The following is a 66,010-nucleotide window of genomic DNA, read 5'->3' on the forward strand; positions in this document are numbered from 1 at the left end:
ACCGACTAGCTCTGCACAGCCGACTAGGCGGTGCTATCGTAAGATGAAAAAAGAAGAAGAAGAAGAGAAGTATTGTTGCCCATCACCAAGAACTAACTATCCAAGGAGGGATCGTTACATTTACAGTGCTGAAATGATTTTAAAGGTTGGTGCACACTGTGGGCATAAATGGATTACTCGTGAAAAAGGTCAAGATCTATATGTAATACTATTACATGACAAGAAGAAGGAAAATGGTTTTAGTATCATAGTATCTGCAAGTATATCATTAGGATATAAGAGTCCAATTTGGATTTAGGTTAAAGAAACACCAGCTGAGCGACATGAACACACAGAAGAACTTCATGATGAAAATACAGTGAAGGTTCAGCGAGTGGAAGAGAGGCAACAAAGAGTAATCATACCTAGCACCGAGGAGTATGAATATCTCCAAGCTCTGAACTGAAATATCGACTTCTTCAATATGAACCGTGGTCCTATGGAACCTCATAGGCTACACTAGCAGCCCTACTGGGAGTTTGGAGAGAAAATACATAGTCAAAGTACAGGTGGTGGGATGGATTAGTTTCTCTACTGGAAGTATATCTTTCATGAGTGACTCTATCCCTTTATTAGAAGAATCCAGCAAGAGACAGATCGCAGATGCTGGCTTGTTGAAGATAATACTAATAACCATATAACAGCTGTCGAGATGGATAAGGAAGCTCAAGGACAGGGAGTTAGCCAGATCCCTTTCTAGTCTCCAAACTCTGCTGACCTCAACAAAATCGAACCATGCTGGAATTACTTAAAGGACTTGATGGCTCAGTATAATTTTGTTGGAAGTGGTGACGAGACTAATGACCAAGTATGGGAGGCATTGGCAATTGAGTGAAAGTGTATGACCCTGGAACTGATTGATCGTTTCTGGATGAATTTTCATACAAATTTGCTACAAGTTCAAGCATGTGAAGGGGATAATAGATTTAATACATAATTCTGTTTAAATTATTGCTGCTTTGATTTTTTATTTACACGTACAGTCAGTTGATTACTAGAATACTAGGTAGGAGGAGGTGGGTGGCAAATTGAAGGCTATACTGCATAGAGGTGGGTAGCAGCTATTCCAAAACGGGTACCAACTCTCGGCGAGGAGATATGAGTAGAGTGCAGGTAACCTCAGCAAGGTGACCCCCTCAGTAAGGCTCGGCACTTTAGGTGTAGCATTGTGTAGCTAGGGAGCAATGGTTGCCCATATATAGTGAGCTCTCAAATTGTTCTACCCTACCTCCTACAACTCCACCTCACTAAACTCTGACTCCTCCAATCCAATTTTTCCAGAGCAAAAGAAAACAAGGCTATACCTGAGCACTCAAAGGGGTAGGAGTTGAAGTGACATTTACTTCATTCCTGTCCCAATCATGATCCCCTTCTGGCATTGCAAGCACTTCTCTTTAGAATCATGCGACTTTAAAAAGACCATTTTTATCTCCATCCTCTCAATCGGTACTCCCCTAGACTTGGGTATGCAGATCATTGACATGCTGTTCAAGACTTCTGAGCTTTGTTTCAGCTTCTTGAATTTGTTCATGCAGATGAATCTGATTTTCCGACGTTTTGGTAACTTTCTCCTTTCTTCTAACTCCTCTACATCCTTACTCTTATACTGACAATTAGCTAATTGATTCTTTCTTCCAGAAATCAAGTTTTAGAGGTTCCGGGGTCTGTGTTCTGCTGTCCTTTGTTGACATTACACTTGCTCTGCAAAGCTGTCCCAAGCATCCTCACAATCAAGACAGACTTGGCTATAAGTTAGTAGGCGAGTTCTGTTTCTTGCTTTATGTGTCTTGGAAACTGCTAACTACTATTCTAGGTTTGCGATACAATGGTCTTTTACTTCCATCTCCGTTAATGCACATTGTACACCAATCACCACATGTGTAACGTGTTCGCAAGGTGCTAATCACGTTTACGGTAAAAGGTACCATAGCTGGCAAGTGGCCTGGCTTGTCAGGTGGCCTGCTCTTCCAGAGAGGAGCCGAGAGCTGATAACTAACGGAGGCTTCGAGGGCGTACTGAGGAACAAAGAAGTAACCGTTCAACCAAGTATATTAAAATACTGTCTGTCGAAGTCTGCCTTTTCTATCATAGAAACAGGCGGTCTTTAAATACACAAATCTGTTCATGTCTAGCATGAACGAAACTAATCAAAGGTATCAATCGATACACTTTGGTAAAACTCTTTAAGTATCAAAGCAATACTTAAAACAAAACATAAAACAAAACTAAGTATCAAACGATACTTAAAACAAACCAAGTATCAAAGCGATACTTAAGACAAAACATAAAACAAAACCAAGTATCAAGCGATACTTAAAACAAACCCAGTATCTAAGCGATACTTAAAACAAAACATAAAACAAAACCAAGTATCAAAGCGATACTTAAAACAAAACATAAAACAAAAGTAAGTAACCGAGTACCTGTACCGGTTACATTCCCCAAAACAAAACAACTGTTTAAACAAACAAAATCTAATAATCATCAAAAGCGGATTCCGAGAAACTCATGGCTTCAGTTTCTGCAAGAAATTCTTCATCATAAGTATCACACCAGAGGCAAGAAGAGACCCTAAGGAAACACTTAGACTCGAAGAACTCTAAATCACAGTAGTCACGAATACCAGATTCGTGCTGTACATCAACCCAAGCATGATCACAATCAGGACAGTAGTCAATCCATAGGATTTTGAAGTAGTCTTCAAGTTGGATAGCATCGCGGTTCAACAACAGTCCAACAACCTGTTGTCGCAGCCTCACATTGAGCTCCACATAGTTTGACATCGTTATGGTATTCGGATGGTGATTGGTGACTAGATAAGGTTGTCGAGGGCCTGCTCCATAGCTTGGTTTTCCTCATCGCTACTTTCGAATTCCGACTCAAAGTATGGTGCCCAAAACCCATCTCTAGCTTCGAGTTCTGCGTGCCATCGCTCAGTTTCTGGCATTGTAGGTGTCCAACACATGGTGATATAATTGATTGTTGGGGGGAGGGATTCATTTGGCATGTTGTCTTTCCACCATTCGTTCACCATATCCATAGCGTGCTCAAGTCCTTCCAGTGGTTCCCAACTGTTTTCGCTTGTCGGATATCCTTTCCATTTGACTAGGAACTGATCATTTCCATGCCAAAGGCGGTGGTCTCGGATTTCTTCAACTTCCCATTCATCCTGCTTATCGATGATGATAGGTACAGGCCGAGAGTGGGTCCTTCCAGGAAAATTGGAGTCGTCATTTGGATGGAATCGCTTCACGGCTGAGGTGTGGAAGACTGCAGTATTGCGGCGGTACATGTGTCCATCCATTTGGACAGTGTAGTTCTCCGTTTACTCGTCAAAGAATATGACTCTGAAGGGTCCGCGCCATCGGGGTTGTAGTTTCTTGCTGCGTCCGACATTGGTAATGAACATGTTACCATGTACCATGAGCATGTCTCCTGGTGAGATGGGGACATGTTTGCGTCGTCGTTTCTGGGCAGTAGTGGTGCTTCGGAATTGGGCAGCCTTAACAGCTTGGAAGGCATCGTTCCGAATCGCTTGGTGGCGGTTTAGATGGTCATCAGAGGCAGGGACTGAGGAGTTCTTGAATAGAGTTGTAGGTAAGAGAGGATATTGGCGGCCAAAAACTGCCTTGCATGGTGACATCCCCAAGGTATCTGAAAATCCGGCGTTGATATATGCAGTGAGCTCAACAAGGGCTGGTTCCCAATTAGTTTGTCGTTCATTAATCATATTCCTAATTCCGGTCTTAACTTCACGAACTCTTTCTCGTCTGCTATGGCCATCTACGTCTAGCATGATAGTCCAGGGGCAGCCATGATGTGGTTTATTCCGAGAGAGGTCAAGGTTTGCTTCCAGAATCTGGCGGTAAAGTGGGGATCAGCATCACTGACAATAGATAAGGGGTACCCATGGGGGGTAAACAAGTATCATTGTAGGTTATTCCAGGTGTCTTTGGAGGAGTCGGTAATCTTCATTGGTATTAACCAGGTGTATCCAGAGAATCGATCCACAGCTACCAAGATAGTGTCAAATCCAGAGGATTTGTTGAATGGTCCTGCGAAATCGATGGCATATGATTCGAATATTTCACATGGTAGTTGGAGGGTCTGTGCCTTTCCATCAGGTAGTTGTGTTCGCTCCTTGTTTGCCTGGCAGAGTTCACATTGCTTGACGAAATCACGGAAATCTTTGCGCATCTCAGGCCAGTAAACATATTCAGAAGCATATTGAAGGTTGCGGTCCGCGCTATGGTGTCCTTTGTTGTGGATTTCGGATATGACATATTCTCTAATTGTCATTCCGTTGAACATATGGCCTTTTGGTATGTATAGGCAATGTTCACTGTAACGGATGCTGGTAAAAACCATTCCATTGGATATGTTGTAGGGGGCGAGGTCTCCATGCCTGGAGCTATCCATGGCTTTGAAGTAAATCGGGTCATGGCGATATCCTGCTATCATTTGGCTTCAGAATGAGGAGGTTAATTCTTCCGTGGTTGATCTAACATCTCGTTCATCCTCGATTAGGGATCCTCTTGTTGGTTCGATAGGGGCTTCCCCTTCCTCAAAGGTTTCGTAGAGTTGATGCCGATGCTCGGGAATAGTAGGGGGTATGACCGAGACAATGGTTTCATTGTTGTATACTCGTAAGGGTCCACCATATAGTGGTCGTGAATCGATTATGGGAGGAGAGGATGGCAGGGCTGACTGTGGGGGTTGTAAATAGGACATTGCATCCAGGTAGGCTGCTGCTTGTTCGAGTTCTTCAAGACCTTGGTATCGTGTTGGAACATGATTAAAGGTATGAGGAGGTTGGGTCGATTCATCTTCATTGATCATCTCTTCTGCTCCTTCTATGGAGTCGAAGCTGGTGTCTTTGGAATCGTCAGCAGGCATATAGTATGGTCGCTGGTATCTGTTGCCGAACTTGATCTCAGTCTGGTGAAAAGGGCAGGTGTCATGGTAACAGTGAGACCAGTGGAGTCTGCTTTGTTTAAGTTCGTGAGGAGGTGTGCTGCGGAGCGTGCAATTGTCTTTCCATTCATCATTAATGTCCTTTCCTCGTTCTGTTCCGGCAGCACTGTACATGGTGTAAGAGAAAGGATTGGTGGGAGTGGCAGAGCTGGCGGTAGCCATCGATGGTTCTTGTTCATAGGAGGTGTCGTCAGGGCTGTCCTCGCCTTGTCTTGTGTGGTCGTGAACAAGGGGAGGGTTTGCGAGGTCTTGATTCTCGTATAGGCGGGAGAGAGCATCAGCTAAATAGTTCGTTCCTCCAGGGGTATAGATGATTTTTGCATCGTATTTGCTGATCTTGCCTATCCATCTTGTTCTTCTTCTTCCCGGTATCTTTTCTGTTTTAAGATTAGTGAGAGGTTGGTGGTCGGTAACAATAGTGAAGGTATTGCCCATCAGGATGTGATTGAAAGCGGCGAGAGCATCAATCACAGCAAGGGCTTCCTTGTCTGTTGTTCTATAGTTCATCTGTGAGTTAGTGAACTTTCTGCTGTGTAATGCCGCCGGCCTTGCCGTTTCATGGGAGGCCCCTTGCCTAACCCATGCTCCAACTCCAACATCCGATGCATCAGTAATCAACCATATCGGTTCTGGTTTACTATAGTCAATAGGTTGAATAACGTTGGCGTTTTTAATCAAATCCTTGATGTTGGTAAAGGCTTGGTCATGAGTGTGGGTCCAGGCAAATTCTGCATTGCCGGTAAGGTCTGTGAGCGGCGCTGTCACAGTGGCGTGGTGTGGGAGGAACTGGGAAATGTAGTTGACTAGTCCTAGGAATCGCATGAGTTCCTTTTGATTCTGGGGTGTTGACCATTCCGTTAAACAGGCTATTTTTCCTGGGGCTGCGTGTATTCCTTCATCATCTATAACATGACCTAGGATATCGTGTTTGTCTGCAAACAGGATTGATTTGTTTTTGCTAGCGTAGAATTTAGCTTCCCTTAGTTTGGTACAAACCAATCGTATGTGGTAAGCATGTTCTATTTCGGTGTTTGAGAAGATGAGAATATCATCAATGTAGACCCAAACAAAATGGTGGAGGTATTCGCTTAGGAGGTTCTCCATAATTCGCATAAAGGTGGCGGGCGCATTCATATCACCTTGTAACATAACTCGGCTAATCAAACTTCCGAAGGGTGTTTTGAGACTGTTGTAGCGTTCGCTTTCTGGGTCTAACCTTGTTTGGAAGTAGGCATCGCTTAGGTCAATCTTACTTCGGAATCTAGCCCGTCCAACTGCATTTAGGATCTGGGTTTGGTTTGGGATAGCGGAGCTGTCCATAACCGTGTTTTCATTCCGTAGTTTGAGATCAACCAAGGGGCGGATTCTTTTGCCATCTGCTTTGGGTTAAACAAATATAGGAGCAGCACCAGGGGCTTCTGCCCGGTAGATGACTCCTCTTCTTTGTTGTTGGTTGATCCAATCACAAAGTGGGCTTTTGTATGCGTCAGGAATAGAGTAGGTGGGTTGGTTCTTGAGATTGGAGGAGTCTCGAAGGCGGATGTGGTGATTTACCTCTCTCATAGGTGGTAGTTCTTCGGGTATTTGATCAGGGAAAACATCAGAATACTCACCCAATAGTCGTAGGGCAGTTGTTTCACAAACTGCGGCTCGGTATTCTCCGCTTGTTGGCTTGCATGAGACTCTGACCTTCTGATCTGGGAAATCGATAGTTGATTCCCCACACCTGATTATAGCTTTGTTACGATTCAGGAATAGCATGCCTATTAGGGCATCGTATTTGGCTAAATTTCCAACCAGCATTTCCTGGGGGGGTAGGACTGCAGAACCAAGTCCAATGGTCGCACTACAGGTTTTATGGCTTGTGGATCGTGATCCTTTTACTGCCATATTGACTGGTATGGGTTGGTTAAGGTCTCGGGTAGGGAGTCCATGGACAGAGACAAAGGCATTACTGATCATATCTCTTCCGATTGCACCAGTGTCGAATAGGACTTGAGCCTTTTTGCCATTGATCAGGATCGTGCCTTCTAGAGCAGTGTGTGTTTTGAATGTAGCCGGAGGTCGAACACTGTTGCATTCCACATCGATGTATCCAATGTGGATCTCTTCATATTCACTGGATGGAGCGTAATCGCTTTCAATATTGTTGGCCGACGCCTCTTTTTTTATAGCCTTTCCTTTTCCTTTCTTCGTAGGACAGTGCTTTGCCATGTGCCCTGTTTTTCCACATTCAAAGCATTCTCCCTTTTGCCGTCTCGATTCTTTGGAGGATTTTGTTTTCTTCTTGAAAACTTGCGGAATATTGTCTTCAGAGTTGCTGAAGGCTTTGTGTCGTGATCGGCTGTTCCTATTAGAAGATGTCTGTGTTTTGTAGGCCTTGGTCTCATGGAGAATGGCATCCTTTCGTTCTGCTCTAGCAATTATTACTGCAATATCATCGCCGTCTTCCTCGAGTGGTTCTACCTCTCGCCGGAGGGTAGGGTGCATAGTGTCATAGAATCGTCGCTTCAGGATGTATTTGGAGATACTTCCTCTCTCCATTCGGTCCTTATACATTATTAGGTCCGGAGCCACATCGGTGATTCGCTTGACATGTGTTCCGTTAACTTGCTGGAGCTGGTTGAATTTGTTGTATAGGGGGTCATTGGTTATAGAGGATTGGAATCGTCCTTTCAAGTAATCGAGAACTGTAGATCCTCTTAATCTTACATTCCCGCCGAAGTCCTTATAGCATTGGTGGTATGCGTCGGTCGCCTTTCCTTCACAGAATGATCCAATGATAAGTCCGGTTGTAGGGTCTTCCACATCTTTTCCTTGTAAGAGTAGGAAGTGTGAGAGTTCTGTTGCCCATCGGTCAAAGGCTTCAGGTTTGAGGTCTTTCCCTTCGCCTGTGAACTTCGCTGGGAGGTGAAGTTTAAACTTAGGGGGTTCAAATGCTGCGGGTACCTCTTCTTCTTCAGGCCTTGCCCGAGATTTCCCTCCTCCAGATGGCCCTCCTCCTGTGCTAGCCATATCTGAATCGCTACTAGATTCGGGGTCGATTGGAGGTTCAAAGGAAGGCTTCTTTGCTGGAGTAGAAGGGAATTCTCCTAGAGGTTGTGTATCTTCCGTGTTTTCTGGATTGCCGGGTTCTTTAGCGAAGCGCTGGGGTTGTTTCTTCCTTGTAAGGTCTTGCCGTGGGATTTGCTTCCCACTCCTGGTCGTCAAAGACTCTATCTTGGGTTTGAGATGAAGCCAAATATACTGAAATTCTGCCGCTTCTCTCCGCTAGCGTTCTGAGGTGGATATTGATAAGTTGATCAGGCCTAAATCCGGGGACAGGTTCTTAACCACTTGCTGAGGTGAAAAAAATGTAACGTGTTCGCAAGGTGCTGATCACGTTTACGGTAAAAGGTACGATAGCTGGCAGGTGGCCTGCTCTTCCAGAGAGGAGCCGAGAGCTGATAACTAACGGAGGCTTCGAGGGCGGACTGAGGAACAAAGAAGTAACCGTTCAACCAAGTATATTAAAATACTGTCTGTCGAAGTCCGCCTTTTCTATCATAGAAACAGGCGGTCTTTAAATACACAAATCTGTTCATGTCTAGCATGAACGAAACTAATCAAAGGTATCAATCGATACACTTTGGTAAAACTCTTTAAGTATCAAAGCGATACTTAAAACAAAACATAAAACAAAACTAAGTATCAAACGATACTTAAAACAAACCAAGTATCAAAGTGATACTTAAAACAAAACATAAAACAAAACTAAGTATCAAACGATACTTAAAACAAACCAAGTATCAAAGCGATACTTAAAACAAAACATAAAACAAAACCAATTATCAAAGCGATACTTAAAACAAAACATAAAACAAAACTAAGTAACCGAGTACCCGTACCGGTTACAACATGACTGATAATATTTTTAATCTCCCATTGTAACCGGTACAGGTACTAGGTCATTGGTTTTGTTTTATGTTTTGTTTTAAGTATTGCTTTGATACTTGGTTTTATTTTATGTTTTATTCCAAGTATCGCTTTTAATACTTAAAAGGTTTTACCAAAGTGTATTACTTGATATTTTTGATTAGTTCTGTTCATGCTAGACATGAACAGATTTGTGTATTTAAAGACCCCTTGATTTCCTGATAGAAAATGCAGACTTTGACATACAGTATTTCAATACACTTAGTTAAATAGTTACTTTTTTGATTTCTCAAGTACATCATCGAAGATTCCTTTAGTTCGCAGCTCTTACTTTTTCTCTGATAGAGCTCCGGATGCTTCTTGCCTAGGACAAGTAGTCAGTTTATAACTCAATTGAGGACCTAAGAGTGGAAGAAGAGAATAGAAATACCTGTATTGTCACGAATGTAGCTTGGCAAGGAAAAGGTTTTCATATTATGCATGGTTATAAGTCATAGGTATATTATTGCTTTGCACATATGACTCATTCAAGTCATATGACTTGTTATGTTAGAATTTGTTATGTTTCACACATAACTCGAGCGTGACTCATAGGACATGCGCCAGACGAGTATGCCTTGCAAGTGTGCCTTGCAGGTATGCCTTGCGCATATGGTTTATATTTAGCGCATGATCTCATTATGAGATCATGGGTTTCACACATATGACTACTTGGAGTCATATGACTTGTTTATTATGTTATGATTGATTTATGAGTTTTCGCACATAACCTTACTATGAGATCATGGATTTTGAGCATATGACCACTTTGGTTACATGATTTGAGGCGGAAAGAACACTATATAAAGAGGCTGGTACAGCCAAGGAAAATAGGTTCTTCAAACTTTGTTCTAAGTACTTTTCCTATTTATTACAATAACGAACATAAAATACCTTTATGCTCTTTATCATTATCACGACCCTTATCATTATTACACTAAAGGGAACTCTTCATGAAGGAGAGTTAGAGAAAGCTTACAATACGCATTCTCGATAGAAGACAAAGGTCTTGTACTATCGGTAATATAGGCATATACCTAGAGCTATTGTAAGACTAGAAAGAAGTAGAAGAGAAGTATCATTCTCCATCGCTAAGAACTAACCATCTGAAACGAGATTGTTACATGTATAGAGAAAGAAATCTTTTCATGTAGTTTGAAGTAGTACAATGTATATCCCAAATGAATCTTCAAGCCTATATGAGCCCAATGACAGCAAATATGATTCAAAATATGGTAAAAAAAGTCCATCATAAATTGAAAGCGAAATCAATTGCCCAATGAACCCTTCACGAGGTTGACATAAAGCCAATTGTCCAGCCTGAGATATCCTGGAGTCATCATCAGCAAATATGAGTTCTTGTTGTTCTTGCCCATTATCGAATACCTACTGTGGATATCTTATGTCCATACCAATCCTCAACCTAAAGAGAAGCTTCTAAGGTCATTTGGGAACCACTATCAATAATCAGTTGCTAGATCTCAAAACAGGAAAAGATAGAGTCTTTTGAGAATGGATGGAAGGTAAGATCAGAATTAAAACCAAAGGTGGTGGTGATACATTGGCCACAGCTTGAATCCAGGCAATATTACCTATTTCTTCAGTGGAGGGAGAGGGGCCAACCTATTCATCAGAGCTGGTTCCGAAATAACTCTTTGTTTTATTTCAGCAATTATATCTCACGAGAGACAGAGGGTGTGCACTTGTTCATGTTGAGGAAAGGGTAGAGTAAAGGAATACGAAAGGGATTGAAGTTTTCCACTTCAACAATAGGTAGTTTTCTGGATTCCTATCAAGCTATCGTATTAGTTTACAGATTATAACTAAAAAGGCCCAGGGTGTACCAAATGAATATTAAAACCTGATATTATCATGGTTAAGATTTAATCAAAGGAATTTGCAACCAGAAGGAAGTCTGCTCACCTATTGGCCAATTATAATGACCCCTAAACTTCCTGTTAGTCAGTTTAAACTTGGAAATATATGTAATTTGGACGAAACCCCGATCCCCTTTGAATACCTAGAAGGCCAAACATATGAACCCACAGGTTCCAAGACAGTATGGGCAGAATCTACTCGCTCAGGCTGGGATAAACCGGAAGCTAGCCTTGTTCTTTGTGATTTTGCCAATGGAGTTACTCAAATTCTACCTATAATAATCTTTCATGAGGCCAGGAGTAAGCTCGGTAATGAGTTCAATCAATATCATCCTGGGATTTTAGTGGAATTTAATCCCCAAGCCTAGATAAATAAAGAGCTTTTTTTACGTTACATTGCAGACCACTTCACTCCTGCCCTTCAATGCCACCCTAGCTTCTTTACTCTCAACTAAATAAGCTCCCACAAAACACCTGGTATGCTCACTACCCTTTGTGAGAACCTAATACTCCCATCCTTTATCCCTAGAGGTTGTACCAGTTTTGTTCAACCTCTTGATGTTTCTATTAACAAACAGCTAAAAGAAATTATGAGAGATCTTACAGATCAAGCTATTCTTGACTGTGAAGAGTTGGAAGAGATAGAAAAATAGAGTATAAGACAATGAAGGATTCTTACTACTTGGTGTGCGGGAGATGCTTTTTACAAATTTCATACAGAAAAGTCTAAAATTATTTCACAAGCTTTCCGCAAAGTGGGTTTGTCACTTCAACCAGATGGCTTATGTAATAGTGAGCTTGATATTAATAGTTTTACTGAGTTAGAAGTAGGGGATTGGCCGAAGGCTGACAACCAGGATCCTTTTGCCGATGTTGAAGAAGGTCATGATAATCACGAGGATATTGAATTTCTGGCAGATGGAGAGACATGTTCTTAGTTAGACATTTCTTTTGTTCTACCGTTCTAGTAAAGCTACCATAAGACGTTCTCAACCCATGAATGATCACCCGGAAAGGGCCAGCCAAGACCGCCACCGGAGATACTATCCCTGTACGGAGATACTCAATTTGACGAGTTAATACGGTATCTGCTTCTTCCGAGGAGCTCTTGGACTAAGCTCCCTAAACTCCACATCTATTCTGCCGAGCCTCGCTGAGGGCACCCCCACTCTACTTGCTGCTTGTACTGGTACATCTCACTCAGCTTTGCGCTGTTCTATTATCAGATTAGTGTCGTCCCGTGATCTGGTGAGGCGTCTGCACCCCAATAATACTATCCCACCGTATGGGGTGCCTTCTTTCCAAAGTGTTTTCTTGTCGCATGTGAAGTGCATCTGCGCCTTCGGACACTTCACTCTGTAAAAGCAGTCACAGGATGTCACTCGAATATAGCTTTGGAGAACTTGTTGTGAGAATGTTGGATAGAACGACGATACGAGATGTGAAGAAGTAATTGATTGCTTGAGAAACTTGAATGCTTGATGCTTTCAAAGTGAAGAGCTGAAGACCCTGACTATCTACTGTTTTGGAGCAAGACAAATAGCTTGAGTGAACAATAACAATAATAGAGAAAAGAGGTGTGTGAGAAAGGCAAGGAGATATCTTCAATAGTCCAGGAGGTCTGGATGTACCATCAGGTTTAATGTAAGGAGAAAATATCAGTAGTAGGAGTGACACTACAGTAGTGCGAGAAGTATGTTTCAACAGAACTCTCTGGTATACTAGCTCAAATAGGACGCGCACGCCTCATGGGAAAAGAGGAAAGGTTAGAAAGAAGATTAGAATTCTGGATTTATGTTTTGATGTATTTGTATGGGTTCATGATTCCTTTCTGCTAAAGCGTGAGCAATATGGTGTTGGGTGGGGATGGGGGAGGCAGGTCGTACCGGGTCGAAATGATTCTTCAAGCTCCTCATGACACCCAGCGCGGTCTCTCCTCTGGAATACTGTACATACTCCCTCTTAGCGACACCAAGCCCATGCTCAGCACTGATACTACCGCTCCTCTTCTCTATCCACTCGTAGATAAATGGCTCAAGTGCTTCCTCGACGCACCTGTCGTACGATCTCACAGGTACGTTCAAGTGGAGGTTGCCGTCTCCTATGTGGCCGAATCCGAGAACGTCGACCACAGGCTTGTCTTCCCCTAGCAGCCCGTGCTCAATGAGTCTTGCCTTGACATCCTCCACAAGCGAGTAGAGCTCTTTTAGCGGGATTGAGACGTCGTACTTGTATACTCCACCCCAGTGACCACAGACCTCCGGGATACCTTCTCTCCACGACCACAGGTTGCGTGCCTGTGTCTCATCTTGGGCTAGGACCCCATCGGCGATGGTTTCGTCCTCCATTGAGGCCATCAGATATTTTTCGAGCTTCTCATCGTCGTGTTCTTTGTTGCTCCCGCTGGTTTCTACAAGGACGTAGAACTTAGTTTCCTCGCCCTCTAGCGGTCTCTTTTTTCCTGTGACTTGTGCGACGCATCGTTGACTTGTGTCATCCATAAGTTCGAAAGCTGAGAGAATTTCTCCCAACTCTCTCTTGGCCCGGATAAAGGCTTCCTGCACTTTTTCGAAGGTATTTACAGCGAAGAAGGCCACATTCTGTGCGCTGGGTCTCGAGGGGCATATTATCGACACTGCGGTAATAATCCCGATGGTACCTTCTGAACCAATGAATAGCTGCTTGAGGTCGTATCCGGTGTTGTTCTTTCTGAGGGTAGATAGATCATCTAGAATTGTTCCATCCGGCAAGACCGCTTCAACGCCAAGGACTGTTCCGTGCAAACTTCCGTATCTCAACAATCTCAAACCACCAGCGTTGGTGGCAACATTCCCCCCGATATGACAAGACCCCTTAGCGCCAAGATCTAACGGGAAGATATGTCCCTGATCAGCAAGGTAATTATCCGCCGTTTCCAAAACAACACCAGCATCGCAAATTAAGATCCCCGAAACCGGGTCGAAAGAGCGGATACTGTTTATAGCGTTCATGGAGATAACGATCTCGTCGTAAACCGGTACCGATCCTCCCACCAATCCCGTGTTACCGCCTTGTGGAACTACAGCGAGCGAGCGGGAATTGCAGTACTTGAGGATTTCAGAAACATCGGCGGTAGACTTTGGTTTCAGGACTAATCTCGCTTGGCCCCGGTACTTGCGCATCCAGTCCGTATTGAAGGCCTCAATTTCGTCCGATTCGGCAGAGAGAACTGAGCAGATTGAACGGAAGTGGGCGACATCTTCGGGGGTGAGTTTCGCGAACCGGTTGTCACGCTTGATGTTTGGGTATCTGAAATCGTGTCAGCCGGAACATTGAGGTGGGGGGGTGAGAATTTACGCCTCCGTGGTTAATCGGACTTCTTTCTTGCGACTGTCGGTGGGTGTGGCGGTCGCGGTAGGCCGCTCACGGGAATCTGTAGTGTTGGACCTCTGCCCGCCCAAACGAAGTAGTACTGGTCGCCGGAGCGGGGGTATTATTGAGCGAGGGCGACGAATTGCGCGAGTGATTAATCGTGTGGGGGTCATTGTTGAATTTTCGGTGTTTCTCTGGAACCAGGGAGGGGGGAGTAGCTATCGGTATGATATTATGATAATATAACAGAAGGATCTGCAGAGGGGCAGAGTTTTTTTTTTTTACAGCGGTGTCCGGGAGGAGGGGAAGGGCAAGAAAGGGTGGTGGGTGGGCAGCGGGTTTGTCCAGACTTCAAGTACAGTACCGGTATGATACTTGTTTAGTTTCCTCGCTCGCGTTTCCTCTCTCTTTACTATGTTGTGTAGTATTGTTCTCGTTGATTTTCTTTTTCTCTTGTATGAAGCACATGTCATGGGTAATTATGGCGTGCTCTCCTGTAGGAGAAATAGGGCTCAATAGCCCCCCTACCGGTAGTAGAGCTTCAATCAAGGGAGAGGTAAGTTACAACTTCAAACAAGAATTACAACAGAATGCTCCCATTTTTTTATTTGGTACAAACAGTACACTTGCCTTGCCATAGCAGTGCCCAGAATAGAGAAGATTCAGTACTCGTACAGTACTGCTCAGCATGGCCATGATGGAAATGAGATGATCAGTGTAGATTTGTTCCTGATTACACAAATAGGTTAGTGTTCAACACTCTAAATTGGTCTAGACATCCCAGTCATTTGGGGAATAATCTGGGAGATCATTTCTCTCTTCAAAATAGAATCTGGTTTGGTGCAGCACTAATCTGGGCTGGTGACTTTTAGCTTAAGCAACGAAATCAGATGAAGGGATGATAGCTCTTTTCCTGGTTGAGGGTTCTGGGGCTTCGTCTGGGGACTTTTTGCTCACTTTTAACTCATCGAGTGCCGGTTAGTCTACCCTGGTTGCGGAAAGTTTGAGTTTGGTTGTTTTTAAGGCCCACCTTTCACACGACATCAGTTCCTATCCCTTCATTTGATTTCGCGGTTTTCACTAAGGGTTGCGGTTGCACCCTAGTATTGTTCAAAAATGATGTGTGATACCAGATTGAGAAAGGATCAGAGCTGTGTAAACCATGGGTGTATTACACTAGCTTTCATGAAATAAGGTAAAGCAGAAGTTTTTGCAAAGAGGAATATTGCAATATGAGCACAAAAAAGATGTATAATCCTTTTTCTTTCCCCGAAGAGCCAGCTTTTCCTGTACCATATCTGATAAAGTTTCACCTCTCCTAACATAAGGGTAAAAGAAGCAGTGAAACTGCTTTTGTCTCTCACCCCGAATAAGAGCATGCCTTCCAGAATCTTTTCGCGACAATGGAAGTTCAGTATGTTTCACTACATACCCTATCATATAGAAAGAATTTAGTATTAAAAGCTTCTGAGAACTTGTAATGTCCTGACATTTGTAAACACAACTGCTTTTACATACCACTAGAATTGGAAGATGCCGGTTGATTTATTGCCTGTATGCAGTAGCAGTTGTGTTTACAAATATCAGGACATTATGAGTATAAGGTCTAGGACCAAAAAGATACTGTAGAAACTTACCACTTCGACGACTCAAGGAATTATTTCCTAAGGGTATAACCCCAGGACAATACTGACTATTGGCAACAGGGACTTGAGATCTGGAAACAATGGTCTCTAGCTCTACAGCACGGGAGGGATTAAGGCTTTGGTATCCAATAAATGTCAATAAATGTGCAAGCTAAATTCGAATATTTCAATGGCTGTAGTAACTTGGTTGGGTTGAAGCGTGGTCTTGATTCATAGAGCAGGCTTGGGTTGGAGAACAGCCTTCAATTGAAGAGCTGGGAATAGGATGTATTGATATCTTTGCTAATGTCTAAGCATTGATTACCATAGTGTCTAAAAGCTAAAAGAAAACCAGCATCCAAACTCAAAAAACTCGTATCTGTGTAGCATAGTAGCTCCAATACTGATCAGCTAAATCAACTGTGTTCATGTAGTTGTTATAATCAATCGCAATTTTTAGTGTTGGTATAATGATAAGAGGCTGGTCACCAAAGTAGTGTAGAATGTTTTGGCAGTTTGTATTTGTGGTCTGAGGTCATCGGTGCTGTTTATCAGGATAGTTTTCATGCTCTGAAGTAATCCTATATACCGTGCTTATAAATTGGACAAGATTATTGTCCTGCTATAAGTAAACTAAAACATTTTTCTGCACTACTCCAGAGACAGTATTAAGTGGAAAGATTGGCTTTGTTTTACCAAATTTAAATACTTTTAGATACTCAGCGGAAGTAGGTTGAGAGGTACTATATGTGCTAATTCCTTTATCCCTTAAAGCCCTTAGGAGTGGGATATTGGTAAAGTAGTTGTCCATATATATTGTAAAAGAAAATTGGGAGGATGGCAGACTGCAAGCCAGCTGGTAAACAGCACATGAAGTGGAACCTAATCTCAAAGGACCTGAATAGAAGTTTGAGTTAAGCTCAGCAAAAGATTCGATACGATTGGTGAAAAGAAAGAAATATGTATATCTGTAGCCACATAAGGCTAAAACCTTATATCCTTGAAGGGTTGGCTTACTACGGATAAGAGTGGTACGAGATAATAGTCTAGTAAACTGTACTATCATTTCATCTACCACGAGATCACTTGCCAGTAACAGGAAGAATTGGTATCTCGTTTCCAATGTGCTAGCTAAAGGCTGAAATTTCTGATACCACTGAGCTCAGGGGAGATACTGATAGGGTAGTGAAATATGAAAATATCTCTCTAGTTGCTCAAAGCGGTTTTGAGAGAGATACATTTCTATACAATGAGAAGGAAAACTATTGTCATGCTTCCAGTAATCTGACACCCGAGAGGATGGAAAAACACTCATATAGATAATAATACCAAAAAATATTTTTAACTCAGCAGCTGAAGTTGGTTTCCAGGGACGCAATCTCCCAGTCACATTTCCTGCACCTGTCACGAATGTGGCTCAGCACGGAAAAGGTTTTCACATAATGCATAATTATGAGTCATAGGTATGTTATTGTTTTACGCATATGACACATTTGGGTCATCTGATGTTATGGTTTGATAGACTTCGCACATGACTCAGATATGAGTCATAGGACGTACACCTGATGAGTATGCCTTGCGGGTATGCCTTGTGGGTATGCCTTGCGCATATGATTTATATTTAGTACATGACCTCGTTGTGAGGTCATGGGTTTTATGCATGTGACTCATTCGAGTCATATGACTTGTTTATTGTATTATTATTGGTTTATGAGTTTTCACACATGATCGTGCTACCAGGTCATGGGTTTTGAGCATGTAACCACTTTGGTCATATGACTAGTTTATTATGATTTAGTTTTGCGCATGTGACCACTTTTGGTCATATGACTACAGGTGGGAAGGATACTATATAAGGAGGCCGGTATGGCCGAGGAGGATAGGTTCTTCACGCTTTGTTCTAAGTACTTTTCCTACTTATTACTTTAACGAATATAAAACATCTTTACATTCTTTATAATTATCACAAACATTATTATTGTTACGCCAAAGAGAACTCTTTATAAAGAAGAGCTAGAGAAAGCTTATGATAGACGTTCCTGATAGAAGACAGAGGTCTTGTACTATCAGTAACGCAGGCGTAGGCCTAGAGCTATCATAAGACAAAGAAGAAGAAGAAGGGAAGTATTGTTCCCCATCGCCAAGAACTAACTATCCGCAGAGGGATTGTTACAGCACCTTTCAGTACGGCATATTGATTTGTATTCATGGCGAGTTGTTGAAATACGGACTCATCAAAGAACAATTGAAAATATCCTAATGTCCCACCTGCGATATCAAAATCAACTGAAAGTACTGCACGTTGATTGCGTTTTGGCATAGAATGAATGAAAGGATCAAATTCAGGAATGGGAGGTAGTGGAGGAAGCTGTTGAAGCTCTCAGATATGGTTTTCGCTATAGTTTTATCTTCATTCTTCCTCTTCTCGTTCCTCCTCTTCCTGATCTACTCCTCCTGTAACGATCTCCTTTTAGATAGTTAGTTCTTGGCGATGGGGAACGATACTTATCTTTTCTGTCTTCTTCTTTCTTTGTCTTACGATAGCTCTAGGCCTCTGCCTACGTTACCGATAGTACAAGAACTTTGTCTTCTATCGGAAATGCCTATCGTAATCTTTCTCTAACTCGTCTTTGTGACGAGTACTTCTTGGCGTAATGATAACGTTGCAAGGAAGATAAAGATCGTAAAGGTGTTTTATATTCGTTAAAGTAATAAGTAGGAAAAGTACTTAGAATAAAGCGTAAAGAACCTAGCTTCCTCAGCCGCATCGGCCTCCTTATATAGTATTCTTCCCGCCTGTAGTCATGTGACCTAAAGTGGTCACATGTGCAAAACCAAATCATAACAAACTAATCATGTGACTAAAGTGATCACATGCTCAAAACCCATGACCTCATAGCGAGGTCATGTACAAAAACTCATAAACCAATCATAACGGAATAAACAAGTCATATGACTCGACTGAGTCATATGCGTGAAACCCATGACCTCATAATGAGGTCATGTGCAAAACATCAATCATATGCACGAGGCTTACCCGTAAGGCATACTCGCAAGGCATACTTATCAGGCGCACGTCCCATGACTCATACTTGAGCCATGTGCGAAAGCATCACAAATCCCACACATAACAAATCATATGACCCGAATGAGTCATATGTGTAAAACAATAACGTACCTGTGACTCATAACTATGCGTTACGTGAAAACCCTTTTCTTACTTAAGCCACGTTCATGACATTAGCTCCCCTCCTCCTAAGCCTGAGTGCCATCAGGTCTTTTCTCCCAGTTTCAATAGTTCCCATCCTGCCGAGCGCATGGTCCTTCTCAGCTTGTGGAACATTTCATCGGCTATCCTCCATCTGACCCTTACCGATTCCAGAGTCAGGTTTGCCATTTCGATCGTTTGCCGCTAATTGTCGTTCAGCTGTCTTAGCTCCACGATCATTTTGTCGTTTGCCGAAATTGTGGCCTCGGCTTGGCCCAGTTTTTCTCGGAGTCCCCAGATCTGCCTGTGTAGGCTCCTGACATCTGGTTCCATCTCTGCGGAGGAGTTTTGGGCTCCTCCCTCCCTGGACCGTGTCCTCGCGGCCTATACCTTTCTGGCATCTTCTCCTTCCAACTCTTTTCTGCTTCCATCCTTCTGCGGGTAGAATCCCGCAGATATTTTCTGTGCGCTGTGCATCCTGCACCCATTTCTAAAGCATTGTTGCCAATGCTTTAGAACGTGGTCCGGGTGTAGGCCACGCTTTCGACATTCCCTCGGGAACTATCCTGAGCCTTCTTGGTCGCCAAAGTGTGATTGGCAACCATCATCGTAGCATACCGTCCATGACATGGCATTATGCTGTACTTGTCTTTCCCTTTCCTTGAGTTCTTCATCGGTTGGCCCCATGAATGAGTATTTGGGGCTGGTGGGTGTGATTTTGGCTGGGGCTATCGCCCCAGTCCTCGTGTTGCTACAATGGCGCAGGAGTCTTTCCCTCGCCTTTGTCTTGATTGAACATAATTGTCACCTGGGCCGGGCTTGCCTGGGTATCGCTGGTGGAAGGTTGAGATGGTATCTTGTGCGTTTTCGAAGTTGTGTGCGAAGTACCAAGTTTTATCGTATTCAGGAGAATATCCTGTCTACTTGGCTTGGTATTGGAGGTGACCGTGGAAGAAGCGGGAATCGACTATTTCGTCGTGCTGATATTCTGGTTCTCCGTTGAGTTCGATTGGAGGGAGAGGAATAAGTGTTTGGGAAGGAAACTTATTGTCATTGTGTAATTCGAGGAGTGAGATGTGGAATGTATTGTGTATTAGCATTGAGGGGAGAAGGTCGAGTTTATAAGCTTGGCTGTCCACTTTTTCTAATATCCTGAAGGGTCCGATTTTCTTGTAGTCCAGTTTCTTTGATCGTCGTGTCGTATGGATATTATGTGGTATTAGCCATACCATATCTCCCAGTTGTATGTTCGGATCCGGTCTTCGGTGCTTATCGTATTGTTCTTTTTGCCGTTGTTGTGCTTGACTCATCTCGTATTGCAAGGTTTCATGTAGTTTTCCCATATCCGCTTTCTCTGGTATCACATCATTAATCATATAATATGTGGTCTGACTTTGTGGATGTTGACCGTAATTCGCGAAGAATGGTATGGTGCCGATCATTTCTTGCTTTCCATTATTGTATGCGAATTTGGCCATTGATAACAGCTTGTACTAATCATCTTGTTGATAGTTGACATAAGCTCTTAAATATTGTTCGAGTATCGCATTTACTCGTTCCATTTGTCCATCCGTTTGTGGGTGGAACGCTGTGCTCATTCTGTTTTGTATTCCCATTTCCCCGCTTACTTTTTTCCATAGTCCCGATGTGAATAGTGTTCCTTGATCGGTGATGATATTCTTGGGTAGGCCATGAAGTCAGAAAACCTCTCTGAAGAAGGTTTGTATAAAATCCCTCGTGTTGATATCTTTTCTAACCGGAATGAAATGGCTCATTTTGGTCAGATGATCCACCACGACCAGGATGCTATCGCAATTTTCCGATGCTGGTAGGTCCGTGATGAAATCCATAGTAATTGTTTCCCATGGTTGTTTGGGAACTTCGTTTGATTTTAGTAATCCATATGGTGCGTGTTTAGCCATTTTCGTCCTTTGGCATATGTCGCAGTTTTTGACATATCGTTTGACGTCTTCACGCAGTCCTGGCCAATAGAATGACCTTGTAATGAATTCCGTGGTTTTAGCCGTTCCTCCGTGTCCTGCCATTCGGATATCGTGGTATTGTCGTATGATGTTTGTCCTTATCTCCTCTTCTTCCGGGATCCATTGTTTTCCGTCGTATCACATATTTCCGTCCTTCCATTGGCATAAACCCAGAGCAATTCCTTTCATCTCTTTCTTTCCTTCCTGCAAGGCTTCTCTTATTGTCTGAATTATTTTGTCTTTCTCGTTTGCGTTCTCGATTCCTCTTTCCTCCGTTGATGTGAATTGGATAACCTCCATTGCCTCAAAGTAGGTTTTTGGTAATAGTGTTCGTATTTTTTGTTTGATTCTTTCGTCTTTTTTCGTTTGTGGTTTGTCGCTTGCAATCCTTGTGAGAGCATCTGGCTTTCCACTTTCTTTGCCTAGTCAGTATTCGATTTTGAAGTTGTATTTGGTAAGGTGTTCCATCCATCTTATCTGGCGGTCGTTCAGTTCTTTCGTAGTCATGAACGGCACCAGGTTCTTGTGGTCGGTTAGAACTTGGACTGGATGGTCGTTGTTCGAAACGTATCTTCTCCATTCTTTTAATGCTTGAACTATTGCTAATAGTTCTTTGTTTGCAACATCCTAGTTGTACTCTGCGGGGGTCATTGTCTTGGATCGATAGGACACTGGCCTCCATTTTCCATCGTCGCATTGTTGTGATAGTATGCCTGAGCATACATATTTTGAAGCATCCGTTTTGATCATTGTCCTTCTGTTTGGGTCGAAATGAACCAGTATGGGTGCCGATGTTAGATGCGTTCGTATTGCATCATATGCTTTTTGTTCAGTTTCCCCCCATTCCCACTTTTTGTCTTTCTTGGTTAGGTTATAGAGTGGTTTTGCAAGCCTGCTAAATCCCTCTATGAACCTTCGATAAAAGTTGCAGAATCCCATAAAGCATTGAACATCTGTCTTGTTGTTTGGTTTGGCCCAATCCCATATGGCTGCTATTTTAACAGGGTCAACCTTGACCCCATTTCGATTGATGATAAATCCAAGGTATTCTGTTTCTTCCTTATGGAATTCACATTTTGTTGGTTTGATCTTCATTCCTGATCCTTGTATTGCGGCCATGATATTGCTGATATCTTTTTGGTGTTGCTGTATATTTTCCGAGTATATGAGTACATCGTCCAAGTATATGATGCAACATATGTCGATGTACTTATTAAGGACTTTGTTGATCCATCTCTGGAATGAAGCTGGTACGTTGGTTAGCCCGAAGGGCATAACCAAGAATTCGAACATTCCGTATCTTGAGGCGAATGTAGTCTTCCATTCGTCTCCTGCATTGATGCGTATATTGTGGTACGCGTCTTTGATGTTGAGTTTGGTGAAGTATTTTGCTGACCGTAGTCTGTCCAGTGCTTCTCCAATCAAGGGTAGCAGATATCGGTCTTTCTTGGTAACCGAATTGAGGACTCTGTAGTCCACACAAAGTCTCATTTTTCCGACTTTCTTTTTGACGAATAGTATTGGGAATCCTCCTGACGCAAAAGAGTCTCTGATCCATCCTCGCTTTAGGTTTTGCTCAATGTACTTCCTAAGTTCTTCAAGCTCTGCTTCTCCTAGGGGGTATAACTTCTTGTAGGGAATCTCTTTTATCTTTCCGGTTTTTTCATCTTTGTCCAGCTGAATTTCGTGATCGATTCCTGGTCTTCGAGGTGGTAGCTCTGTAGCTTCCTCTTCTTGGAATAGATTTGTGAATTGGTGAAATTCTTTTGGAACCAATTCTTTCCATCCTTTTTTGCTTTGGTATTTCTTGTCCTGGATTGCTAGCTCTGTGCTGATGTTGATTTTTGCTAGAACTGCTTTATCGTCTTCGTATGTCCATTTGAGAATTCCTGTGGTATCTCCTCTTCGATAGTACCGTCCAAAGGCTTGTGCTGTGATCTCTTTGATCTTAATTCTTTTTGTTGTATCGAGCTCGTTTTGGTCTGTGCTTCCAAATCCCTTATTTCCTCTTGTGGTTTCCTCCAGTTGATCTACTTCATGCAGATCCTTTTGGTTGATTTTTTCAATTATCAACTGTGCGATTCGATCGCCTTTCTGGACTTGGTAGTCCTATTGGGATAGGTTGGCCAGGACCACTTTTATTTCACCTGTATAGTCAGCGTCGATCACACCTGCCATGGTCATGAGCCGATGTTTGACTGCTAGACCACTGTGGGGTGCTATTCGTCCATAGCTGCCTTTGGGAGTCCAATGGCTATTCCCGTCACTATCATTGCCTGCTCATTGGCCGGTATCTTGATTCCTTCGTTGGCGTATAGGTCGTGTCCTGCTGCCCCTTTGGAACCCTGGGTAGGCACTTTTGCCTCTTGGTCCAACCTTTGTATCCGGACTCTCTTATCTTGCCGCATCTCGGCGAACTTTGCATGCAAAGTTTCTTCTTCCGCTTCCCGTATCGGTATTGAGTAGACCACAGGCGAACTGTTGAGACATTGTGTCGCACATATTTCGCTTGTAAAGGTTGTCTTATTCTCGTTCCAATCGATCGTCGGATTATGTTTTCGTAACCATGGCATCCCTAGGACTATCTCATGGTTTTTCAGATCTGCTACTTGGAAGGTTGCCATTTTCCTATGGCTGTCAATGTCCATAGGTACTGTCGCCGTATGGGTTATAGGACCCATAGCGCTGGGTTTTCCATCCGCTAAGTAGACTTGTCTTGCTTTCTTCACTTGTTTGGTGTGGAGGCCGTATTTGTCGCATATTTCTTTGTCGATGAAGTCTTCGGTGGCCCCAAAGTCGAGCATTGCATATATTGTTGTTTCTTTGTTTTCTTCGTTGTATATCTTTGTTTTGATCATTACGTGATCTCCATCTTCTTTCTCTCTTTTTCTGTGTAGTGCCGTGTAGTAGTTTGCTAATTTGATGGGTTTTCCAGGTCCACATCTTGGGTCTCCCAGACCACCGTTTACTGGGGACCCTCGTCGTTTTCCACCGGTGAATCTTCTGCTATCATTTCGCGAATGTTGCTTCTTTTTTGATTTTGGAAACGATTATTTCCAGCAGCTCTGTTTCCTTGGTATCTATTGTCCGGTCGGCTTCTGCATTCTCGTATCCGATGTCCTGCTTTTCCGCACCTTAGGTAGAGTTTCCCATTCATTCTTCTGGCGTACTCTGCCTTAGACAGATTCAGAGCCGGTCCTGCTCTTGATTTGTCTAACTCCATTGGCTCGCCTGGTGGTAATGCTCGGCTTTCTCCTCGAGGTGCTTGTAGTTTAAAGGTCCCATCCACATTCCTAGATGATTGAACCACTCTGTGCGCTATAGTGTTTTCCGAGTTGCTTCGAACCATGTTTAATTTGCTTTCTTTATCTATTACCCATCTTGTAAATCGTTCGGCTGTCATATAGTGCAGGTCAGAGATTCCCCATGCCTCTCGGAGTCTCTCGCTACAGTTTCTCAGGAGGATGATGTAGAGAGTAGCATCATCAAACTTGGCCTCGTATTCCAATAGTCGGCATTCGTTCCAGTATGCTGAAAATGTTTGTTTTCCTTGCTGAAGTTTTTCTAGCTTTCATCTTGCTGTTTCTTTGGTATTGGGATCTCCAAATTGTTCGAAGAGTGTCGCCTTGAACTCTTCATATGTGACCCATTCCCTCTGCTTCCTTCCATCTTGGAAAGGCATGATTCATTGCCCCGTGGGTCCTCTGAGCAGAGATTCCACATATGGAATCTTGATCTCATCATGTTGATCTCCATATCCTTTAATAGCAAAATATCCTTCGCATTGTGCTAAGAATATTCGTAGCTTATCTTCAGCTCCTTCGTATGTGTCGGGCTCCTTTGCTTTTGGTCGTTGGACATTTCCTTGCCCTGTATTTCGCGTGGCTGCAAGAAATGCCTGAAACTGATTTTTAGTCATTCCAAGTATGCTGGTTCCTGGTGCTGGAGCGGCTGGGGCCGGTGGCCCACGTACTGCGGATCCCGACATTCTCTCAGGTTGTGGAGTTCCTGCAGGAGAGCTATCGACTGGTGATCCTTTCTCTGGGGTTACTGGACTTGCTGCTCTCGAGGGTTCTGCCGAGACGTGATCTAGGGCGTTGCTGAATCCTCCTAGTTTAAGATTTTGATCGTCAATGTCAATATCTCCTTCCCTGTCTGGGTTGAAGGATGCCGTCTTGTATCGTTTGGCGTCGCACTAGGTGATGCATTGTAATGTAACGATCCCCTTTTAGATAGTTAGTTCTTGGCGATGGGGAACGATACTTATCTTTTCTGTCTTCTTCTTTGTTTGTCTTACGATAGCTCTAGGCCTCTGCCTACGTTACCGATAGTATAAGACCTTTGTCTTCTATCGGAAACGCCTATCGTAAGCTTTCTCTAACTCGTCTTTGTGACGAGCACTTCTTGGCGTAATGATAACGTTGCAATAAAGATAAAGATCGTAAAGGTGTTTTATATTCATTAAAGTAATAAGTAGGAAAAGTACTTAGAACAAAGCGTGAAGAACCTATCTTCCTCGGCCGCATCGGCCTCCTTATATAGTATTCTTCCCGCCTGTAGTCATGTGACCTAAAGTGGTCACATGTGCGAAACCGAATCATAACAAACTAATCATGTGACCAAAGTGATCACATGCTCAAAACCCATGACCTCATAGCGAGGTAATGTACAAAAACTCATAAACCAATCATAACGGAATAAACAAGTCATATGACTTGACTGAGTCATATGCGCGAAACCCATGACCTTATAATGAGGTCATGTGCAAAACATCAATCATATGCGCGAGGCTTACCCACAAGGCATACTCACAAGGCATACTTATCAGGCGCACGTCCCATGACTCATACTTGAGCCATGTGCGAAAGCATCACAAATCCCACACATAACAAATCATATGACCCAAATGAGTCATATGTGTAAAACAATAACGTACCTGTGACTCATAACTATGCGTCACGTGAAAACCCTTTCCTCGCTTAAGCCACGTTCGTGACACCTCCATTCACATCTATAACCTCATTGTCAGCTCGCTCTATATCGATATATTCCTCTAACCTCACAAATTCAGCTTCAACCTCATCACTGTCGTATCACTCTTCTTGTTCGGCCATTGATAAAGTTGGTTGTTATCATTCATGCTTCTACCCTACTTCTACTTTCGTTGCTCTCCTATCCCTTCAGCTGTACCGGTTTTCACACACTTTTAGTGACTTTAGTGAGAGTGAGGTGCTGATCGCTATTCCTCTCTTGGTGAGCTTGTTGCAACCATTATAAACACATTATATCTGAGTATGGTTAATATAAACTTACTTGAAATTCAATTGATAGGGTTTACTCCCTATATTGGTGATACATATTAAAACAAAATTCATGGCCAAGAGGAACTCTACAGTAACTACATTCAAATTTTGTATGCCTTACTTTCTCCTCCGGGCCCCGTGATCCAAGTCCATCATTAAACTGCATTCTATGACTTAGGGATTTGGATAGAAATCGACAAAATAGACAAAATGATAGGGTACACTTCATGACTGACTGGAGTGAATGAGTTGCAAGGGTGAACTGAGCCGGAGAGAGCTTAGAGTTTTTTCCCATATAACCAGTATACCGAGCTTCAGAGGTATTTCCCTTTGGTATGCTGTTAGGGTAGTGTTGGCCTTGGGTGGGTGGGTTGAGTTCAGTTTGGAGTCACCGTGCAAAGGAAGGATTGAGAGTTTGAAAACCAGATAAAACTAAGTTCCAAGCAAGGCGGGTTTGGAAGCAGCCATGATGTTGTAGGTATGTGGCATGGCAGGGAGGATGTGGTAGAGTTTGACAAGCAATAAGATATGAGTTTATGATTGCTGTATCTAAAAGCCATAAAAATATTGGAAACCAATTTCAACAAACTCTCAATTGAGTACTGTAATAACTTCTTGTCTGGTCAGCAATATCAACACCACCTATAAAGTCATTATAGTCAACTGAGAAGCGAGGAAGTAAAAGACGACGAATCAGGTCTGAGCCCCAACCTTGCTCAATTAGGTTCCGATTAGTATCGGTAATATGCGGTCGATGCCGGTCATGGTATTCAAAGTTTTGATGCTCTGGAGTTGCCTCATGAGCTGTAGTCAGAAACCAAACTAATGTTTTATCCTATCCTAGTAAGACTAAAACACTACTAGAAACAATACCAGATACGGTATTCCAGGGTACTCCTGAATTCCGCTTTTCGATTTTGAACTCAGATGGGTAGTGAGTAGATGTAGTATGTACGGTACTACAAGCAGTAATATTGAATTCCCGTAATGCTGTAAATAAAGGAATATTACTGAAATAGTTGTCTCAGTAAAGGACAAAGCGGAAGTATTGTGCTGGCAGAGTAGTTGCAAGCTGAAAGACAGCTTTCGAGGTGGTGGATAATACTTCTCTTCCATGATAGAGGGATAGCAGATTAGGAAAGGACTGTGATTGGGAAGAAAACATAAAACTAAAAGTATATTCTCGATCACAGAGTGCGAGCATTTTATATCCCTGTGGTATGGGCTTTCCATTAATCATTGTTGTATGGTTTGATCTACCAGTAAACCGAACCATCATCTCGTCTATGGATACCTCGGTAGCTGGTAGACAGAAATACTGAAAGTGGCATTATAGGTTATAAGCAAGAGGCTGGAGCTTATAGGACCATTGAGACGGTGGAAGTGGAGTTTCACGTGGCGGAGCAACATGGAAGTATCGTTTTAGCTGCTCAAATCTGACTAAAGTCATGTATCGAATAATCTCATGGACTGGAAACTCTCAGTTTTTACTCCAATAAGTTGCAACACTCAGACTCTGATTGACACCCATATATATCAAAATACCACAGAAAATCTTTAACTCTGCTCCAGAAGTTGGCCGCCATGCTCTTCCTTGCCTTCCTGCACCCTTTTGTCTAGTATAGGAGTTTGTATTTGTTACTAATATTTCAAACTCTTCATTAGTAAAAAAGAGCTGAAAAAAAGACATCGGAGAAGGTATAAAATTTGGTGAACTGGCCTCAGAATTTGAAGATAGTTGCTGAAAGCCATTGTAGTTTGTTGCTTGGTCATAAAAGTCATTCGGAAGGTATACAACACGATCATGCCTTGGAGCGGGATGCTGAAAAGACCTATATCGTGGAACTTCAGGAAGTGAAATAGTCCCATATTGTATCATTCGTGGTGGAACTCCAGCCTCTCCATAACCTCCTCTCTCTTCTGCAAGTTCCGAGACTTCATGCTCTGGATTTCTGGGTTCTTGCTCTTCTTCGAAGTCCTCTTCTACCTCATATCCTTCAACTTCAATTTCGTCTTCCGAATCATCAAGGTTAAGAGGTGGTGCATGCGATCTTGGAGGATTCCACAAACCAAACAATACCTCCTCATTCTCCATCTGAGTCCGCTCTGTGTCCTGTGCCTTTATTAAAATTTATATATACAATCAAATGATTCTAGACATACCTGAGGATGTTTATTCGTTGTCTTTCAGTTTGTTGGCAATGAGGAGTAGCAATAGAACACTGCCTGGACTTTTTTTTTTGATATTGACAAATGATGGTGGCGAATTCCTGAACCCCCCCACAAAAGCCTGAGGGTGGGCACCAACTCAGATCTGGTTAATGAACTGACTTAGCGGTGTGCTTGAAAACGAAGGAAGGGATTACCTGTGATCCAACCTAGACCTCATTTCCCCTAATCACCACGTCATAAGCTTACTCTATTGTGTTTAGCTTTTGCTGATCACACCACAGATCTCATGCTAAAAAGCTGTGAAATTCGGCATCAAACAAAGGGATTGATTCTTGGTTCTATCCAAGCGTGGGGCAACCTTCACAGTGGGGGAATTTTCAGGGAGTTTGAAAACGAAAATTTGATCATGGCATTGTAATTATTAAACTATCATCAGGGTTAGGGGTTACTTATTAATCAGGTTTTTTTAACATGCGAGACTTGGGGGTCAAGTCATCCGGGGTCTTTATTTGGCACGCTGGTACTGTACTGTACAGTACTGTACATCTACTCGAGTATATATGATACTCGTATCATAGACCGTGATTTGACTCTACGACTGTGATACCACGAGAGCAAATTCGACAAATTCGACCTCTGCTCGTACAACTTCTATCCACCATAGGATCTTCTAGAAGCGAATGCATTCAAATATTTTTTTTTTTCTGGTAGTGAAATTAGAGAAGGGCACTCGTGTATCTGCTCTGTAAAACTCATTGATTTAAGTTCGGGCCTGGTGTGGTGGGGTGTCAGCGAAATAAAGTCAATCATTTATTTGGGAAATTTATAGAACCAAAAGCACTGGATCCCGGGTTCCACCGCGGTGCGACCTATATAGCATCTGCAAATTTTTGTTTTCCTGGCTCCCAGGGTCTCGGGATTATTTATATTCAGGTATGGTCAAGAAGGGCGGGAGAGGGGATCAGCAAGATCCTGCGGGTACCGTACTCGAGTACCGGTACTCGAGTAGTGAGCAGACGGTAATATGTTTAACTTATACCTGGGGAAAAAAGGGTGTAAAAGGTACGAGTAGTAGACATGGATAAATACCAGGTGAATGATCTTACCAATCGGAGGAAGATGCTTGAGTAGTAGTGTAGAATCAGTGTAGAATCAGTCATAGAATTGGTCTCTGGACAGACAGTTCCATACTGGTAGACTATCATTCTCGCGCCATACAACCGCCTCGAGGCCTCTGTTGCTAAGCCTCAAGTGCCAAGAGGTGGGCGAAACAATAGCCTTTGTATTTCTCCCAATCCTACCTTCCTGGGAACCAAGACCCCATCCAACCGACGGGCATTGCTAGAACTCTGACATCCGTGGAAGCTTCCAACATTACCTCTCCATCTACGCGAGCTCCTCTACATCACCTTCTCTAGTTTCTATAGCCCGCTGATTTATCAAAGATGGCTGGGTCTTATGATAGAGCTTTGAGTGGTAAGTGTGCCTCGAAATGAAACTCTAAACGGATAGAACACTAATAATTGACGTGCCTTACAGTTTTCAGGTATCCATCATACCCCTCTATCCCCATCTATTGACCACCGCATCCCTATCTAATTCACACTAGTCCCGATGGTCACGTATTCCAAGTTGAATATGCTTTAGAAGCCGTCAAGAGAGGTACTTGTACCCATCTCCCTCCCTCCATCCGTGCACGCAAAAATATCTATCCCGAAATATACTAAACTTATCAAGGAACCTGCGCCGTTGGCGTTAAAGGGACCTCCATCGTTGTTCTCGGCTGCGAGAAACGCTCTGCTATGAAACTTCAAGATACACGTATCACCCCGAGCAAAATCGGCCTCGTGGATAACCATGTTTGTCTTGCTTTCGCCGGATTAAACGCTGATGCCCGTATTCTCGTCGACAAGGCAAGACTGGAGGCACAATCTCATCGTCTAACTGTAGAGGACCCTGTCACTATCGAGTATATCACAAAATACGTTGCCGGTGTCCAGCAGAGGTACACACAGAGTGGCGGTGTCAGGCCTTTTGGTATTAGTACGCTTATCATTGGTTTTGATCCTAACGACAAAATTCCGAGACTTTATCAGACCGAGCCGTCAGGCATTTATTCTGCGTGGTAGGTTCTTTTCGGCTTGCAGGTTTCTGGTGGGGTACAGGGTTAACCTGGCATTATGGAATAGGAAAGCAAATGCCATTGGTAGGTCTAGCAAGACGGTCAGAGAGTTTTTGGAGAGGAATTACAAGGAGGATATGGATCGCGAGGAGACTGTAAAACTCACAGTCAAGTCGCTCCTGGAGGTGGTTCAAACTGGTGCTAAGAATATTGAAATTGCTATCATGGAGCCAGGGAAGGAGATGGAGGTATATTATTTCCTCTCCATTTGTTTTCGGGTAGTGCTGATAACTCGTGGCGTAGATGATGACTATCGAGGATATCGAGGGCTATGTCAAGGATATCGAAAAGGAGAAGCAGGAGGAGGCTGCGAGGAAGAAGACTCGTGGTGGCGGTCAGTCATCGTCGGCAGGAGGTGCGGCTTCAGGCACTTCGTCTTCATAGAAACTAGGGATAGACGGGGGTAAATTAAACAAAATATTTGTTAATGCTTACGTATTGGGAGGTATTTGATATCCAATATAGTTGCCTCTTCTGAGCAACATTTAGAGTCCTTGGCGGCGATGAGGGGTTTGGTGAGTTTCTTAACTTGGAAGACTATCAAACAGAGCTGTCCATTCTCCCTACTCCCCTGGACAATACCATCAATATGCAGCACTCTGGTTGGCGATGGAAGAGTAGATATATAGCATTTGTCCTGTTTCAATTAGAGATTGTGGTGTACTGTACGGTATATCGTAGTATCATAGTAAGAACTGCTCAACAAATGCCCCATGACCGCTCCCTCTTTTTTTTACTCACTCTCTGGTGTCAGTACACATCACACCTGCTCAGATAGGGGCGCTATCATATCCCAGGCCAAGATCCGAAGGGAGACGGCCCCATCCGATTGGTAAGAGAACGGTAGTGATGTGGATTGGCGGGCGGACCTTCAAGTCCTGCTTTTGTCTCAATATTCCGCATCAACTCTCCCCAATAGGCTCTATTCGAGCATAGGATCGTTAAACTTCCGAGATGGATACATTGTGCAAGGGCCGGGTGCCTTTCCACCTGAGTGTGGTAGACCTAAGATATTGTCTTTTATAACTTGGTTTATGAAAAATTGCCTCCTCTATGTCCAGAAGTGCGCCCTACTTTTCGCCAACACCAAATCATACTCATGAAATATCACTTGAACTTCTTAATCTGGTTTGGTCTGCATACAACTTCCGCTTCTCCTTTTGGAAGTGCGCCCGACTTTTTGTCAACCCGCTGGTCGAGAATCGGGTGCCTGTGTTGTGATCGGTCGTTGTAATCCCTCGCGTTACAAAACCGCGACCATATCATACCAAATTTTCTGGCCATAGCTCCTTAAGGGGGTTATGGTACTCGAGTAGGGTTTTCGGTGCAAGGTGGTCTTTGATCCTTTAATTATTTATCTTGATTTTCTCAAAGTCGAAAATGACTAAAGTGGTTGCAACTCCAATGGAGGACAAGTTTGAGGGCGGGAGTGATGAAGAGAACAGTGAGTCCCTATTTATTAATATTTCGTTCTTCCTAAAGGCAGTATTGCTCCCTACTAACCGAGGTATTAGTCGAAGATATCGCAAAGCCAAAGCAAGCGCTTAAGCGCAATTTATCTAAGACCAAATTGCTCCCCATCCGGCTCCTATTACTAGGCTCCTTCGTCTGGTTCACAATAAACTACTTTCACCACCGCTACTCCCAACCACAAAGCGCAATCCAACCCCAGGGAAAACATCAAAACGATGATTATCCCTTCACTCCTTACTCGGAGAAGAATAGCCCTCCCCCCGATTGCCGGCCTGTCTTCCGACGCGCAAACCTGACGCTAGCCGAGCAGGAAGCTATCATGACCGAGTCCATCAGTACTACCGCCATCGCCCAGTGGTCGCACTACTACACTCACGGCAAGCATCTCGCGGGGACGAATAAGTCCATGGCGGAGTGGACGCGGGACAAATGGATCGAGAACGGGATTCCGTCGCATTTGGTCGAGTATGAGGTTTATCTGAATTACCCAGTCTCTCACTCGCTGAGCTTGACGATTGATGGTGGGGAGAGGTTTGTGGCTGGGTTGGAAGAGGATGTTCTTCCCCAGGACCCAACGACTGGTGCGACGGACAGGGTACCGACTTTCCATGGGTATTCGAAGGGTGGGAGTGCAGAGGCGGAGTATGTTTATGTTGGGTGGGTGCTTCTCTCATATCGTGTCATCGAAAGCTGCTCAGGAATTGGGTGGCAGAGTGGGAGGAAAGAGAGATTACCAGAGATTGGTTGACCTCGGGGTCGATCTAAAAGGGAAAATCGCCCTCGTAAAGTACGGTAGATCCTTCAGAGGCCTTAAGGTCAAGTATGCCCAGGAACAAGGAATGATAGCAGTACTCATGTACTCTGACCCGGGAGATGATGGAAACATCACAGAGGCAAACGGATATGCGGCATATCCCGATGGCCCAGCAAGGAATCCATCTTCAGTGCAGCGTGGATCGACAACGTTTCTGGCCACTATGGTGGGAGATCCGGTCAGTCACATAACTTCTATCCCCTCACCTATGTTTATGTTAAGAACGAATAGACAACCCCAGGATACCCTTCTAAGCCCGGCGTGAAAAGGGAAGACCCATATGCGTTCATCCCCTCAATCCCGTCATTGCCATTATCGTTTAGGGATGCCCTCCCACTCCTTCAAGCTCTTGAGGGATACGGGTTGACTGCCCAGGAGGTGGACAGGCCTAACTGGGCCGGGGGTCTCAATGTTTCTTACTCTGTCGGTCCAAGACCCGGAGCTGTTATTAACCTTGAGAATGTAGTGGATTATACATACACTCCTATATGGAACACTATCGGCGTCATCAATGGGACCATCGAGGATGAGGTTATCGTTATTGGGAATCACAGAGACGCCTGGATTGTCGGTATGTTGCAATCCTTCCCTCCAACACTAGCTGCGATACTTACCTGTCCAGGCGGAGCCTCGGATCCCAATTCCGGAACTGCAATGCTGGTAGAACTATCCAAGGCGTTTGGTGAGCTCTTGAGACAGGGATGGAGGCCCAAGCGTACTATGTAAGATTCCCCTCACCCTATTTTACAGTGCACAAGTTGAGTGAGATAGCGTGTTGGCGTCCTGGGACGCCGAAGAATACGGAATGGTCGGGTCAACAGAGTGGTTTGAAGAGTTCGTGACGTGGGCTGTGCCTAATATGGTGGCGTATGTCAATGTTGATGTGGCTGTTTCGGGGTCGCACTTTAGTCTTGCAGCCGTACCAGAGCTGTGGGGTCTCGTCGAAGATACACTCAAAGACACCTCATCTCCGAAAACACCAGGAAAATCTATCTATGACGAATGGAGTACACACAAAGGTGTAACGAGAGGTACATGATTCCCTGATACAAAATATATCGGTAATGTCTAACACAATCTCAAGTCCCCGGTTCCGGCAGCGACTATATGGCCTTCATTCATACCTCTGGAATTGCCGTCGTGAGCCTCCTTCTTTCTACCATCCTTTCCTGCAAAAAAAGACGTCTCACTAAAGTGTCCTAGATCGACTTTGGCTTTAAAAACGGTCCTGGGGAACCGGTATACCACTACCACTCTAACTACGACAGCTATGCCTGGATGACCAAGTGGATCGACCCATCCTTCTCCTACCACTCGGCGATGGCGCAAATCGCCGGTAAGACCGTCTTACGAATCTCCGAGAATGTCCTCCTCCCATACAACGTCACCACCTTCTCCACAGCCCTGCATTCTATGTTCCTAGACCTGAAAGGCGAGATGGAAGACGCTGGGATGGCGCTAGATGTGTCACGGCTGGAAGCCGCGATTAGTAGGTTTACTGTTGCCGCCAAGAACCTCATGGCGATTAAAGAGGCGTTGGAACCAGGAGAATGGGGTGGTGAGCAGGAGGCGATTGTCAATAAGAGGTTAGGGAAGTTTGAGAGGGGGTTTATTGGTGATGGGTTGCCGGAAAGAACGTTTTATAAACATTGTAGGTTTTTCCTTTGTTCTCTTTTTCTGAGAGGGGCTGGCCAGAGCGTGGAACTCATGGGTAACTTAGTGATTTACGCACCTGGGGTGGAAACGGGGTATGCGCCAACTACGCTCCCTGGGATCACGGAGGCAGTTAGAGTGGGTAATGTTGAGGAAGCCACGAAGTATGTGGGAATAACTGCGGCGGCGATAGATGCAGTCGCGAGGTCCTTGGAGGGGTGAACTTTACTCCAGAATGACGATGGGTATTTGAATTTGCACGGGTGCCCCTTTTAAGGCCATAATGTATCCGATGGATGGATGTAACCTTACAGTAATAGGGAGGAGGCTAGTCATAGTTTGTCACTCGTAGTGCTTGAAGTTGTTACAATATTTCCAAAATTAGAGAGCATTTAACGACTCGGAGTGAGAAAGGTATCCTACTGAGCTAATTTGGTTTTGAAAACTTTGCCAGAGGTGGCAATTGTAACCCATACAAAATTTTGTAAAAATCTTGTTACCCTTACCCTGACACCCTCCCTCATCCCTGTGAAGCGAGTTGACAACCGAATTGGAGTTTGGGGGCAGGAGGGTGGGTGATTTCTGACATCATATGATACCATAGGGAAGCATGAAGCTTAGGGGCTGTGTGGCGCGACGTGGTTTGGCTTTCAAGCTATGATTCGAAGCGCTTATCCTATATAATCGATTTTGGTGCTCTGATTGGTCGGTTTCATTATATAAGCGTCCCAAATTTACGGTTTGAAAGCTCAACCAACGGTGAAGAAAGACAAGTATGATAAATCCCCTACTGTACCGACTCTTCTCCACCACTGAAGCCTGCCCTTCAGGTTTTCACTAAAGTATCATATCATGAGAAGCATGGCTTCTGAGATTGCCTCGGCATAATCCTATTGAGGATGTTTTCCCACGGATAATGTACGTAGATTCAGATCCAGCGCCCGGGGAGTCACTACTGTACTGTACACGAGTTAGCTAGAGGGTGATGAATGGTAATTCTCACAAATCATTATACATGTTAATCTTGCGCTTTCGATATATGATCTGGGTTCCTCGAAAAAAAAAAGATATATCATAATTATGATACCCTTAACGTTCACAGAGGTCGTCCAGTAGCTCGGCAGAGGCCAGAATTGCGGGGGGGTGTCGAAATTGGGGTGGGTTTCCCAGCTACCGTTGCCCCAGGAATTGTGGGCGGAAAAAGCCCCGACTCCGGAAGGAAATTTGCTGCAATGGCACCCATATTGAAACATCTGGGTCTTTTCTTTCTTTTCCTCCTTTCCATTCCTTCACAGCGGTGCGGTGGAATGTCCTTTGCCTTAAGGTACCTGTCGAGACCAGGGATAAAAGGCCCGGGATCGATATATATTACACTTCAGTTATGCTCGAGAGTTTTAATTTTTTTTCCTCCAGAGCCGCGTTCCGGGATATCTAGAGATATAGCGGCTCAAGAGCCCGGACTTTGGTATGTTTGCATTTACCGGGCTAACAAACAACCTCCACAAGACTGCCGTCACCTGAACATACCCGAGTGCGCTTCCATGACGCATACCAGCACGTCACCACCTCAACCGCCGGGTAACCCCGAAACTGACCCTACTACCCCTCTCAAACCGACCGACCAGGTATTCTACCAACAAACCACCATCTCGACTACTTAACCCGACCCAATCCACCTCCCTTCCTCACCTCACCCCACCTCGCCACCATAAATCTATCTCAACCACAGCTTCACAACCAAACAACTGAACCGAAAAATGTCGACCGAAGCAACCGCCGCCACTCCCCAGCCTTCCTCCTCTACCACCTCCTCGCCCATAATACTCTACAAACCGCCTACGATCCAGAAACTCCTCCGCACCGCAGCGATAAACCTTGTGCTGCCCTTTATTAATGGTCTTATGCTGGGCTTTGGGGAACTGTTTGCGCACGAGCTTGCGTTTCGATGGGGGTGGGGGGGCACTCGGGTTTGTTTTTTCCCTTACTGATGTGGTTCTTTGATTTGTGTGGGAGAGGCCGATGTGCATGGTGGGGAGGCTAATAGGTGTGTGTTTGTGCTAGGTGTTTCCATCTAGTCGTGTTGCGGCACCGGGGGTTGAGGATAAGGTGGATGAGCGGGGGCGGAAGGTGAAGGGGCGGGGAAGAGGATAGGGTTTTGGAGGAGCTTACAGGTTTGGAATAGGGATGGGATGATTGCGGATGTGGGGGAGGGGGTGTAAATACGGGGGTGGGAATGGAAGTTTAACTTCCTCTTTTTCAGTTCGCTTGTTTGTCAGTTCGCTTGTTTGTTTTTGCGCAGTGGAGGTTATATACACTTTGCGGAATGGAGCGGACATTGAACATTGAGAACGAGGTGAAATGAGGGAGATGGGTGAATTGGGAATTTGGGCATTGTCTAGGGGGGTATTATATCTAGTCTTGGTTTTGCTCGTGTTGCATACGTTTTTTCCTCAGGCGGAGTTCCCATTTGGCGTCTCGTTCTTTGGCAATTCTTTCCTGGCGCTTTGCTTCGTATGCTTTGTGGGCTGCTTTTTCCCCGCCCTATTTTTCTTTTGTCAGCTCTTATGATGCATTGAACAGGAGAGAAGGGATGGGAGAATTTATTGTCATACATACCCCGTTGAACATCCCTTCCAAGAAACCGCCATCTTCAGTTTTGTCAGATTTTGTTACATCGGTGTTGCTGCTGCCACTACCACCAGTAATACGGTCCATCCAACTGCCCTTTCCACCAATCTGTCTAACCTCTGGTAGAGTGGATGTCGGGGCCGGCATGGTCTTAAAAGGCAGTGCCTCGAACGGATTCGGAACGGCTTTATTTGGCATAGGATACAACCCAAACTTTGCCCTCACCCACGCATTCTTCAGTGCAATTGTCTGAACCAACGAGAACAGAGAATTGCACAGGAAGTAAAATGTGAGGACAGCCGGCCACTGGCTGGTAAAGACAAACGTGACCAACGGCAGAAAAATCAGGAGAACCTTCTTCATCTGCTCAGTTTGTAAGTTGGTGCCCGCTTCGCCTCCCAAGGACAACTGGGCGAACAGTGAGGCACTAGTGGCCATGGGGAGGAGGTAGAACGGATCCGCGACGGACAAGTCCGTAAACCAACTCAATCCGCCCTCCGTCAGTTCTGGAATTGGGATATCGGACATACCGCGGAGGTTCTTGTAGAACCCGTAGAACACCGGGACCTGCGAGATTGGGAAAAACAGCCAGCGGCGCTTGACCCCCGAGCGGCTGTACAATTGCCCGAGCTCGGTCCTCGCTGCCACCATGCCTGGCGTGTCGCCCGCTATCTGTGCGTCCCGCATTTTCTTGGTGAGGGGAACGGCGAAGGGGTTTAGTTCTTTCATCTTCGCGGCCGTGTCGGACATTTTCAGGTAGAATGGGAACTGTAGCAAACGAAGTACACCTACGCTGAGGATTATCGTAGCGAACCAGGGCGTGCCGGCATAGACGTGGACATGCTCAATAAGGGATTGGACGAGGGTTGTGAATCCGTAGCCATAGTCTAAGCCGAATTCTTTGAGGAACCCGATATGCTCGGAGGTTGGGATAGGGGCCGAAACGGACTGGGTTGTTGGTGTGTAATCTGGGAGGAAGGTGGGTTCAGAGAGTGGTGGAGTCGTGCCGGAGGTTGAGCTGAAGCGAAGAGCCGTGAGCGGGGCGAGTTTCGGGAAAGTCTTCGAGAGGAGAGGTTGTGGGAGACGGGAGGCTCTTGGGAATACGAAGGAGGAGATCTATTTTTATTTTATTTTGATTGAAAAAGATTAGTTGCATGTTTGTCTGCATTGAATTGGCACGATTGGAGTTGGGGTTGGAGGGGGATGTCTATGATACCTTTCTCGAAGATGCAGGTTGTGAAATTCGGCGGAGAGAAATTGAGGCGGCTGAGGAGGAAGACCTCAATATTAATTTCGAGGCCAGCATTGTCTCTCTCTTTGCATAGATGGTAGCGTGTATGGTATAATGGTATAATTCCCCACGATGATTGGTGTTGAGTGGGAGATAGGCAGGGCCCATCAGTAGCCTCAAAGCCGCCTTCTTTCTTTCCAAACTTTCCTAGATTGTGATATGGTAAACAATGGGTGCGGGAATGCACCGTCATCCTGCGGATTCACCAGACCGGTAAGAAATTGCCAAGACGTACAAATCCCCCGCGATGCATGGCACTCCTGTTTGGGCTAGATATGTTTGACCCTCTCCACAGCGTCGTCCACGGCTTCCTATGCATTTCTTAGACTAAGCAGTGTCTGAGGTGAATGACCAACGGGTTTTACCTGCCCGCCGACGCCTATTGCGCTGCAATTTGCTTGCTTCTAAATCACTCCCTGCGTTTAAAGGCAAGGTGGACAAAAGCTGGGAAGTAGAAATTTATCACTTTCTTACACCTAAGACAGCAGAAATCCCACCTAGGCCTGCCACCAAGATCTCCGATTTGTTGGCTGTAATGGGGGTTGTGCCTCAAGCCCTCACTCACAATATTTACTAGGCACCTTCATCTATTAATGTTGGCTCATGCCGGCCTGCGAGTGTCCTAAGATAGTATGATACCGGTAGTAACTCGACCCCTCCATCCTGCATCCCTCTCTTCTGCTTCGACACCTAAGCAACCAGCCATCGCGCTCCACAACCTTCCATCTAGTTCCATCAAACAGTTCCATCACTACTCGACTTGGGGAACGGACAGCCGGGAAAGTTTTCTTTCAAAGTATCCATTCAAAGCTCCTTCACCATGTCTGATCAAGACTCTTTGATTCAGAACTTTTGCACCGTCACGGGTTCCGATCCTCAACAGGTTTGCCACATTACCTACTCTAGACGTTTACTGTGTCCTGGACCCTGTGTTTGCTAACCGACTTGATCTGCAAGGCTCGTCATTTACTCGAAGCTTCAAATTGGGATATTGAGGTAAACATTGCTTTTTCCTTCCCTTGTTGGAACAAATCTAACTGGGCATGCAGTCTGCGACCGCACAGTTTTTCGAAGCCAACGAAGACGATATTACTGGAGTTTCCCATCATCATCTCGACTCTGACTCGGACGGAAGCGAGGCTCATTACGATCCGCCCAGACAAGCACCGGGAGGTGCCACCGCCTCGAGCTCCAAATCCAGGTATGTGAAGCTTTGTCCATTTCTTTTGTGGGGGATAGGGTGTTTGCCCTTTCGCCTACCTCGGCTGTGAGCTATTGCGGGGGGATATGGGGGACTTTCATTCTAATCTGATGAGATATTCTAGGTTTGCTACTCTTGGAGATTTGAAGGGCAAAGATGGCGAAGAGGATGAAAACTCCGATGATGAGAACCAGGACTTGTTTGCTGGAGGCGAAAAATCGTAAGTGTGGGGGGGAAGGGGTTCCTTTCCACTCCACTTGCTGCCCCACTACATGAACTAATATGGATCTCTGTGTAACCATAGTGGCCTAGCTGTTCAGAATCCCGGCGATCCTCGTAATAAGGGGCATATTATTCAGGATATACTCAAGCGTGCAGCGGAGTGTGTATTTCTAGCTTCCCACGACACATAAACTTCTCTCTGGGGGTTGCGCTAATTATGAATAGAGGAGGTCCATCACGCCCACAGGATGAGGAAGCCGGTCCGTCTCGCCCACGTTTTAGCGGCACTGGTCGTACTTTGGGAAGCGATGACACTGAGTCTGTTGAAATCCCCGACCCTGATGCTGCAATACGCCGTACCCAAATTCCTACCGTTACCCGCTCCCTCACCTTCTGGCGCGATGGTTTTAGTGTTGAAGATGGGCCATTGATGCGTTACGATGATCCTGCAAATCAGGATGTTCTCCGTGCCATCCAGAATGGACGTGCGCCATTAAGTTTGATGAATGTTGAGCCGGGCCAGCCAGCTGATGTCAATGTTTTCAGACGTATTGATGAGGACTACGTTCCAACAAAGAAGAAGCCGGCTCCTTTTAGTGGTACAGGGCAGAGGCTTGGTTCTCCTACCCCCAGTGCATTGTCCTCTTCCATGGCGCCCCCTCCGGCCAACACCCCCCCTGCTGCTCCCCCAGCATCTGCTCCGGTCCCGGCGCCCGCTGTTGATGTGGATGATTCTGCACCTCATACTACCTTGCAGATTCGGCTGAGCGATGGAACGAGGTTGAGGAGCAGATTCAATCATAGCCATACCGTCGGGGATGTCTATGGCTTTGTCAACGGCGCAAGTCTGGAGAGCAGAACCAGGAGCTACCTCTTGCAGACAACTTTCCCCACTAAGGAGTTGAGGGATATGGAACAGACAATTAAGGATGCGGGTTTGATTAATGCGGTTGTTGTGCAGAAGTGGGCATAGATTTCCTAGTTCTTTTTACATGGACAAAAAACGGCGGTGAATTAAATGGACTTTGTAATGTTCTCACGACCCCTTGCTCGTATTTCTTGTTCTGCTCTTTAAGGTTTTCTCAATGGGAAAAACATTGGCTGTGAAATGGCGCTTTGGCTTTCTTTCGACCTTGTCTGCCCCAGCGGTATATGTTATTATTATCGGTCTAAATGGGAATGGGAGGAAGCGTCAAAATTTCACGTTAAATGCGTCATCAAAAGAACTCGTGGAGTTTGCAGAAATGTATACTAAAATACCAAGCACGAATATTAAGAATACCATAACACATCTACTTGGGTAAAGTGACCCAGAGAGCAAAAAAAGTAAAAAGCAAACCCAACTCCCTAGGGAAAACGTGATGCTGTAGGAAACTCATCTAAACAATCTGCCAACACCCCCGATAGCACCCTCGCCACCTGCTCCCGGGCCAGCGCCAAGGGCATTTCCGCATCCACCCCCAATAGACCCTCTAAAACCAACAGCCCCACGGAGTTCAAGCCTGTACCTTCTCGCGGCCTCCCTCAAGTGATCGGGAAGCAGAGGGCCAAGACTGCCATCCGACTTTGTCCTCTTCCGAATATTCTCAATCCCCTCTCCTTCAACGTCCGCATCTGCCCACTCCTTTTGGACCTTCAGCGCAAGCTCCACAATCTCTCCCGTAAAAACCTTTGAAAACCCGCAGATCGCCGTACCAACCCCAGCCGTGACGCTCTGCGAGAGGACCTGATTGGCAAGCTTTTTGACGGCGGCTTTGTTAAGATTCGCGCGCCGGAAGGCTTCATAGCGTTGTGTTTGCTGGCTGTCGAAGGAGTCTAGGAGGACACTATAGCACTACATTAAAACCTTCTACCCCCAAAGTGTGATCCAACAGAAGGGGGGTCCCTCACGAGAGCTTGATCTTCTCGTCATCCTCCCCTCCGAAATTCCCGGCAGCGCCCTCCGCCAGAACGGTGGAAGTTCCGTAATCATCCTCCCGCGCATCGTCGTCTTCTTCGTCCTCCTTCGCGCCGGGTGGCGGCGGGTCTGGTGGGAAGGAGGTCTGGCGGAGTGGGTGCAATGAAGGCTGCGCGAAGGTCGAGAGCTTCCGGGGTGCAGGGATCTTGGGCTTTTTGGCGGCGGGCGGTGGTAAAGAGGAGCCGGTTATCGAGATTCTGCGTTTGTGGGAGCCTGGGGGGTAGAATGGTGGGGAGGATACGGAGGGGGGAGAGGACATTATTTTGTTCGTTATTGTCGTGATTGTGGAGTGCTTGTTAGTAATGGATCGAGTTAAAGATGGGAGGAAGGGAGGCTGGTAGGTACGACGAGTATGGAGCTTTTGGTGATGGTTGGGTGGTTAGCGCTTGGCGGGATTGGGTTTAGCTCAATGCATTGCAGCACAATAATACTGCACGTCTACTGTGGGCTACTACCGGTGCAATATGATACAAGCACAGCAGTAACTTAAACCTAACCCCCCCAAAAGAAAAGACCTCCGCAACGCTGTTCACCACCAGACTTGTTTGCTGCTAGCCTGCTATGATACTGGCAGTGAGTTTGATACCATACTATGATAGGTACACAATACTTGTATCATAGTATCAAAAGAGCAGGATCAGACACGTATTCAATTCTCAAATATTCGCAGCCGCAGCACATTCCTACGCTCTGACTTCCTCTCCCGCCGTTTTGTCATTTTGCTCCACGTTAAGCTGGCTGATTGCTTACCGGTGTACAGTGCTGTATAAGTAACAAAATCTCCGGTGGAAATGGCAAATATATTTTAGGAAAGAAAACCGCACCATACAGTACCTCCCGTGTCGGAAATTCCTAATCGGAGCAAACCAGCATTGTACTGTTAGCATGACCGGGATACTAAGCTGCTTTTAATCCGATGCCGCATTCCACCATTTATACTCTGCTGGGCTCGGTGATGGGGTATCTATAAACGATGTCGAATCTGCACATTGGGGATTTGAGATGGGGGAACGGGGGGAGAAAAAAGTTGCGGGGTGGGGGTGGGATAATGGGACGAGTGGGATGGGATATGATGTACTGTGCTGGGGAACTGGTATTGGTGGGTGGGGTATCATATCATGGGATGGGTGGGAGATCTTAATTTGATCATGCATCTACCTGCTTGCCTTCGGTAGAGATATAAGGTCTACCGGAGAGGAATTCATCGTGGGGTGGTGGGAAGTCAAGCGAAACCTGTTCATAAGGATCTTTGATTCTGCCTCCACGCATATGGAGTTCTTAGAGCTTTTGAGTCCAGCTATAGTCCCCCCCTTCTTTCATTCCCCCTTTGCCCCATTTTCTTGCTTCTCACCCTCCTCTGCTTCTTATATACTACACTTTTTTAACTCCCACTGGTGCGTTTGCTTTCACTCGGGGTGGGGTTGTTTGTGTTTGTCTTTTCTTTTCCTTTCCTTTTTTTTTCTCTTAAGAGTACTGTTTCTAAGAAGGGGGGAAGTTTGAACTCGAGAGAATGCGGTTCCCGTCCATGGCCACTTCGGCAGTCGTGGTTACTTTGGTTTTCTCGGCGTCTGCCGATGGCCTTGCTGTTGGGCATGAGGTAGATGGTGAGGGTGGTGTTTACGTTGAACCTGCTCCAATATTACCATTTGAAAAGAGGAGTACACAGGAACAAGACCCGTGTACTTACTTTACTCAGAACTACGGACGTAGGTGTCTCTTTCCCTTCCTTCACCATCATCAGTTTCGACCAAACCGTGCTAAAAGTACATGATATAAATAGGTACAACGGGCATGGATTGGAGAAAATGTATCCTGGCGGTTCCCTTCAACGAGCCTTTCGGTCGACAGATAATCAGTGCTTTCCGAGTTATTTTTGATCTCGAGTCGTCAACCGGATATCATGAAATCCCACCGCCGGAACTAGAACTTCCCCCGTTTAGCCTCAACGCTACGCTCGACATGATGGAGGCAAAGGTCAATAGCAGAGCATACCGAAACCATTGGTCATTCGAGTACGACCTCATGGTACTCTTCAATAGATATCGCGACGGACACACATCACTTAACACGATGTGTATGCATGGATACTACTGGGTCCACGCTTACCCCATCGTTCTATTTGAGGAGGAAGTGAAAGGCAAGAAAGTGTGGGAGGCGTGGACCGTTAAGAAAGACTGGAACATGAAGAACTGGCAGGCAGCCAAGCTGGGGGACAAGATTGTCATGATCAACGACCAGCCAGCCCTGGAGTAGCTCGGTCAGTACACACAGACGTCCATGGAGTCGTTCGCATACGTTGACCCGGATTCGAGGGTCAAGCAGATGGAGTTCACGGTTCCAACTGGGCTATCCTGTGGGATGTTTGCGAAGAGGCAGATGTGGAATGGAGAGGAGTTGTCAATCCAGTGGGCGAACGGGACGAGGAGGAATGTTGCTTGGACGGTCCAGTTTACGAGCCAGATGGTTACGGACGGGAAGTTTAGGTTCAATAATGTGGAAAGTTTGGAAAAGCTCTGCTTCCTCAACACAACCGAGATGGAGAAGATGGTTGTGACACAATCACCACCGGAGATCCCGAAAAGATCCGAAGTCACGAGATTGGGAGAGAAGTTGGTAGATAAATCTGCGCCTGTGCTCGAGGGGCGATCGATAAGCATTCAAAAGAGATAAGAGACGGTTGTGGTAGAAAGACCCAGTGGTTATCCGCCTGCCGGGGCTAGTGGTCCAGAGTTTGTCGTGGAGTCGTTCATCCTACGAAGTGATCCTGAGACGGCAATTATCCGTTTCGGTACGTTCAGGGAGCAAAACCGGGACAGGTTTAAAGAGTTCAGCAAAGATTTCCAAACCTTTATCAGGAAAGAGCTCGTTTTACTCAGGCAGGATGGTGTTAAACGGCTCATGATTGAAGTATCCCACAATGGTGGAGGGCAAGCTGTTCTTCCATATGATGTCCTAAGCCAGTTGTTCCAAGGAAAGCAGAAATTCAGTAGCATGAACATCCGCTGGTCACCAACTACCTGGGCGCTCGTTCAGAATATTGACCACGGGCGATATATGGACTATTACAGGGATGAGAATATGCAAGACTTCAAGAGCAAGGAGCAGTGGCTGGGCCCGATATTTCGCGACGGAGGATGGTACTCTCCGAAGTGGAAACAGGACTTTGAACAATATGCGCGGGAGGCCTCGAGTATTGGCCTAAGGCGTACCGGCCCTCAACCGTTTGAAACGGAAAATATCATTGTGGTAAGTGCTTGTCTAACCAGGTGTCTGGAGGAAACTCGCTAAAAACCCATAGATAAGCAACGGAATTTGTGCCTCAGCCTGTGCATCTTTCGTAGAAGGCCTCCACGAACACGGTGTCCGAGCGGTTGCATACGGCGGCCGTCCGAGCTCCAAAACCCCAATGCAAGCTGTCGTCGGTACTAAAGGAGGAAAAATGATAGACATAGAGCAAATTTACCAATCCCTCGCGAAAGCCGTTAGTGAAAAACGCTACACCGACTTACCACCATCAACCTGGATGCCCCCATCAATGCCCCTCCGAGTCCTCAAGGGCTCCATAAACCTGGAAAACAAGTTCCGCGATGGAATAGACATCCCACTGCAGTACCTTTACACCTCTGCGTGTCGCAAGATCGGCTTCAACAAGGATATGTTCGTGGGCATCATGGTGCTCTGGGAGAAGGCTAGGGCACTTATGTGGGATGAGGATGGGAAACCAATCAAGTGCATCGATTACAGTGCGCAGATCAAGCAGATCCAGGCTCAGGGTCAGGCCAAACGGCAAGAAGCTCATGCTCAAGCATATGTGCGGCCAATACCCCGACAGGGGCCCCCTCAGCGACCACAGCAGACACGACTGGTAGGTGCGCAAACTGCATATGCGAAGTATTCCTATATGAAATATAGGAGAGGGAAGCAAAAGTTTTCTTCAGAAAAAGCAAAAAATACCCCTCACTCCCCCACTCCCCTCCACTTCCTTGGTTCCTCCTCATATATCATCTTCTGAACCGCGAAACAACCCACAAGCAAAAGGAAAAGAAAAACCTAATGACTCAAATCCTAGATTTCCTTATAACTGTTTATATATAAATCGCTGTTACATCATTTCTTCACCATGACCGTCACTTCTCCCATTTCGTTACCTCTTCCATTCCTTCCTTCATCCTATCCAAAATATGGACCAAAAATCGGCGTTTGGAGTTACGAATATTTAATTTTAGCGGAACGCCGTCCGCTCCCCCCCCCGCCTCCCCTCTCCGTCTTCCCTTCTCATTTCACTTCCTTCGGTGTAGCAGAAAGATATGAAAACAACTCCTTTCACTATCTATCCATCCAGAGGCGTAGTCGGTTTTTGGGTCACTTTCGTTTTCCGGCGGACGGAAGCGGCTGGATTGCGGCTGACCGGTGTGTTAGTATTGGTCCGGTGCACGGGTTGGGCGGACTATGTTAATAATGTCGTCGAGTGACGGAGCATGATTACAAAGATTGGGTGAGCAGTGTGAGGGTCAGAAGGGGAGGGAAGGGAATAGAGAGCGGATAGATAGTATTCCTATTTATCCATTATTCGTATCATAAATGTGACTACAGATATAAGGTTCATGCATGTACTAAGTATTATTTTAGGTTTATGACTGTTGCTCTTTTAGTCTCTGAAATGTCTAGTAGTCAATAATGTAACTTGATTCCCATAATTCATGGATTATATTTTGCTGTGTGATATGCATGGATATTGATATAGTGGCACCTGTCTCCTGAAATGGAAGTTGATTGTTTTTCTGTTCCAAGATTTTCTAAAGTTGCAGAAGAATCTTAAGGATGTGAATTATATGGGATTTGTTTATCAGGAAAAAACAGTCCTGTATCTGACGGGTAGGTCTTATTTCCTGATGCAATCATACAGTTGACTGTATCAGGTACTACTGTAAGAACTCAAATAATTGGACCCGGTATTAAGAGGTTGTATTAAAGTATATGTCCTGGAAATGAGCTAAGGATGGAGAAACAACCCCTTTAGAGGCGCCTTGGACAATGAATCTTAAGCTTTGACCTACAATCACGAACCTTAATTCTTGAAGTGAATGTAAATATACTGTGTAGACCTGAGAAGAAAAAAAATACCAATTCCTATTTCTTATGGCATTTTTATACCATATTCTAATTTCTTCTCTTTCAAGCCATGACTCCAATGCCCACCAGATGTATTCCAGTTCACCCAATTCTCGCAGCCTTGTCAGCAGAGAGATTTTATACTGGAGTTAAAAAAAAAACCAGGTCCAAAACGCAAGCAGCTGGTTGAAAGTCTTCAAGTAGCCCTACAACATGTGGAATATCCCTACAAATCATACAAAGTTAGCTATGAGCTAAAAGTCCTATCATACTGAGTAACACTAAGTATCAGGACAGGTTCTACACAGCTCTGGAAACTGACAAGAAGAGAAAGAGTAAAGAGATTTGGGGTACTAAAGGCCAACCTATTATGGTGGAGGATGGAGAAACAGGAGGGAAAGTTTGAAAGACTTATTCGAGAGTAGTACAGGTTTCTGGGAGGAGGAAGATAGTGAAAGTGAGAGGTGTTAGAGCAGGCATATTACGAAAGGTTTTGGTATTGGCAGATGTCAGTAGGGATAGTAAGATGGACTGGTTCAGGTGAGTCACTAAGGAGCATTTTCTTCAGCACTATTCACAGAAAGCCCAAACCTTATTTTACTTCTCAAATATATAGTTTCGACAGTTTCTAAGATTTCATCAAGTTAGTTTACGGTTTATGACAAATACAGCAAGTTAACTGCCTAGTTGTTAGAAGTACTGGGATCTGATAACTAGGAACAACCCTAAGTAGGGTAATCCTACTTGGAATCGGAATCTCTAGTTTCCAACACCCTCCTCTGGTACTCTTATGAGCCCTACAGGTCATTATACATATCAAGGTTAGTTGTCTCCTATGACTTTAATACTACAAAAAAGGTGTCAGAATACTACTATAAACATTACTACCATCTGACCAATTGGATCCTGTTCGCAGGATTTATGGGAGGGGACATTCGGCTAGGTCTGAAAAGTGGCATAGAGCAAATCTGTTAACTTCTAGAGTATTCCTAGGCTTCAAGTATGGGACATTTGTGGAATAGGGCATAAGTAACAGGATGGTTTTGTACAAAGTACAGATATTAAAGATTAAGTGATCTCTATGAAGAGTCAACACATTCTCATCCACTGTATGATAATTAAAAGAGTTTAGAACTCTTAGAAAGCACTACTGAAGCAGCCAATGGACTTCTTAGAGTATTACAACTAGGTCAGTAAATGCATTATAGTTGTGGAAATTATCACCAATACTCAACAATGACCAAAGCCCATATACTTAGCACAACTGGGAGTTGCCGACTCAGGAACTATCTGTCAATCAGGTAGAATTGCCTCTAGGAAGATTGTATCTACGACAACTCCTGAAGACATTACCAGTTCATGAAACAGATCATTTTATCAATAGGGGAGACAATTGAAGCCAACAGAGTTCAACTTGAGAAGAAGAACATAGGTCTAATAACACTGAAGATTGATTATTTACTATTGGTATCAATATAGTTCCCAATTAGAAAAATGGTCATTATCTGTGACGTGTTCGCAAGGTGCTAATCACGTTATCGGTAAAGGATACAATAGTTGGCAGGTGGCCTGCTCTTCCAGAGAGGAGGTGAGAGCTGAGAACTAATGGAGGCTTCGAGGGTGTACTGAGGAACAAAGAAGTAACCGTTCAACCAAGTATATTGAAATACTGTCTGTCGAAGTCTGCCTTTTCTATCAAAGAAACAGGCGGTCTTTAAATACACAAATCTGTTCATGTCTGGCATGAACGAAACTAGTCAAAGGTATCAATTGATACTCTTTGGTAAAACTCCTTAAGTATCAAAGCGATACTTAAAACAAAACATAAAACAAAACCAAGTATCAAACGATACTTAAAACAAACCAAGTATCAAAGTGATACTTAAAACAAAACATAAAACAAAACCAAGTATCAAACGATACTCAACACAAACCAAGTATCAAAGCGATACTTAAAACAAAACATAAAACAAAACCAAGTATCAAACGATACTCAAAACAAACCAAGTATCAAAGCGATACTTAAAACAAAACATAAAACAAAACCAAGTATCAAACGATACTCAAAACAAACCAAGTACCTGTACCGGTTACATTCCCCAAAACAAACCAACTGTTTAAAGAAACAAAAACCTAATAATCATCAAAAGCGGATTCTGAGAAACTCATGGCTTCAGTTTCCGCTAAAAACTCTTCATCGTAAGTGTCACACTAGGGACAAGAGGAAACTCTAAGGAAACACTTAGACTCGAAGAAATCTAAATCACAGTAGTTACGAATACCAGATTCGCGCTGTACATCAACCCAAGCATGATCGCAATCAGGACAGTAATCTATCCAGAGGATTTCGAAATAGTCTTCAAGTTGGATAGCATCACGGTTCAACAACAGTCCAACAATCTGTTGTCGCAGCCTCACATTGAGCTCCACATAGTTTGACATCGTTATGGTATTCGGATGGTGATTGGTGACTAGATAAAGTTGTCGAGAGCCTGCTCAATAGCTTGATTCTCCTCATCGCTGCTTTCAAACTCCGACTCAAAGTGTGGTGCCCAAAATCCATCTCTAGCTTCGAGTTCTGCGTGCCATCGCTCAGTTTCTGGCAATGTAGGTGTCCAGCACATGGTGATATAATTGATTGTTGGGGGGAGGAATTCGTTTGGTATGTTGTCTTTCCACCATTCATTCACCATATCCATAGCATACTCTAGTCCCTCTAGTGGTTCCCAACTGTTTTTGCTCGTCAGATATCCTTTCCACTTGACTAGGAACTGATCATTTCCATGCCAAAGGTGGTGGTCTCGGATTTCTTCAACTTCCCATTCATCTTTCTTTTCAATGATGATAGGTGCGGGTCGAGAGTGGGTTCTTCCAGGGAACTTGGAGTCTTCATTTGGGTGGAACCGTTTGACAGCAGAGGCGTGAAAGACTGCAGTATTGCGGCGGTACATGCGTCCATCCATCTGGACAGTGTAGTTCTCTGTATGCTCGTCAAAGGATATGACTTTGAAGGGTCCACGCCATCGGGGTTGCAGTTTCTTGCTGCGTCCAACATTAGTAATGAACATGTTACCGTGTACCATGAGCATGTCTCCTGGTGAGATGGGGATATGTTTGCGTCGTCGTTTCTGGACAGTAGTGGTGCTTCGGAATCGGGCAGCCTTAACAGCTTGGAAGGCATCGTTCCGAATTGCTTGGTGGCGGTTTAGATGGTCGTCAGAGGCAGGGACTGAGGAGTTCTTAAATAGTGTTGTAGGTAGGAGGGGGTATTGATGGCCAAAGACTGCCTTGTATGGTGACATTCCCAAGGTATCTGAAAATCCGGCATTGATATATGCAGCGAGCTCAACAAGGGCTGGTTCCCAGTTGGTTTGTCGTTCATTGATCATGTTTCTAATTCCGGTCTTAACTTCGCGGATTTTTCGTTCTGCCTGGCCATTAGTCTCATGGTGTCCAGGGGCAGCCATATTGTAGTTTATTCCAAGGGAGGTTAAGGTTTGCTTCCAGAATCTGGCGGTAAAGCGGGGATCAGCGTCACTGACAATAGATAAGGGGTACCCGTGGGGGGTAAACAAGTATCGTTGTAGGTTATTCCAGGTGTCTTTGGAGGAGTCGGTAACCTTCATTGGTATTAACCAGGTGTATCCAGAGAATCGGTCCACAGCTACCAAGATGGTGTCATATCCAGCGGATTTGTTGAATGGTCCTGCAAAATCGATGGCATATGATTTGAATATTTCACATGGTAGTTGGAGAGTCTGTGCCTTTCCTTCAGGTAGTTGTGTTCGCTCTTTGTTTGCCTGGCAGAGTTCACATTGTTTGATGAAATCGCGGAAATCCTTGCGCATCTCAGGCCAGTAAACATATTCTGATGCATATTGAAGGTTGCGGTCCACACTGTGGTGTCCTTTGTTGTGAATCTCGGATATGATATATTCTCTAATAGTCATTCCATTGAACATATGGCCCTTTGGTATGTATAGGCAATGTTCACCATAACGGGTGCTGGTATAGACCATTCCGTTTGATATGTTGTAGGGGGCGAGGTCTCCATGCCTGGAGCTATCCATGGCTTTGAAGTAAATCGGGTCATGGCGATATCCTGCTATCATTTGGCTTCGGAAAGAGGAGGTTAATTCATCCGTGGTCGATCTAACATCTCGTTCATCATCGATTAGGGATCCTCTTGTTGGTTCGATAGGGGTTTTTTCTTCCTCAAAGGTTTCGTAGAGTTGACGCCGATGCTCGGGAATAGTAGTGGGTATGACCGAGACAAGGGTTTCATTGTTGTATACTCGTAAGGGTCCACCATATAGTGGTCGTGAATCGATTATGGGAGGAGAGGGTGGCAGGGCTGACTGTGAGGGGTATAAATAGGATATTGCATCCACGTAGGCTGCTGCTTGTTCGAGTTCTTCAAGACCTTGGTATCGTGTTGGAACAGGATTAAGGGTATGAGGAGGTTGGGTCGATTCATCTTCATTGATCATCTCTTCTGCTCCTTCTATGGTGTCGAAGCTGGTGTCTTTGGAATCGTCAGCAGGCATATAGTACGGTCGCTGGTATCTGTTGCCGAACTTGATCTCAGTCTGGTGAAAAGGGCAGGTGTCGTGATAACAGTGGGACCAGTGGAGTCTGCTTTGTTCAAGATCGTGAGGAGGTGTGCTGCGGAGCGTACAATTGTCTTTCCATTCTTCATCAATGTCCTTTCCTCGTTCTGTTCCGGCAGCACTGTACATGGTGTAAGAGAAAGGATTGGAGGGAGTGGCAGAGCTGGCGGCAGCCATCGATGGTTCTTGTTCATAGGAGGTGTCGTCAGGACTGTCCTCGCTTTGTCTTGTGTGGTCGTGAACAAGGGGAGGGTTTGCGAGGTCTTGATTCTCATATAGGCGGAAGAGAGTATCAGCTAAATAGTTCGTTCTTCCAGGGGTGTAGATAATTTTTGCATCATATTTGCTGATTTCACCTATCCATCTTGTTCTTCTTCTTCCAGGTATCCTTTCTGTTTTAAGATTAGTGAGGGGTTGGTGGTCGGTGACAATAGTTAAGGTATTGCCCATGAGGATGTGGTTGAAAGCGGCGAGAGCATCAATCACAGGAAGGGCTTCCTTGTCTGTTGTTCCATAGTTCATTTGTGAGTTAGTGAACTTCCTGCTGTGTAATGCCGCCGGTCTTGCTGTTTCATGGGAGGCCCCTGGTCCAACCCATGCTCCAACTCCAACATCCGATGCATCCGTTATCAGCCATATCGGTTCTGGTTTACTATAGTCGATAGGTTGAATAACGTTGGCGTTTTTAATCAAATCCTTGATGTTGGTAAAGGCTTGGTCATGAGTGTGGGTCCAGACAAATTCTGCATTGCCGGTAAGGTCTGTGAGCGGCGCTGTTACAGTGGCGTGGTGTGGGAGGAACTGGGAAATGTAGTTGACTAGTCCTAGGAATCGCATGAGTTCCTTTTGATTCCGGGGTGTTGACAATTCCGTTAAACAGGCTATTTTTCCTGGGGCTGTGTGTATTCCTTCATCATCTATAACATGTCCTAGGATATCGAGTTTATCGGCAAACAGAATTGATTTGTTTCTGCTAGCGTAGAATTTAGCTTCCCTTAGTTTGGTACAAACCAGTCCTATATGGTAGGCATGTTCTATTTCGGTGTTCGAGAAGATGAGAATATCATCAATGTATACCCAAACAAAATGGTAGAGGTATTCGCTTAGGAGGTTTTCCATAATTCGCATAAAGGTGGCGGGCGCATTCATATCACCTTGTAACATAACTCGGCTAATGAAACTTCCGAAGGGTGTTTTGAAACTGTTGTAGCGTTCGCTTTCTGGGTCTAACCTTCTTTGGAAGTAGTCATCGCTTAAGTCAATCTTACTTCGGAATCTAGCCCGTCCAACTGCATTTAGGATCTGGGTTTGATTTGGGATAGCGGAGCTGTCCATAACTGTGTTTTCGTTCCGTAGCTTAAGGTCAACCAAGGAGCGGATTCTTTTGCCATCTGCTTTGGGTTGAACAAACATAGGAGCGGCACCTGGGGCTTCTGCCCGGTAGATGACTCCTCTTCTTTGTTGTTGGTTGATCCAATCACAAAGTGGGCTTTTGTATGCGTCAGGAACAGACTATGTGGGTTGGTTCTTGAGATTAGAGGGGTCTCAGAGGCGGATGTGGTGGTTCACCTCTCTCATAGGCAGTAGTTCTTCGGGTATTTGATCAGGGAAAACATCCGAGTATTCATCCAATAGTTTTTGGGTAGTTGCTTCACAAACTGCGGCTCGGTACTCTCCGCTTGTTGGCTTACATGAGACTCTGACCTTCTGATCTGGGAAATCGATGGTTGATTCCCCACACCTGATTATAGCTTTGTGGCGGTTCAGGAATGGCATGCCTATTAGGGCATCGTATTTGGCTAGATTTCCAATCCGCATTTCCTGGGGGGGTAGTATAGCAGAACCAAGTGGAATAGTCGCAGAACAGGTTTTATGGCTTGTGGATCGTGATCTCTTTACTGCCATATTGACTGGTATGGGTTGGTTAAGGTCTCGGGTTGGGAGTTCATGGACAGAGACAAAGGCATTACTGATCATATCTCTTCCGATTGTACCAGTGTCGAATAGGACTTGAGCCCTTTTACCATTGATCAGGATAGTACCTTCTAGAGCGATGTGTGCTTTGAATGTAGCCGGAGATCGAACACTGTTGCATTCCACATCGATATATCCGATATGGATTTCTTCATATTCACTGGATTGGGCGTTATCGCTTTCAACATTGTTGGCCGATGCCTCTTGCTTTATTGCCTTTCCTTTTCCTTTCTTCGTAGGACAATTCTTTACCATGTGTCCTGTTTTTCCACATTCAAAACATTCTCCTTTTTGCCGTCTCGATTCTTTGTAGGATTTTGTTTTCTTCTTGAAAACCCGGGGGTATCGTTTTCAGAGTTGCTGGAGGCTTTGTGTCGTGGCTGGCTGTTCCTACTAGAGGATGTCTGTGTTTTGTAGGCCGTGGTCTCATGGAGAATGGTGTCCTTTCGTTCTGCTCTCGCAATTATTACTGCAATATCATCGCTGTCTTCCTCGAGTGGTTCTACTTCTCGCCGGAGGGTAGGGTGCATGGTGTCGTAGAATCATTGCTTCAGGATGTATTTGGAGATACTTCCTCTCTCCATCCAGTCCTTATACATTATTAGGACCGTAGCCACATCGGTGATTCGCTTGACATGCGTTCCGTTAACTTGCTGGAGCTGGTTGAATTTGTTGTATAGGAGGTCGTTGGTTATAGAGGATTGGAATCGTCCTTTCAGGTAATCGAGAACTGTAGATCCTCTTAATCTTATATTCCCGCCGAAATCCTTATAGCATTGGTGGTATGCGTCGGTTGCCTTTCCTTCACAGAATGATCCAATGATAAGTCCGGTTGTAGGATCTTCCACATCTTTTCCTTGTAAGAGTAGGAAGTGTAAGAGCTCTGTTGCCCATCGTTCAAAGGTTTCAGGCTTGCGGTCCTTTCCTTCTCCTGTGAACTTTGCTGGGAGGTGGAGTTTAAACTTAGGGGGTTCAAATGCTGTGGGTACCTCCTCTTCTTCAGGCCTTGCCCGAGATTTCCCTCCTCCAGAAGGCCCTCCTCCTGTGCTAGCCATATCTGATTCGCTACTCGATTCGGGGTCGTTTGGAGGTTCAAAGGAAGGCTTCTTTGTCGTGGTAGAAGGGAATTCTCCTGGAGGTTGTGTATCTTCCGTGTTTGCAGGATCGCCCGGCTCTTTAGCACAGCGCCGGGGTTGTTTCTTTCTTGTAAGGTCTTGCCGTGGGATTTGCTTCCCACTCCTGGTTGTCAAAGACTCTATCTTGGGTTTGAGATGAAGCCGAATGTGCTGTGATTCTGCCGCTTCTCTCCGCTAGCGTTCTGAGGTGGATGTCGATAGGTTGATCAGGCCTAAATCCGGGGACAGGTTCTTAACCACTTGCTGAGGTTAAAAAAATGTAACGTGTTCGCAAGGTGCTAATCACGTTATCGGTAAAGGATACGATAGTTGGCAGGTGGCCTGCTCTTCCAGAGAGGAGGCGAGAGCTGAGAACTAAAGGAGGCTTCGAGGGTGTACTGAGGAACAAAGAAGTAACCATTCAACCAAGTATATTGAAATACTTTCTGTCGAAGTCTGCCTTTTCTATCAAAGAAACAGGCGGTCTTTAAATACACCAATTTGTTCATGTCTGGCATGAACGAAACTAGTCAAAGGTATGAATTGATACTCTTTGGTAAAACTCCTTAAGTATTCAAGCGATACTTAACACAAAACATAAAACAAAACCAAGTATCAAACGATACTTAAAACAAACCAAGTATCAAAGCGATACTTAAAACAAAATATAAAACAAAACCAAGTATCAAACGATACTCAAAACAAACCAAGTATCAAAGCGATACTTAAAACAAAACATAAAACAAAACCAAGTATCAAACGATACTCAAAACAAACCAAGTATCAAAGCGATACTTAAAACAAAACATAAAAAAAAACCAAGTATCAAACGATACTCAAAACAAACCAAGTACCCGTACCGGTTACATTATCGAAGAGGGTGTGATGGCTTTTAGGGTCTCCAGGAGTTAACACTTTAGGAAGACAACTAATATTACGAGTTATAATTCAAGAGGTACTGTAATGGGGACTCCCTCTGGGAAGATAGATCCTGAGGTTGCGACTGCACTGAGATGAATTCTTCAGGAAATAAATATAGTAAAATTTCATCATCTCAGCAGTAGAGTTTGAAGAAAGAAAGTGGTTGAACTTAATATCATTAATCTACAGCCTTACTCAATTAAGTCCTGATCTTGAGAGGTAGTTGATTGCCAGAGTGAATGACATCTCATATATACTTAAGTAGATTTCATATATTGCTAGTTGCTCCCTAGTACTACTCTGAGTTCACAAGCATCCAACTTCCTTAAGCTGTCTTACCAACCTCTACAGATCGGACCAAAGATCCTCCATAGTGAACTAGACTACTCTGCGGTTTGCTTACATCCACCCAACAGAAGTGTTTTAGCTGCTGCATCTACAATGCAACTGCAAGAGTAAAAACTCTTCTTATCGTAGACATATCCATGGTGAGGTGTCATGACTGAGCAGATGGAATACTAACTATGGAACTCTCTACACATATACACTTAGTCTACTACAAGTATCTGCAGACCTTAAACATCTATCTGGTTCTACTTCATTCCATATCCTTCTGGATGATGGCTATGTAGCTTCCCAACTTGACTCCTTTGGAGGTTGACTACCAATAGACACTACCCACAGTCAACCCTCCTAGAAGTAGGTCTCCTTGTGACCTTAGACTAGTGTCTTAGAGTCCTTAATGATTCTCCAATACTCTTACACTTTTAGGGCAATGGACTTCAGTTACCTTGCCTCTAGGCCTTCAGTAACCTCACATGCTACCTCTATCTTCAAAGTAGTATTACTCTACCAGTTCTGGTCCATTTTGCATGAAACTACCTAGAGACCATTCTCCAGGTTCACCTCTACCCCCTCATATATCCTGTGGACAGCCTCTGGTCCAATGGATGGCGTGAGTGTATATAGTGTTACAGGTATATCTCCACTGGTAGACCTTTACCGGACCTACAGCAACTCTCCAGAATATAGTCCATGATGCTAGTGACTTACAATGAGACTGGAGGGAGGTATTAGACACCACACCTCTAAGTAACAACTTGTTTAGAGCTCAACTGGTTGTGTGAGAGTGATTTGCAAAACCTGAGATTCGAACACCCTATGTAGTCTCACTTGACAAACAATCTAGTAACTTCCCCTAACATCCTGTGCAATAAGCTACTTTCAAGGTATGGTAACTTGGCTCTCTAGCAGGGTAACCTATAGCCTAAGGCAGGGTAACTCTGGTTCAAAGGTTGGATAACTCTACCCGGACTCACGGTTGAGCAATTCAGGGTAACTCTCAAATTGACTACTTGGTTTACCCTACCCAGTAGGGTAACCACCGCTCCTTAATAGTAACTATATACTTCTTAGCATAGCATAGTACATCCAACTGAGATACCTAACCAACAGTACTTCTGCTCAGTAGACCCTGGTCTACTACTATTCCTACTGCAGTAGGCTCTTTATACTGGTACAGGCATAGGTTGACAAACTGTAAGAGTACTCCGTAGAGTCTCGTTACATATATCATTATCGAGATGACCCTTTATAGATGCTGAATGGCAGGAATGGCTGAGAAGATAACTTTGCTCCTACTGTAGTGGATATGGTCATATGGCAAGTAAGTGACCCAAAAAAAGAGCCTACCAGATTGATGGTACTGCTCTTTCCTCCTTTAGTCCTCTGGCCATTCCTGTAAATACCTGTTCAGAGTATGTGGCGTCAGAAAACTAGTTGTCCTATTTGCACAATATGGTACTGATATAGGACATATTAAGTCTTTTCTTGTTTGTCTATATCTAGTTTGTCTTTGGATCAAATGGTAAATAGAATTGAGGATACCTACTTGGTAGTCACCTATGATATCATAGATGATCAAAATACAATCCACACCCATGCCATCATTGACTTTGGGGTAACAGGTTATGTATTTATAGATAAAGACTTTGCTTGCTGCTATCATCTTCCATTATACAAATTTAAATAAACCATACACCTTGTAGTTATAGATTGACACCCCATCAGCTCTAATACAATCACTCATTTGACTCAGGTCCAGTTGAAAATCAACAACTACCTTGAATCTATTTTTGCTTTTATTACCAAGCTCACTGGATATTCTATAACCCTTGGTATACCATGGCTAAAATAACATGATGTTACCATTCGCTTTACTAGTAATACTACCCTGCTTGAATTAGACTATTGTCTGGCAAAGTGTGCCCCTGATATTATTAGTATTCAAAGGGTAAACAAAGAGATTTCTTATTTTCTTCAAGCTTATGCTCTGTAATGGACTCTTGGATATCAGGTACTTGTGGAATAAGAAGTCAAGGACATTGTATCCTCGGAATACTATGACTTTATGCCTCTATTTCTGGAAAAAGAAAATAACTAATTACCTCTACACTGACCAACTGACCAAACTATTTCCCTGAAGCCTGCTTTCATCTCACTCTTTGGTCATCTTTACAGCTTGTCACTACTAGAACTGGATGCTCTAAGAGGCCAGCGGATGAAAACCTGGAAATAAACTTTATCTATCCATCAACTTTACCAGCTACTTCTCCAATCCTGTTTATCAAAAGAAATTATGGGACCTTACGTTTATGTGTCGACTATTATGGACAAAATGAGGGTACAATAAAGAACAGTTATTTGCTATTCCCTTTGACAGAAACCTTTATATACATTGCCAAGGTGAAAATCTTTACCAAGCCAGATATCTGTAGGACATACAAACATGATATGCAAAAAGAAGGAAGAAGAATGGAAAACGGCTTTCTGAACACGCTGTAATGAGACTCTACAGAGTACTATTACAGTTAACCAAACCTATACCCGTTCCGGTATCAAGAGACTACCATGGTAGGAATGGTGGTAGACTGGAGTCTACCGGCTAGAGGTACTATTGGTTAGGTACCTCTGTTGTGCATGCTATACTATACTAAGAAGTATACAGGTACTAGTAAAAAGCGGTAGTTACCCTACTCAGTAGGGTAACCTAAGTAGTCAATTTGGGAGTTACCCTGAATTACTCAATGGTAAGTCTGGGTAGAGTTACCCTACCTTTGGACAAAGGTTACCCTGCCTGGGGCTATAGGTTACCCTGTTATAGAGTCAAGCTATCCTACCTTGAAAGTAACTTGTTATGCAGGACTTTAGGGGAAGTTACTAGATTGTTTGTTATACAAAACTACATAGAGTATTCAAATCTCAGGTTGTGCAAATCTGTTAGGCGGAGACAACTTGATAGACTTCAAAGTTGTCTAGGTCAATCGAGATTCATTTCTATAGATGGAGATTGTCTAGGAAGGCTCGGCCTTTGCTCGTTTCATTTATGACTACTAGGAGCGAAGTAGAATAGGTAAAGTAGAGTAGAATCGTAAAAACAATATTATAGTGTTAAGGTCTCTTCTCTGTTGCTTGATGATGTCTAAAGCTTGGGAGGCACTTCGATATTTATATTCCGCGTCTGAGTATTCGTGGACTACATCTATCTATCATACAACTATGTACTTCTACAATCGTAATTCGCAACGTCCAGTTTTCTTCCAAGGTGCGAACACCTCTGGACCCAGAAAACCATCACACCCTCTTCAGTAATTATGATATTTCTTCTTAGGAAAAGTACTGTCCCAATAGTAATATACCGATTAGCAGAGTGTTTAAACTTATGGCCTAATTCTTAAGTCGAACTGAGTTGGCTCCAATTATCTTTGCCATTGATAAAATGATCAGTTTTATCCACGGCTATATCTGCAAAGGTGGTTGTCATTACAACCATCGTAGGTCATCTGACTCCGATCCTTTGTAACTCCATACCCAACTGATAGATTTTCTCTGGATGACTTCCTATCAACTCGCAGGAAGCTATTCCACCAGATTGGTAATTAATCCCTCGGTCGGCAACTCTTAGTTGCTCTCTGGGTAGTAGGTTTCAGTAACTATTGTAGTATTGGGAATCACCCCATGACTACGATGTGTTCCGAAACCTAGTTGCAACACTCCGTGAAGTTCGTTGGCTTCTTTGGTAGTGTTTTTTTGGAGTTCTAGACTCTTCTGGTAGATGTAATGTATTTGTCTCTAGTAGAGATCCTTTACCATTTGATACCATCTCTTTGTACAAAATCGTCCCATTACCTACGGCTCATGCCAAAGGTATCATGTCTTTGGAGCCAAGTAACTCTCTGAGTAGTTGACAGAATCACTCTGTTCCACTTCTCAGACCTAGCCAAAGGTCCCCTCTCATATATCCTGCGAACAGGATCCGGTCAGACAGATGGCGGTGACGTATATGGTGTTAGTCCAACACCTTCAATTCTGTAATAATATAGTAACAGGACTCAACTGAGATTGATATATATGATGACGCGCAGGCCCCATAAGGGAGCCGGAGGGGGGTGTTGGAGACCAGAGATTCCGATTCCAAGTGGGGTTACCCTACTTAGGATGGTTCCTAGGTATCGGGTTCTGGTATTCCTAACAAGATCACTCCCGCACAACCAGTTGAGCTCCGAACAAGCTGTACCTTGGAGGTGTGGTGGCTAACACCCCCCTCCGGCCCCGCTATAAGTCCCTGATATCATGGGCTACAGCCTGGAAAGTTGCTGTAAACCTAGTAAATGTCTTCAGGTGGTGATACTCCTGTAAGACTGTATACATTCCCGCCGTCCGTCCAACTGGAGGCTGTCTGCAGGATACATGAAGGAGTAGAGGTGAACCTGGAGAATGGTCTCCAGGTGGTTTTATGTAAAACAGACCAGAACTGACGGAGTAATACTACTTTGAAGTCTAAGGTAGTATGTGAGGTTACCGAAGGCTAGTAGGCGAGGTAACTGAAGTCCGTTGCCCCGAAAGTGTAGTAGAATTTGAGAATCGTTAGGGACTCTGAGACACTAGTCTATGGTCATGATAAGACCAGTTTCTAGGAGTGTTGACTGTGGGTAGCACCTATTGGTAGTCAATATCTGAAAGAGTCTATCGGGAGAGCTATGCAGCCATTATCCGGAATAATATGGAATAGAGTAGAACTGAATAGATGTTCAGGGGCTGCAGATGCTTGTAGATGACTAAGTGTATATGGGTAGAGGGTTCCATAGTTGGTATCGCATCTACTCGGGAATGGCAGCTCACCACTGACATGTCCACGATATGAAGAGTTTTTACTCCTGCGGTTGCATTGTAAATGCAGTGGCTAAAATACTTCTATTGGGTAGATGTTAGCAAACTACAAGAGTAGTCTAGTTCACTATGGAGAATCTTTGGTCTAACCTGTAGAGGTAAGCTAGGCAGCTCAAGAGAGTTCAGTGCTTACGAATACAGAGTAGTGATAGGGAGCAACTGGCAGTATATTAAATCTACTTAAGTATATGTGAGTTCTCCTCTCCTTTGGCAATCAACTACCTCTCGAGATTAGGACTTAATTGAGTAAAAGCTGTAACTTAATGATATTAAGTTTTACCATTTTGTTTCTTCAAACTCTACTGTTGAGACTTTTAACATTTATTATATTTGTTCACTTTACGGAAGAATTCATTTCAGTGCGGTAGTAACCTTGGGATCTACCTTCCCAGAGGGAGTCCCCATTATACACACTATGGCCTTTATGAGTCTATGCTCATGCTATTTAGTCTCATTAATGCACCTGGCACCTTCTATGCTTACATCAATAAGTCACTATGCTCTAGTCTTGATCGATTCTGAACTGCCTATTTTGATAATATTCTGCTCTACATTGAGACAGAGGAGAAGTATATTAAACATATACACTGGATATTAAAAGCCTTAACTGATGTAGAACTTGTAGTCAAATAGAAGAAGTATGAGTTTCATGTGGACTAAGGTAAATATTTTGTATTTATTGTCACCACTAAAGGAATTTGGATGAACAATGCTAAGATAAAAACTATTGCTGCTTGACTAGTACCTGATGCAGTACTGGAGATTCAGGTATATGTGAATTTCAGTAATCTTTACTGACAATTTATTCATGTGTTTTCCCATCTGGCTGGTCCACTCACCGCTCTTACCAACAAAGGTCAACCCTTTATTTAGACTCCTGAATGTCAACTGGCATTTAGTAAACTTAAGACAGTATTCACAGGTGCTCCAGTTTTGGTCCACTTTGACTTCCTCAAAGAGATTATTATTGAGACAGATGCCTCAGACTTTGTGTCCACTGGTATCATATTGCAATGTGGAGATGATGGAAACCTTCATCTAGTAGCTTACTACTCAAAGAATCATATACTGGCAGAATGTAACTATGACATCTATAATACAGAGTTGATAGCAGTAGTCCTTGCCTTTGAAAAATTGGAGATATTACCTTATTGGCTACAAGGTCATAATCGTTACTGACCATCAAAACTTGAAGCATTTTACCACCCAGTGCCTCCTCAACAGGTGACAGGCCCACTAGGTAGAATTTCTTACTCAGTTCAACTACCAGATAGAGTATTGACTTGGGAAGCTCAATGGCAAGGCTGATGCCATGACATGAATGAAAGGAGAAACTGAGAAGAAAGCTGAATATGGAAAGAACCATCTAACTCAGGCAGTGTCGAAGTCCCACTCTATGAGTTTGTTGGCGATTCTTACACTCTAAACAGGAGCATCTCCCCTTGAAAAGTCCTGGGAAGAGGATTATAATGCTAACCTTATACCAAAACAGATTTTGAAACCATTGTACTAAGGCAACTGCCAGTCCTGACTAATCTTACGTGCAGAGTATTGACAAGATGGAGACTGTCTATTATTCCGCAACTGTTTCTATTTCCCTTAACATAATGGCTTGCTACTAAATCTCATCCAAGAGACCTACGACCATCTAGCAGCTAGTCATACTGGAATGGCTAAGATCTATGAGCTAATCTTCAGAAGATTCTTTTAACCAGGGATGCGTTGAGAGATCAACAGATTGGGGAGAAACCATCATACTTGTCAGCGAAGCCATACCACCTACCATTCTCCGTTTGGTTTCCTCTATCCACTGTCTGTCTCTGAAAGACCATGGGAACATATATCAATAGACTATATTACCAGCCTGCCTTGGAGTCAAGGCTAGGATGCGATCCTTGTAGTGGCAGACTGCTTGACCAAGATGTGGCACCTGGTTGCCTACCATACTGCAATTGATATACCAACTTTGGCAGAACTATACCTTGCCCATGTCTGGAAGTATTATGGCCTTTCTGCTATAATATCATCTGACCGTAGTACTCAGTTTATATTAGAATTCTGAGAGGCTATTTGCAATAGACTACATGTATTAAGAAAGATATCAACTGCATTCCATCCCTAAATAGATGGCCAAACAGGACGAGTAAATGAGATCATGGAGTAGTATGTGTATACCTTTGTTAATTACCATCAATATGACTGATCTCTTTGGCTGCCTATGGTGGAGCTTGTGGCAAACAACTATGCCTCAGGATCAACATGCCTCTCGTACTTATATGTAAACTATAGGCATAATCCTCACCTAGATTGTCTCGATACCCCTTTAACACTACAAGAAGACTCTGCAGCTGGGCAGTTCATCTAATGGATGGTAGACATACATGATCATCTATGTTTTAAGATCACCTATACTCAAGATTGGCATTAAGAATATGCGGGCCATTCATGTTTACCAGCACTCTATTTCTGTATGGAAAATCGGGTATGGCTTAATGGCAGAAATATATGAACTAAACAGCTATTCTAAAAGCTAGACAACAAACGGCTCCGCCTCTACAAGGTAATTGGACCAGTGGGAACAAATGCCTACCACCCTGAACTTCCAGCCTTAATGAGAATCCACAATGTATTTCATGTTTCCTTACTTGACTTGGCCTCTTGTGACCCCCTCCTGGGTCAAGAAATATCTTTTCCATCACCTGTAGAGGTGGATGGAGAGGAAGAATGGTTAGTAGATGACGTGGTAAATTCTAAATTAACATGCAACTGCCGATGCTAACTGATTCATTGAAAACATTATAAGGAGACCACACAGAACCAGCTGAGAATTTAGACAGTCTACAAGCAATTGATCAGTTCCACCAATGATACCTGAATAAACAGAGAACACTTGTAGAGTATGAACTACATACCTCAGAGGTTTTCGGTGTATGGAAGGGGAGCTAGTGTCTGTTGGGAATACCAGGCTCTGATATCTAGGAACCATCCTAAGTAGGGTAATCCCACTCAGAATTGGAATCTCTGGTCTTCAACACCCCCCTCTGGCTCCCTTACAGGGTCCACACATTATCATACATATTAGTCTCAGTTGCGTCCTGTGACTATAATGCCACATAATTGAAGGCATAAGAATAATACTGTATACATTGCTGCTGTCCCTGCAACCAGATCCTATTCACAAGATATATGAGAGGGGACCTTCGGCGAGGTCAGGGAAGTAGCATAGAGTGAATTTGTCAATTACTCAAAGAGTTACTAGGCTTCAAAGATATGATATCTTGGGCATGGGTGGCAAGTAACGGGATGTTTTGTAGGAAAAGATGGTATTGAATGGTAAAAGATCTCAACAAGAAGCCAATACATTCGCACTCACTCTACAATAACCAGAAGAGTCTAAAGCTCTGAGAACCACTACCATGGAAGCTAATGGACTTTACAGAGTGTTACAACTGGTTATACAGGAATGCACTAAGGTTGTGGAAATGATTCCCAATACTCGAATGGTGATTGAAGCTGTGCTATTCAGAGCAATCAGGAGTTCCCAACAGAGAGATTATCTATTAATCCTGTAGAATAGCTTCCTGCAAATTAGTAGGAAGTCCTACGGAAGATATTTTTTAGTTGAATATGGAGTTATGGAGATTTAAAGTCATGCAACTTAGGAAGGTTGCAATTATGACGATCTTCACAAATACAACCCACAGATGAAACTGATTATTTCATCAATAGCAGAGACAATTGAGGCCAACTCAGTTCAACTTGAGAATTAGTTCATAAGTCTAAAGACTCTGATGATTGAATAATTATTATTGGGAAAAGCATAGTTTCTAGTTAACTATGTCATAATTACCGAAGAGGATGTGGTTATTTTCACAGCCTTCAGGTGTCCGTATCTGTTAGGAATACTGGGATCTGATACTCAGGAGTCATCCTAAGTAGGGTAACCTCACCTGGAATCGGAATCTCTGGTCTCCAACACCCCCTCTGGCCCTCTTATGGGCCTGCATGTCATCATACATATCAATCTCAGTTGCGTCCCTTGACCATAATACCGCAGAATTAAAGGTGTCTGAATAACACCATATATGTTGCCGCTGTCTATCCGACCGGATCCTGTTCGCAGGATATATGAGAAGGGACCTTCGACTAGGTCTGAGTAGTAGAACAGTGTAATTCTGTCAACTACCCGAAAGGTTACTAAGCTTCAAAGATGGGATACATTTGGCATGCGCCGTAAGTAATGGGACATTTCTGCACAAAGAGATGGTATTGAATGGTAAAGGATCTCAGCAAGAGACCAATACATTCACACCCACCCTACAATGTCTAGAAGAGCCTAGAACTCTGAGAAATACTACTATAGAAGTTATTAGACTTCACAGAGTGTTGCAACCAAGTTTAGGAATACGTTGTAGTTACGAAAACAAATGGCCATCCTACAATAGTGATTGAAATCCTGCTACCCAAAGCAACCAAGGGTTGCTGACCGAGGGAATATTTATCAATCCGGTAGATTAGCTTTCTGCGAATTAGTAGGAAGTCCTCTGGAAGATATCTATCAGTTGGATAAGAAGTTATGGAGGTTTAAAGTCATGTGATCAAAAAAGGTTTGTGATTACGACTACCTTCACAGATACAACCTACAGATGAAACTGATTATTTCATCAATAACAAAGACAATTGAAGTCAACTCAGTTCAACTTGAGAACTAGGCTACAAGTCTAAAGACTTTAAAGATGGGATAACTGCTATTGGGAACAGTATAGTTCTGAGTTAGTTATATCATAATTAGCAAAGAGAGTGTGGTGATTTTCAGGGTCTCCAGGTGTTGACACCTTTCAAGAATACCCAATGTTGCGAGAAAGGTACATAGTTGTATGATAAATAGATGTAGTCCGCGAATACTCAGATATGGAATATAAATATCGAAGTGCCTCCCAAGCATTAGATGTTATTAAGCAATGGAGAAGAGACTTTAACAATATAATATTATTTTACGATTTTAATTTTACTTTACTGACTTCACTTTACACTTAGTAGTCATAAACGAAAAGAGTGAACCCAAGTCTTCTTAGACAATCTCTGTCTAGTCGTGCTACGGTGCTTAAAGGACGACAGTTTAGATCAACCAATGCGTCGTATT

At 44.1% G+C, this 66,010-nt stretch overlaps 8 protein-coding genes; 5 read left to right on the top strand and 3 right to left on the bottom strand.

Annotated features, from left to right (window-relative positions):
- Positions 1–12,482: 12,482 nt before the first annotated feature.
- Positions 12,483–14,500, bottom strand: GSTUM_00011704001 (uncharacterized protein). XM_002842078.2 has 2 exons: positions 14,201–14,500; positions 12,483–14,116 (listed from the first exon to the last, which is right to left on the bottom strand). Exons 1-2 carry the CDS (start codon positions 14,366–14,368, stop codon positions 12,623–12,625), a joined length of 1,662 nt encoding a protein of 553 aa, XP_002842124.1. The 5' UTR covers positions 14,369–14,500; the 3' UTR covers positions 12,483–12,622.
- Positions 14,501–19,784: 5,284 nt separating this feature from the next.
- Positions 19,785–31,095, top strand: GSTUM_00011705001 (uncharacterized protein; the record flags this gene model as incomplete). XM_002842079.2 has 7 exons in its annotated part: positions 19,785–19,812; positions 29,960–29,967; positions 30,095–30,107; positions 30,133–30,147; positions 30,223–30,610; positions 30,675–30,855; positions 30,911–31,095. 7 exons carry the CDS (start codon positions 19,785–19,787, stop codon positions 31,049–31,051), a joined length of 774 nt encoding a protein of 257 aa, XP_002842125.1. The 3' UTR covers positions 31,052–31,095.
- Positions 31,096–31,909: 814 nt separating this feature from the next.
- Positions 31,910–35,020, top strand: GSTUM_00011706001 (uncharacterized protein). XM_002842080.2 has 9 exons: positions 31,910–32,111; positions 32,182–32,797; positions 32,853–33,132; positions 33,186–33,525; positions 33,577–33,676; positions 33,726–33,985; positions 34,039–34,094; positions 34,158–34,605; positions 34,675–35,020. Exons 1-9 carry the CDS (start codon positions 32,048–32,050, stop codon positions 34,827–34,829), a joined length of 2,319 nt encoding a protein of 772 aa, XP_002842126.1. The 5' UTR covers positions 31,910–32,047; the 3' UTR covers positions 34,830–35,020.
- A 1,255-nt stretch (positions 35,021–36,275) lies between these two features.
- Positions 36,276–36,956, top strand: GSTUM_00011707001 (uncharacterized protein). XM_002842081.2 has 2 exons: positions 36,276–36,574; positions 36,669–36,956. The coding sequence occupies exons 1-2, from the start codon at positions 36,365–36,367 to the stop codon at positions 36,756–36,758; spliced, it is 300 nt and encodes a 99-aa protein (XP_002842127.1). The 5' UTR covers positions 36,276–36,364; the 3' UTR covers positions 36,759–36,956.
- A 63-nt stretch (positions 36,957–37,019) lies between these two features.
- On the bottom strand, positions 37,020–38,634 carry GSTUM_00011708001 (uncharacterized protein; the record flags this gene model as incomplete). The annotated part of the gene is made up of 3 exons (XM_002842082.1): positions 37,020–37,148; positions 37,224–38,351; positions 38,452–38,634. 3 exons carry the CDS (start codon positions 38,632–38,634, stop codon positions 37,020–37,022), a joined length of 1,440 nt encoding a protein of 479 aa, XP_002842128.1.
- A 228-nt stretch (positions 38,635–38,862) lies between these two features.
- Positions 38,863–41,240, top strand: GSTUM_00011709001 (uncharacterized protein). XM_002842083.2 has 6 exons: positions 38,863–39,409; positions 39,484–39,522; positions 39,576–39,727; positions 39,852–39,947; positions 40,032–40,109; positions 40,175–41,240. Exons 1-6 carry the CDS (start codon positions 39,347–39,349, stop codon positions 40,920–40,922), a joined length of 1,176 nt encoding a protein of 391 aa, XP_002842129.1. The 5' UTR covers positions 38,863–39,346; the 3' UTR covers positions 40,923–41,240.
- A 7-nt stretch (positions 41,241–41,247) lies between these two features.
- Positions 41,248–42,206, bottom strand: GSTUM_00011710001 (uncharacterized protein). XM_002842084.2 has 2 exons: positions 41,840–42,206; positions 41,248–41,775 (listed from the first exon to the last, which is right to left on the bottom strand). Exons 1-2 carry the CDS (start codon positions 42,163–42,165, stop codon positions 41,325–41,327), a joined length of 777 nt encoding a protein of 258 aa, XP_002842130.1. The 5' UTR covers positions 42,166–42,206; the 3' UTR covers positions 41,248–41,324.
- Positions 42,207–43,431: 1,225 nt separating this feature from the next.
- Positions 43,432–44,765, top strand: GSTUM_00011711001 (uncharacterized protein; the record flags this gene model as incomplete). XM_002842085.2 has 3 exons in its annotated part: positions 43,432–43,612; positions 43,687–44,163; positions 44,219–44,765. 2 exons carry the CDS (start codon positions 43,432–43,434, stop codon positions 44,157–44,159), a joined length of 654 nt encoding a protein of 217 aa, XP_002842131.1. The 3' UTR covers positions 44,160–44,163; positions 44,219–44,765.
- Positions 44,766–66,010: the final 21,245 nt, after the last annotated feature.

Source organism: Tuber melanosporum, assembly GCF_000151645.1.
Source record: "Tuber melanosporum whole genome shotgun sequence assembly, scaffold_9, strain Mel28".
In the NCBI taxonomy this organism is placed as follows: Eukaryota; Fungi; Ascomycota; class Pezizomycetes; order Pezizales; family Tuberaceae; genus Tuber; species Tuber melanosporum.

Excerpts from the sequence above, each read along its gene's own strand:
- GSTUM_00011704001 (XM_002842078.2), bottom strand. The coding sequence starts at position 14,368 with ATGACCCCCACACGATTAATCACTCGCGCAATTCGTCGCCCTCGCTCA. Across the intron at positions 14,117-14,200 it reads CCGACAGTCGCAAGAAAGAA|CGTGACAACCGGTTCGCGAA; the intron begins GTCCGATTAACC and ends CCAAACATCAAG.
- GSTUM_00011706001 (XM_002842080.2), top strand. The coding sequence starts at position 32,048 with ATGACTAAAGTGGTTGCAACTCCAATGGAGGACAAGTTTGAGGGCGGG. Across the intron at positions 33,133-33,185 it reads CCACTATGGTGGGAGATCCG|ACAACCCCAGGATACCCTTC; the intron begins GTCAGTCACATA and ends AAGAACGAATAG. Across the intron at positions 33,526-33,576 it reads CAGAGACGCCTGGATTGTCG|GCGGAGCCTCGGATCCCAAT; the intron begins GTATGTTGCAAT and ends TTACCTGTCCAG.
- GSTUM_00011707001 (XM_002842081.2), top strand. The coding sequence starts at position 36,365 with ATGTCGACCGAAGCAACCGCCGCCACTCCCCAGCCTTCCTCCTCTACC. Across the intron at positions 36,575-36,668 it reads GGGGGTGGGGGGGCACTCGG|GTGTTTCCATCTAGTCGTGT; the intron begins GTTTGTTTTTTC and ends TGTTTGTGCTAG.
- GSTUM_00011709001 (XM_002842083.2), top strand. The coding sequence starts at position 39,347 with ATGTCTGATCAAGACTCTTTGATTCAGAACTTTTGCACCGTCACGGGT. Across the intron at positions 39,410-39,483 it reads CGGGTTCCGATCCTCAACAG|GCTCGTCATTTACTCGAAGC; the intron begins GTTTGCCACATT and ends TTGATCTGCAAG. Across the intron at positions 39,523-39,575 it reads CTTCAAATTGGGATATTGAG|TCTGCGACCGCACAGTTTTT; the intron begins GTAAACATTGCT and ends CTGGGCATGCAG.
- GSTUM_00011710001 (XM_002842084.2), bottom strand. The coding sequence starts at position 42,165 with ATGTCCTCTCCCCCCTCCGTATCCTCCCCACCATTCTACCCCCCAGGC. Across the intron at positions 41,776-41,839 it reads GACGAGAAGATCAAGCTCTC|TGTCCTCCTAGACTCCTTCG; the intron begins GTGAGGGACCCC and ends GTAGTGCTATAG.